The 72,089-nt window shown below is 48.0% G+C and overlaps 1 protein-coding gene across 3 annotated transcripts; it reads left to right on the plus strand.

Moving 5' to 3' along the window:
* Positions 1 to 4,918: 4,918 nt before the first annotated feature.
* On the plus strand, positions 4,919 to 54,657 carry LOC137378431 (CD83 antigen-like). Of its 3 annotated transcripts, XM_068048761.1 has the most exons (6): positions 4,919 to 4,993; positions 5,095 to 5,352; positions 11,977 to 12,137; positions 41,848 to 42,061; positions 48,317 to 48,507; positions 53,107 to 54,657. In XM_068048761.1, exons 2-6 carry the CDS (start codon positions 5,334 to 5,336, stop codon positions 53,284 to 53,286), a joined length of 765 nt encoding a protein of 254 aa, XP_067904862.1. In that variant the 5' UTR covers positions 4,919 to 4,993; positions 5,095 to 5,333; the 3' UTR covers positions 53,287 to 54,657. The 3 variants fall into 3 exon arrangements, with proteins under 3 accessions (XP_067904862.1, XP_067904861.1, XP_067904863.1); XM_068048760.1 differs by having other exon boundaries at positions 4,965 to 5,352; XM_068048762.1 differs by lacking the exon at positions 48,317 to 48,507 and having other exon boundaries at positions 4,965 to 5,352; positions 53,107 to 53,190.
* Positions 54,658 to 72,089: the final 17,432 nt, after the last annotated feature.

Below are 72,089 nucleotides of genomic sequence, written 5' to 3' on the forward strand. Positions count from 1 at the left end.
GAACTCCTGCAGTGATGTCCTGGAGCTCAGATGATTGACCTCCAACAACCACAACCATCTTCCTTTGTGCTAGGTATGACTTCATCCAGCAGAGGGTTTTCCCCGATTCCCATTGACCTCAGTTTTGCAAGGGCTCCTTGATGCCATACTCAGTCAAATGCTGTCTTGATGTCAAGGGCAGTCACTCTCACCTCACCTCTTGAGTTCAGCTCTTTTGTCCATGTTTGAACCAAGGCTGTGATGAGGTCAGGAGCTGAGTGGCCCTGGCGGACCCCAAACTGAGCGTCACTGAGCAGGTTATTGCAAGGAAAGTGCCACTTGATGGCACTGTTGATGACACCTTCCATCACTTTACTGATGATTGAGAGTAGGCTGACGGGGTGGTAATTGGCCGGGTTGGACTTGTCCTGCTTTTTGTGTACAGGACATACCTGGGCAATTTTCCACATTTCAGGGTAGATGCCAGTGTTGTAGCTGTACTGGACCAGCTTGGCTAGGGGCGCGGCAAGTTCTGGAGCACAGGTCTTCTGTACTATTGCTGGAATATTGTCAGGGCCCATTGCTTTTGCAGTATCCAGTGCCTTCAGTTGTTTCTTGATATCACGTGGAGTGAATCGATTTGGCTGAAGTCTGGCATCTGTGATGCGGGGGGGGTTCAGGAGGAGGTCGAGATGGATCATCAACTCGGCACTTTTGGCTGAAGATTGTTGTAAAGGCTTCAGCCTTATCTTTCGCACTGATGTGCTGGGCTCCCCCATCATTGAGGATGGGGATATTTGTGGAGCCACCTCCTCCAGTTAGTTGTTTAATTGTCCACCACCATTCACGGCTGGATGTGGCATCACTGCAGAGCTTAGATCTGATCCGTTGGTTATGGGATCGCTTAGCTCTGTCTATTGCATGCTGCTTACGCAGTTTGGCATGCAAGTAGTCCTGTGTTGTAGCTTCACCAGGTTGACACCTCATTTTGAGGTATGCCTGGTGCTGCTCCTGGCATGCCCTCCTGCACTCTTCATTGAACCAGGGTTGGTCTCCTGGCTTGATGGTAATGGTAGATTGGGAGATATGCCGGGCCATGAATTTACAGATTGTGGTTGAGTACAATTCTGCTACTACTGATGGCCCACAGCGCCTCATGGATGCCCAGTTTTGCATTGCTAGATCTGTTCGAAATATATCCCATTTAGCACGGTGATAGTGCCACACAACACGATGGAGGGTATCTTCAATGAGAAGGCTGGCCTTCGTCTCCAAAAGTACTGTGTGCTGGTCACTCCTTCCAATACTGTCATGGACAGAAGCATCTGCGGCAGGCAGATTGGTGAGGATGAGGTCAAGTATGTTTTTCCCTCTTGTTGGTTCCCTCACCACCTGCCGCAGACCCAGTCTAGCAGCTATGTCCTTTAGGACTCGGCCAGCTCGGTCAGTAGTGGTGCTACCGAAAAACTCTTGGTGATGGACATTGAAGTCCCCCACCCAGAGTACATTTTGTGCCCTTGCCACCCTCAGTGCTTCCTCCAAATGCAGTTCAACATGGAGGAGTACTGAGTCATCAGCTAAGGGAGGGCGGTGGGTGGTAATCAGCAGGAGGTTACCTTGCCCATGTTTGACCTGATGCCATGAGACTTAATGGATTCCAGAGTCGATGTTGAGGACTCCCAGTGCAACTCCCTCCCTACTGTCTCCCACTGTGCCACCCCCTCTGGTAGGTCTGTCCTGCCGGTGGGACAGGACATACCCGGGGATGGTAATGGCAGTGTTTGGGACATTGTCTGTAAGTTATGATTCCATGAGTATGACTATGTCAGGCTGTTGCTTGACTAGTCTGTGGGACAGCTCTCCCAACTTTGGCACAAGCCCCCAGATGTTAGTAAGGAGGACTTTGCAGGGTCAACAGGGCTGGGTTTGCCGTTGTCGTTTCCGGTGCCTTGTTTGATGCCGGGTGGTCCGTCCGGTTTCATTCCTTTTTATAGACTTTGTAGCGGTTGGATACAACTGAGTGGCTTGCTAGGCCATTTCAGAGGGCATGTAAGAGTTAACCACATTGCTGTGGGTCTGGAGTCACATGTAGGCCTGACCAGGTAAGGACAGCAGATTTCCTTCCCTCAAGGACATTGGTGAACCAGGTGTATTTTTGCAACAATCGACAATGTTTTCATGGCCATCATTAGACTAGCTTTTTAATTCCAGATTTATTAATTAAATTCAAATTTCACCTTCTGCTATGGTGGGATTCGAACCCATGGCCCCAGAGAAATACCCTGGGTCTCTGGGTTACTAGTCCAGTGATAATACCACTACGCCACCGCCTACACTGTCTATTAATCAGTGATAGTCAACATGGCTCTGTCAGGGGGAGATTATGTCTAACTAACTTGATTTAATTTTTTGAGGAGATGACTCGGTGTGTAAATGACGGTAAAGCAGTTGATGTAGTATACATGGACTTCAGTCAGGCTTTTGATAAGATCCGCATGGGAGATTGGTTGAGAAGGTAAGAGCCCACTGGAGCCCATTGAATTTTACATGCTAATCCCTTATGTGGGATTTTGTCGAAAGCCTTCTGAAAGTCCAAATAAACCACATCCATTGGCCCCCGCCCCCTCATCAACTCTACTAGTTACATCCTGATAGAATTCTAGTAGATTTGTCAAGCATGATTTCCCTTTCATAAATCCATGCTGACTCTGCCCGATTCTGCTATAAAATCTTTGATAATGGACTCTAGAATTTTCCCCACTACTGACGTCAGGCTGACTGGTCTATAATTCCCTGCTTTCTCTCTACCTCCCTTTTTAAATAGTGGGGTTACATTAGCTACCTTCCAATCTGTAGGAACTGTTCCAGGGTCTATAGAATCTTGAAAGATGACCACCAATGTATCCATTATATCTTTTTTTTTTATTCTTTCATGGGATGTGGGCGTCGCAGGCCAGGCCAGGCCAGTATTTATTGCCCATCCCTAATTGCCCTTGAACTGAGTGGCTTGCTGGGCCATTTCGAGGGCATGTAAGAGCCAACCACATTGCTGTGGATCTAGAGTCACATGTAGGCCAGACCAGGTAAGGACAGTAGATTTCCTTCCCTAAAGGACATTAGTGAACCAGATGGGTTTTTACAACAATCGACAATGGTTTCATGGCCATCATTAGACTAGCTTTAAATTCCAGATTTATTAATTGAATTCAAATTCCACCTTCTGCTGCGGTGGGATTCGAACTGATATCCCCAGAGCAATACCCTGGGTCTCTGGGCTACTAGTCCAGTGACAATACCACAACGCCACCACCTCCCCCTTAATTCTAGGGTCACTTCCTTAAGTACTCTGGGATGCATACTAGTTGGTCGGCCATTTCTTTATTCCCCATAATAAATTCCCCTGTTTCTGAATGTAAGGGGAATTTGTCTTCACCAATCTTTTTCTCTTCACAGGTAGATGAGATGGTTCGGAAGGCATATGGGATACTTGCCTTTATTAGCCGAGGCATAGAATATAAGAGCAGGGAGGTTATGATGGAGCTGTATAAAACGCTAGTTAGGCCACAGCTGGAGTCCTGTGTACAGTTCTGGGCACCACACTATCGGAAGGATGTTATTGTACTGGAGAGGGTGCAGAGGAGATTCACCAGGATGTTGCCTGGGCTGGAGCGTTTCAGCTATGAAGAGAGACTGGATAGGCTAGGGTTGTTTTCCTTAGAGCAGAGAAGGCTGAGGGAGGACATGATTGAGATATACAAAATTATGAGGGGCATAGATAGGAAGAAACTTTTTCCCTTAGCGGAGGGGTCAATAACCAGGGGGCATAGATTTAAGGTAAGGGGCAGGAGGTTTAGAGGGGATTTGAGGAAAAGAAATTTCGCCCAGCGTGTGGTTGGAATCTGGAACGCACTGCCTGAAGAGGTGGTAGAGGCAGGAACCATCACAACATTTAAGAAGTATTTAGATGAGCACTTGAAACACCATAGCATACAAGGCTCCAGGCCAAGTGCTGGAAAATGGGATTAGAGTCGATAGGTGCTTGATGGCCGGTGCAGACACGATGGGCCGAAGGGCCTGTTTCTGTGCTGTATAACTCTATGATTCTATGATAGTAGCAGACTTCAGGAGGACAGAGACTGATGAAATGCGCAGACATGTGGCAGGCAAAATTTAACTCAGAGAAGTGTGAATGGATGCACTTTGGCAGGAGGAATAAGGAGACACAATATAAACTAAATGATACGATCTTAAAACAGGTGCCGAAAAGATTTGTTAGAATGTGGGAAACAGCACCATGGTGGTTATGTTACTGGCCTGTTAATTCAGTGGCTTCTAATTTTGTTTCAGTAACATGAGTTCAAATCCCCCAACAGCTGGGGAGTTTAAATTCATTTAAGTAGATAAAACTGAAAAAAAGGAATCCTCTCCATCATGGTCACCATGAAACTACCAGACGGTCAAAAAACCCATCTGGATCCTTTAGGGAAGGAAATCTGCTTGGTCTGCCAACATGGAACCCCAGGTTGATTCTCAAAATAGCCTAGTAGTCCACTCAATTGTATTAAAAAAAACTGGCTCACTGTCACTGTCTCATTAGCAATAAATGCCGGTCTTGCCAGAGATACTCACATCCTGTAAATGACTTTTTTTTTAAAAACGTTGCGTTATCAGTTATGTGGAGAAACTGGGATTGTTCTCCTTACAGCAGAGAGAGTAAAGAGGAGATTTCATAAAGGTGTTCAAAATGCACGAAGGGTTTTGATTAAGTAAATAAGGAGGAAGTGTTTTCAGTGGCAGACTGCTCAGTAGACAGAGGATACTGATTTAAGGCGATTGGCATAAAAACCAAAAGTGAGAATTTGATTACGCAGCTAGTTGTGATCTGGAATACACTGCCTGAAAGGGTGGAAGTAGATTTAATAGTAACTTTCGAAAAGGAATTGGATAAATAACGAAAAAGGAAAATAACTCCCTGTCAATGGGGAAAGGCTAGAGGAGTGAGACAGATTAATAGGTCAATCAAAGAGGCTGAATGGCCTCCTTCTGAGATCCTATGTTTTCTATCATAACTGTAATAGGCCACGTTCTCTGACAACTTCTTCTCCATGTTTTCAGCTCTTGTGAACAGCAGAGGACAACAGACTGCACTGCATTCCCTCCCCTTCCATTTCTAAGCTAACAAGGGATGGGCACTGAGTGCTGGCCTTTTCAGCGACGCCCACATTCTGAAAGTGAATATAAAAGTTCTGCTGCCAGGGTTTTGAGGTATGTCGTGAGAACTGTGACCAGTAAAGATCATTCCGAGCTCAGCCTGTCACAGGAAGTTTCATGAATTGAAACAGAGAAAGGCAAGCATGAAGTGGGGACAGCAGGGTGAGTGGACTCTTCAGTTCGGATGTGCTGTGTTAATGCTCATTCTACTACATTCCAGTGATATTCCAGGGGTCAGAGTTAAACAGTTGAGGTTTGTCCAGTGTAATATTTACCTCCAGGACTTTGACAGCCTCTATGTGCCTTTGTGAGATTTGCTTGTCAAACAGAGATAGTCATGTTGGGTCTGTCCAGCGTGTTTGGCTAGGCTGATGAAGAGTCACGTTATTATATCCCTTTGGGATCTCCCTGTGCTGAGTGAGCTTTCATAGCTGGTTTTTCCCGTGTCAGCTAATACATCAAATTGTCAATCACAGGATTATTAGGTGCTGTGTCTTCAGGGACACCTGCTTCAAGTGTTGCAGTAAGCGTGACTCTGGGTGAATTAAAACAATTACCTGCTTTGTTAGAAATACAAGGGGGCGGCTCCGTCTGTAAAAATAACAAGTGTTAATGAGCACACCATCATTAAGGTACAAATTAGCCAGTGGATGAAGAGATACGCTGACACACTCGTAGTCTCTGAATCATAACTTACAGCCAATGTCCCAGACTCCTCCATCACCATTCCTGAGTACGTCCTGTCCCACCGGCAGGACAGACTCACCAGAGGTGGCAGCACAGCGGTAGACAGTAAGCAGACAGTTACCCTGGGAATCCTCAACATCAACCCCGGACCCCATGAGGTCTCATGATATCAGGTCAAATATGGGCAAGGAATCCTCCTGCTGATTACCACCTGCTGCTCTCCCCCGCACCCGCCACCCCCCACCTCCTCAGCTGATGAGTCAGTCAGTACTCCTCCATGTTGAACACCACTGGGAGGAAGCACTGAGGTTGGCAAGGGTGCAGAATGTACTCTTGATGGGGAACTTCAATGTCCATCACCAAGAGTGGCTCGGTAGCACCACTACTGACCGAGCTGGCTGAGTCCTAAAGGGCATAGCTGCTAGACTGGGTCTGCGGCAGGTGGTGAAGGAACCAACAAAAGGGAAAAACATACTTGACTCAGCCTCACCAATCTACCTGTCACAGATGCATCTGTCCATGACAGTACTGGTAGGAGTGACCACCGCAAAGTCCTTGTGGAGACAAAGTCCCATCTTCACATTGAGGATACTCTCCATCGTGTTGTGTGGCACTACCACTGTGCTAAATCGGATAGATTTCGAACAGATCTAGCAATGCAAAACTGGGCATCCATGAGGCTCTGTGGGCCATCAGCAGCAGTATTGTACTCAACCACAATCTGTAACCTCATGGCCCAGCATATCCCCCAGTCTAACTTACCATCAAGCTGGGGATCAACCCTGGTTCAATGAGGAGTGCAGGAGGGCATGCCAGGAGCAGCAACAGGCATACCTCAAAATGAGGTGTCACCCAGGTGAAGCTACAAACCAGGACTACTTATATGCCAAACAGTGTAAGCAGCATGCGATAGACAGAGCTAAACGATCCCATAACCAATGGATCAGATCTAAGCTCTGCAGTCCTGTCACATCCAGCCATGAATGGTGGTGGACAATTAAACTAACTGGAGAAAGTGGCTCCACAAATATCCCCATCCTCAATGATGGGGGAGCCCAGCACATCAGAGCGAAAGATAAGGCTGAAGCATTTGCAACAATCTTCAGCCAGAAGTGCCGAATTGATGATTCATCTCAACCTCCTGAAGTCCCCAGCATCACAGATGCTAGTTTTCAGACAATTCGATTCAGTCCACGTGATATCAAGAAATGACTGGAGGCACTGGATACTGCAAAGGCTATGGGCCCTGACAATATTCTGACAATAGTGCTGAAGACCTGTGCACCAGAACTTGCTGCGCCCCTAGCCAAGCTGTTCCAGTACAGCTACAACACTGGCATCTACCCTGCAATGTGGAAAATTGCCCCGGTATGTCCTGTACACATAAAGCAGGGAAAATACAACTGGGTCAATTTCCACCCCATCAGTCTACTCTCAATCATCAGCAAAGTGATGGAAGGTGTCATCAACAGTGCTGACAAGCGGCACTTGCTTAGCAATAACCTGCTCAGTGACGCTCAGTTGGGTGCTGCCAGGGCCACTCAGTTCCTGACCTCATTACAGCCTTGGTTCAAACATGGACAAAAGAGCTGAACTCAATAAGTGAGGTAAGAGTGACAGCCCTTGACATCAAGGCAGCATTTAACCCAGTATGGCATCAAGGAGCCCTAGCAAAACTGGAGTCAATGAGAATCTGGGGGAAACTCTCCACTGGTTAGAATCGTACCTAGCACAAAGGAAGATGGTTGTGGTTGTTTGAGGTCAACCATCTCAGCTCCAGGACATCACTGTATGTGTTCCTCAGGGTAGTGTCCTAGGCCCAACCATCTTAAGCTGCTTCATCAATGACCTTCCTTCAATCATAAGGTCAGAAGTGGGGATGTTCGCTGATGATTGCACAATGTTCAGCACCATTCGCTACTCCTCAGATACTGAAGCAGTCCGTGTAGAAATTCAGCAAGACCTGGACAATATCCAGGCTTGGGCTGATAAGTGGCAAATAACATTCACACCACACAAGTGCCAGGCAATGACCATCTCCAACAAGAGAGAATATAACCATCTCCCCTTGACATTCAACAGCATTACCATCGCTGAATCCCCCACTATCAACATCCTGGGGGTTACCATTGACCAGAAACTGAACTGAAGTAGCCATATAAATACCGTGGCTACAAGAGCAGGTCAGAGGCCAGGAATCCTGCGGCGAGTAACTTACCTCCTGACTCCCCAAAGCCTGTCCAACATCTACAAGGCACAAGTCAGGAGTCTGATGGAATATTCTCCACTTGCCTGGATGAGTGCAACTCCGACACTCAAGAAGTTCAACACTATCCAGGACAAAGCAGCCCACTTGATTGGCACCCCATCCACAAACATTCACTCCCTCCACCACCTACGCACAGTAGCAGCAGTGTGTACCATCTACAAGATGCACAGCAGCAATGCACCAAGGCTCCTTAGACAGTACCGTCCAAACCTGCGACCTCTGCCAACTAGAAGGACAAGGGCAGCAAATTCATGGGAACACCATCACCTGCAAGTTCCACTTCAATCCACACTCCATCCGAACTTGAAACTATATCGCCGTTCCTTCCCTGTCGCTGCGTCAAAATCCTGTCAACAGCACTGTGGGTATACCTACCCCGCAAGGACTCCAGCAGTTCAAGAAGGCAGCTCACCACCACCTTCTCAAGGGCAAGGGCCTAGCCAGCATTGCCCACATCCCATGAATGAATAAAAAAAAATTTAAATTAATATTTTCAGATCTCCAGAACTTGCTGGTCAATTTATATTAATCTACCTTTTTCTTAATACAATTAACATCTCATCCTTAGCCTCCCTGATATTTTTAAAAACATGCTGGGTTTGCACATTAAACTCGCTACAGGAAGTTTGGGCCTTTCTAATGATATGATATTTGATACTGCAATGCCAATCAACCTCTCCTGACACAGAAATTGAGCAATTTAAACTGTTCAATCTCATTCCTTCAGATAGTAAATTGTGCTTAAAGGTTTTAAAAATGTCAAATTTTTATTTTTTTCTTAATCCAATCTTTCTTTCCCTATCTTTATTTCTCTTTCTGTACCCGATTTAAATCAAATTTACCCTATTCCCTTCTCAGTTATTCCTCACTGTAGGTCCCATAATTCACTGAGATCTCAGATGTCCTAGTCACAGCTTTATTCCGAACATACGAACATACAAATTAGGAGCAGGAGTAGGCCACTCGGCCCTTTGAGCTGCTCCACCATTCAATTACTCCATAGCTGAACAGATAACTCCACATTTCCACTTACCCCCGATAAGCTTCCACCCCCTAACTTATCAAGAATCTATCGACCTCTGCCTCAAAAATATTCAAAGACTCTGCTTCCACCGACTTTTGAGGAAGAGAATTCCGAAGACTCACGACCGTCTGAGAGAAAACATTTCTCCTCATCTGTCTTAAATGGGTGACCCCTTATTTTTAAACAGTGACCCCTAGTTCTAGATTCTCCCACAAGGGGAAATATCCTTTCAACATCCACTCTGTCAAGACCCCTCAGGATCTTATATGTTTCAATCAAGTCATCTCTTACTCTTCTAAATTCCAGTGGATACAAGCCTAGCCTGTCCAATTTTGCTTCGTAAGACAACCTGCCCATTCCAGGTAATAGTCTCGTAAACCTTCTCTGTACTGCACATTTCCATCCTTCCTCAAATAAGGAGACCAATACTGTTCACAGTACTCTAGATGTGGTTTCACCAATGCCTTGCATAGCTGAAGCATAACCTCCCTACTTTTGTATTCATTCCCATCACAATAAACGATCACATTTTATTAGCTTTCCTAATTGTGTGCTGTACCTGTATAGTAACCTTTTGTGATTCATGCACTAGGACACCCAGATCCCTCTGCATCTCAGAGCTCTGCAATCTCTCACCATTTAGATTATATACTTCTTTTTTATTCTATCTGGCAAAGTGGACAATTACATACTTTCCCACATCATATTCCATTTGTGAGGTCTTTTCCCACTCACTTAACCTATCTATATCCCTTTGTAGCCTCCTTATATCCTCTTCACAAGTTACTTTCCCACCTATTTTTTTGTCATCAGCAAATTTAGCAACCATACCTTCAGTCCCTTCATCTAAGTCATTTATATAAATTGTAAAAAGTTGAGGCCCCAGCACAGATCCCTGCAGCACACCACTCGTTACATCTTGCCAACCAGAAAATGACCCATTTATGCCTACTCTCTGTTTCCTGTTATCTAACCAATCTTCTATCCATGCCAATATGTTACCCCCTACACCATGAGTTTTTATTTTCTGATATAACCTTTGATGTGGCACCTTATCAGATGCCTTCTGGAAATCTAAGTACAATACACCCACCAGTTCCCCTTTATCCACAGTACATGTAACTCCCTCAAAGAACTCCAATAAATTGGTGAAACATGATTTCCCTTTCACAAAACCATGTTGATTCTGCTGATTATCTTGAAATTTTCTGAATGCCCTGCTATAACATCTTTAATAATAGCTTCTAACATTTTCCCGAAGACAGATGTTAAGCTAACTGGCCTGTAGTTTCCTGCTTTCTGTCTCCCTCCCTTTTTGAATAAAGTAGTTGCATTCGCTATTTTCCGATCTCACGGAACCTTCCCCGAATCTAGGAAAATTAAAACTAACGCATCAACTACCTCACTAGCCATTTCGTTTAACACCCTAGGAAGAAGTCCATCAGGATCCGGGGACTTGTCAGCCCACAGCTCCAACAATTTGTTCGGTACCACTTCCCTGGTGATTGTAATTTTCTTGAGTTCCTCTCTGCCTTCCATTTCCTGACTTACAGCTGATACCTTTCTCTCTTGCCTTATCTCTACTCCTTGATTTACCATATCTTCCCAAATTTGACCCCTTGCCCCCACTATTCAGTTTAAAACTCTCTCTACTTCCCTAGCTATGCGCCTCACTAGAATACCGGCCCCAGCATGGTTCAGAAGTAGACTGTCCCAATGGTACAGCCACCACTTTCCCCGGTACTGGTGCCAGTGCCACACAAACCGGAACCCACTTCTACCACACCAGTCTTTGAGCCACGCATTAATTTCGCTAATCTTATTTGCCCTCTGCCAATTTGCATGTGGTTCAGGTAATAATCCAGAGATTATTACCTTTGAGGTTCTGCTTCTTAATTTGGTGCCTAGTTCCTCATACTGACTATACAGAACCTCTTTCCTAGTCCTATCTATGTCATTGATGCCCACGTGGACCACAACAACTGGATCCTCCCCCTCCCACTGTAGGTTCCTCTCCAGCCCTAAGTAGATGTCCTGAACCCTGGCACCGGGCAAGCAACACAGTCGTCTGGACTCTCGCTCTTTGCTGCAGAGAACAGTGTCAATCCTCCTAACTATACTGTCCCGTACTACCACTGCATTCCTTCCTCTTTCATGGCATTTTACAGGGCAAAACAATTTCGAGCTGAAGATTGCAAGACAATGTCTAACTAATAGCACATCCACTGAGAAGCCCAGTTCCAGCAACATTGGGCCCATTGTGTGAGGGTTTGCCCACCAGTGAAAGATTCACACAAGGACAAAGCCCCAGCCTCATAATCACCTCCATGCCCCTGTGCATAAAGGCAGGGAGGAACCATGCTGAAAGCTGCCAGCTCTGATTCTTGCTCCATGCCAACTCAATTCATCTCTGGTGGCTGCTGTTTGAGCCTCAGAAGCCCTGTTGTGAGGAAAGGGAAACACCAAGCAGGGGTCCTACTTTTGGTGACTGCCTCAGTGACATCCGACTGCAAGTACATGGAGAAAGGGAATGAGAAGTGTCACGATGCCTCACATGGTCAAATGGCTGCAGCCACTCCCTGCCTAGATTCACAACAGAGTGAGTGCAGCCAGCCTCTGCTGAACTGCATCCCAGAAGGAGTCCTCCACTCTTTAACACTGTGACCTAGTGAGGCAGCATCAGGGAGCTGACACCTGTTTGTGTTGTTAGGACAGAGACGGGGGAGGGAGGGAGTGGAACTGGCAGGTGGCTGAGTAGGCACTCGAATTATCTCGAGCTGACGTTGTTCTCTCTTGTTGTCCACAGAGCTCATTCACCAGTGGACAGTGGTCTTCTTACTCTGGCTCACACCAGCCGTCTCCTCAGTAATGACTACAATAACAGCCCAGTGCACAGACACAGCCACATTACCCTGCACAGCCATGAGACAGGAACGGTATACTTACCGAGCTGTCAGCTGGTACAAGGTAGGTACTGCTAGAGGTGTCAAATGGGAAGGGTTGGTTGGAGAGAGTGGTGTAGGCGGAGGCGGCAGGCAGTGACAACAGTCTACTTGGAGTGTTGGTGAGTGACAATCATCTAGTCAGAGTGTCAGAGTATTGGTGAGTAACAATGATGCAGTTGGCATGTTGGTGATAGACAGCAGTGTCACTGATTGTTCCAAAATGAAATGTTTTAAAGAGCAGGTTTCTCATGACTGACATTGGGATTAGAACTTGTGTCTGGGAGAATGGTTCTCTCAGGATCGGGTGAGGGGGTGTCAGGGTCGGGTGAGAGGGTGTCAGGACCGGGTGAGGGGGGTGTCAGGACCGGGTGAGGTGGGGGGGGGGGGTCAGGATCGGGTGCAGTGGTCTCTGAGTCAGGTCAGGAGATTGGGATTGGGTCAGGACTAGTGATGCTGAATTACCATAAGTGAACAAAGGCTCAGTAGAATTAGGCTAGTTTCTGATTTCCTGTAAACAGAAAAATAAACTTCAGACCAGAAACCACAAAGTGGAGACAGCTCCAACAGGAAGTCAGCACTGAATTTTGAAGAATTGAAACTTAAAAGTATTTTGTTTCAATTCAGACTAAAGCCATCACATTCCTCTCAAACAGGAGCATTGCCTCAGGCCACACCATCTGTCATAGAGAGACTTTTGGTTCCTGATTATATAGACAGAGACACTGAAGGCAGCTTCAGGCTGCTGAGGTCCAGACACCCAGCAGTAACAATGGGCTGCCTGTCCCAAAGAAGGATTTAATCTACAGAGGCCTTTCCATGACATACACCATGGCTGCAGCTGCCCTCTGAGGCTCATCCGTAAGACACACAAGTATTATACCAACCCCCAGAGTCATTAACAACACGCTGTCTTCAGAGCCAGATGGTCACTCTGATAATGATGCATATGTACAGTTGGGCTGAGGGGTTAGGCACCTCCAATCAGGACCACTGCTGTTCATGTGACCTTGTTACTTTCATTCACTTATTCTCTGCATGCATTGGCTAATTGAATGTATGGGATGTTGAGGGTGTGTTTTTGAGTGTATAGGATGTTGAGGGTGTGTTTCTGAGTGTGTAGGATGTTGAGGGTGTGTTTTTTAGAGTATAGGAGAGTATAGGATGTTGAGGGTGTGTTTTTGAGTGTATCGGATGTTGAGGGTGTGTTTCTGAGTGTGTAGGATGTTGAGGGTGTGCTTTTGAGTGTATCGGATGTTGAGGGTGTGTTTCTGAGTGTGTAGGATGTTGAGGGTGTGTTTTTGAGTGTATAGGATGTTGAGGGTGTGTTTCTGAGTGTGTAGGATGTTGAGGGTGTGTTTTTGAGAGTATAGGATGTTGAGGGTGTGTTTTTGAGTGTATAGGATGTTGAGGGTGTGTTTTTGAGTGTATGGGATGTTGAGAGTGTGTTTTTGAGTGTATAGGATGTTGAGGATGTGTTTCTGAGTGTGTAGGATGTTGAGGGTGTGTTTTTGAGAGTATAGGAGAGTATAGGATGTTGAGGGTGTGTTTTTGAGTGTATAGGATGTTGAGGGTGTGTTTTTTAGAGTATAGGAGAGTATAGGATGTTGAGGGAGTGTTTTTGAGTGTATAGGATGTTGAGGGGGTGTGTTTGAGTATTCAGGATGTTGAGGTTGTGTTTTTCAGAGTATGGGAGTTGAGGGGGTGTTTTTGAGTGTTTGGGATCTTGAGGGTATGTTTCTGAGTGCATGGGGTGTTGAGGGTATGCTTTTGAGAGTATAGGATGTTGAGGGTATGTTTGGATATTGAGGGCGTGTTTTTGATTGTATGGGATGTTGAGGGTGTGTTTTTGAGTATTTGTGACGTTGAGGTGAATGTTTTGCGTATTTGGGATACTGAGGGTGTGTTTTTGTATTTTTGGGTTTTGAGGGTATGTTTGCATATTTGGGATGTTGAAGGTGTGTTTTTGAGTGTATGGGATGTTGGGAGTGCTTTTTTAAAAATTGTATGGGATGTTGAGGGTATGTTTGAGTATTTGGGATGTTGAGGGTGTATTTTTAAGTGTATGGATTTTGAGGGTGTGTTTTTGAGTATATGGGATGTTGAGGGTGTGTTTTTGAGTGTATGGGTGTTGAGGGTGTGTTTTTGAGTGTAAGGGATGTTGAGGGTGTGTTTTTGAGTGTATGGGATGTTGAGGGGGTGTTTTTGAGTGTAAGGGATGTTGAGGGTGTGTTTTTGAGTGTATGGATGTTGAGGGTGTGTTTTTGAGTGTATGGGTGTTGAGGGTGTGTTTTGAGTGTATGGGTGTTGAGGGTGTGTTTTGAGTGTATGGGTGTTGGGGGTGTGTTTTTGAGTGTATGGATGTTGAGGGTGTGTTTTTGAGTGTATGGGTGTTGAGGGTGTGTTTTGAGTGTATGGGTGTTGAGGGTGTGTTTTGAGTGTATGGGTGTTGGGGGTGTGTTTTTGAGTGTATGGGATGTTGAGGGTGTGTTTTTGAGTGTATGGATGTTGAGAGTGTGTTTTTGAGTGTATGGGTGTTGAGGGTGTGTTTTGAGTGTATGGGTGTTGAGGGTGTGTTTTGAGTGTATGGGATGTTGAGGGGGTGTTTTTGAGTGTAAGGGATGTTGAGGGTGTGTTTTTGAGTGTATGGATGTTGAGGGTGTGTTTTTGAGTGTATGGGTGTTGAGGGTGTGTTTTGAGTGTATGGGTGTTGAGGGTGTGTTTTGAGTGTATGGGTGTTGGGGGTGTGTTTTTGAGTGTATGGGATGTTGAGGGTGTGTTTTTGAGTGTATGGATGTTGAGAGTGTGTTTTTGAGTGTATGGGATGTTGAGGGTGTGTTTTGAGTGTATGGGTGTTGAGGGTGTGTTTTGAGTGTATGGGTGTTGGGGGTGTGTATTTGAGTGTATGGGATGTTGAGGGGGTGTTTTGAGTGTATGGGTGTTGAGGGTGTGTTTTGAGTGTATGGGTGTTGGGGGTGTGTTTTTGAGTGTATGGGATGTTGAGGGTGTGTTTTTGAGTGTATGGATGTTGAGAGTGTGTTTTTGAGTGTATGGGATGTTGAGGGTGTGTTTTGAGTGTATGGGTGTTGAGGGTGTGTTTTGAGTGTATGGGTGTTGGGGGTGTGTATTTGAGTGTATGGGATGTTGAGGGGGTGTTTTGAGTGTATGGGATGTTGAGGGTGTGTTTTTGAGTGTATGGGTGTTGGGGGTGTGTATTTGAGTGTATGGGATGTTGAGGGGGTGTTTTGAGTGTATGGGTGTTGAGGGTGTGTTTTGAGTGTATGGGTGTTGGGGGTGTGTTTTTGAGTGTATGGGATGTTGAGGGGGTGTTTTGAGTGTATGGGTGTTGAGGGTGTGTTTTGAGTGTATGGGTGTTGGGGGTGTGTTTTTGAGTGTATGGGATGTTGAGGGTGTGTTTTTGAGTGTATGGATGTTGAGAGTGTGTTTTTGAGTGTATGGGATGTTGAGGGTGTGTTTTGAGTGTATGGGTGTTGAGGGTGTGTTTTGAGTGTATGGGTGTTGGGGGTGTGTATTTGAGTGTATGGGATGTTGAGGGGGTGTTTTGAGTGTATGGGATGTTGAGGGTGTGTTTTTGAGTGTATGGGATGTTGAGGGTGTGTTTTGAGTGTATGGGTGTTGAGGGTGTGTTTTGAGTGTATGGGTGTTGGGGGTGTGTTTTTGAGTGTATGGGATGTTGAGGGGGTGTTTTGAGTGTATGGGATGTTGAGGGTGTGTTTTTGAGTGTATGGGATGTTGAAGGGGTGTTTTTGAGCGTATGGGTGTTGAGGGGGTATTTTTGAGTGTATGGGATGTTGAGGGTGTGTTTTTGAGTGTATGGGATGTTGAGGGTGTGTTTTTGAGTGTATGGGTTTTGAGGGTGTGTTTTGAGTGTATGGGTGTTGGGGGTGTGTTTTTGAGTGTATGGATGTTGAGAGTGTGTTTTTGAGTGTATGGGATGTTGAGGGGGTATTTTTGAGTGTATGGGTGTTGAGGGTGTGTTTTTGAGTATATGGGATAGAAACATATAAACATAGACCATTTGTGGCACTGAAGGAGGCCATTCAGCCCATCATGGCGGTGACAGCTGAGAAAGAGGTATCCAGCCTGATCCTATTTCCAGTTCTTGGTTCTGGCTCTGTTCGTTATGGCACATCAGTACAATAATGACAGGGATTCTGTAGTTAACGGAGTAGACAGGCAGTTCTGCAGCCGCAGACGTGATTCCGCTCTGGCACCAAGGTCCAGGATGTCACTTAGCAGTTACAGAGCACTCTGAGGGGGGAGGACAGAGGTTGTGGTCCATATCGGTACCACCTACATAGGGAGAAAGAGGGCTTAGTCCTGCAGGCAGAGGGAGCTAGGAAGGAGACGAGCAAGCAGAAATTCAAAGGTTGTAATCTTCGGATTGCTCCTGGTACCATGCGCTAGTGAGTATAGAAATAGGAGAGAATGCATGGCTGGTGCAGGAGGGAGGGTTTTAGACTCCTGGAACATTGAGATCAAATCTGGGGAAGATGGGACTTGTACAGGCCAGACAGTTGCATCTGAACAAAGCCAGGAATACTGTCCTCACAGGGCAGTTTGCTGGTGCCACTAGGGAGGATTTAAACTAACTTGGCAGGGGCTTAGAACAAGAAGGGAGTAACAAGGCGCACAAAGGATTGGGACAGTCAGCTGGCAGTAAAGTAAGAAATATTAAGATATTAGGTGTGGTCAGAGTAAGAGAGAATACAGTTAAGTTCTAAATTCGGTTTCCTGTGCATGTATGTGAATGCGCCAAGTATGCTGAACTGCAGGTGCAGATAGCCAAGTGAAAATATGATGTTGGGGTGATAATGGAGACCTGGCTCAAGAAAGGGCAGGACTCAGGACCAAATATTCCTGGATACAAGGTGTTTAGGAAAGCTAGGGGAAGAAGGAAAGGGGGAGGGGTAGCTGTAATGAATAAGGAGAATGTTATGGTGGTGAAGAGAGAGGATGACCTTGAGGGATCAGGGACAACATCGATTTGGTTAGAGTTAAGGAACAATAGAGGTGCAATTACACTACTGGGTGTATTCTATAGAACACCAACTCATGGGAAAGATATAGAGGAGCAAATCAGCAAGGAAATTACAGAGCAGTACGAGAATGATGGCATAGTTATAATGCAGGACTTTAATTACATTCATATAAACTGGGATAGAAATAGTGTAAAGTTCAGGAGAACTTTCTACATCAGTATGTTCCCAGTCCAACGAGGAAGGAGGCATTGCTGCATCTGGTTCTCAGGAATGAGGTGGGTCAAATTAATCAAGTGTTGGTTGGGGAACATTTTTGACCATAGCATCATAAGGTTTAGATTAGCTATGGAAAAGGACAAGGACCAATCTAGAGTAAAGATAATTAATCAGGGAGGGCTAGTTTCAATGGTGTGAGAATAGGTCTGGCCCAGGTAAACAGGAATCAGTGATTGGCAGGCAAAACTGTAACTGAACAATGCACTACCTTTAAAGAAGAGATAGTACGGGTACAGTCAAGGTACATTCCCACAAAGGGGAAAGGTCAGGTAAACAGATCCAGAGCTCCCTGGATGACACAAGAGTTAGAGTCCAAGGTGAAGCAGAAAAAGGGTGCATATGACAGATGTCAGGTGATAAATACAAGTTAGAACCAGGCTGAATACAGAAATTTCAGAGGCAAAGTAAAAAAGGAAATAAGAGAAGCAAAGAGAGTGTGAGAAGAGATTGGCAGCTAACATAAAAGGGAATGCTAAGGTCTTCTATAGGCATATAAATAGCAAAAGGATGGTAAAAAGAGGAGTAGGGCCTATTAGGGACAAAAAGGGGATCTATGCACAGAGGTTGAAGGCGTGGCTGAGGTACGAAATGAGTACTTTGCATCCGTCTTTACCAAGGGAGAAAAAGCTGCCATAGTGCAAGCTGATAAGTCACCGGGACCAGATCAGATGCATCCGAGGAAACTGAGGGAAGTAAGGGAGCAAATTGTGGAGGTACTGGCTATAATCTTCCAATCCTCCTTAGATATAGGAATAGTGCCAGAGGACTGGAGAATTGCAAATGTTACACCTTTGTTCAAAAAAAGGTGTAAGGATAACCTCAGCAACTACAGAAACTATAATCTGGGACAAAATTAACAGTCAGTTGGACAAGTGTGAATTAATTAAGAAAAGACAGCATGGATTTGTTAAAGGCAAATTGAGTTTTTTGATGAGGTAATAGAGAGGGTTAGAGAAGCAGAGTTAATGTTTCGGGTCAGTGACCCTTCTTCGGAACTGCCACAGATGCTGCCAGACCTGCTGAGTAGATCCAGCATTTCTTGTTTCTATTTCAGATTTCCAGCGTCCGCAGTATTTTGCTTTTATAATAGAGAGGGTTGATGAGGGTATTGCGGATGATAAGGTAACATGGACTTCCAAGAGGCATCTGATAAAGTGCTACATAATTGGCTTGTCAGCAAAGTTGAAGCCCATGGAATAAAAAGGACATTAGCAGCATGGATACAAAGTTGGCTGAGTGACAGGAAACAGAGAATAGTTGTGAATGGTTGTTTTTCAGACTGGAGGAATGAAGTGGGATTCCCCAGGGGTCAGTGTTAGGATCATTGCTTTCCTTGATTGATATTAATGACCTAGACCTGAGTGTATAGGGATTAATTTGAAAATTTACCGATGACACAAAACGTGGAAGTACTGAGAACTGAGAGGAGGATAGTGATAGACTTCAAGAGAACATAGACAGGCTGTTGGAATGGGAGAACACATGTCTGATGATATTTAATGCAGAGAAGTGTGAAGTGATAGAATTTGGTAGGAAGAACATTGAGAGGCAATATAAAATAAAGGATACAATTCTAAAGCAGGAGCAGGAAATGAGAGACCTCAGGGTAGATATGCCCATATCATTGACGGTGGCAGGACAGGTTGTGAGAGTGGCTAAACAGGTATCCAGGGCTTTATAAATAAAGGCATAGAGTACAAAAGCAAGGATGTATGACAAACCTTTAGAAAACACTGGTTGACTTCAAATGGAGTATTGTGACCAATTCTGGACATATAAGGAAGTAAGTGAAGTCTTTAGAGAGAGTGCAGAAAAGATTTAAGAGAATAGATTCAGGGATGAGAGTCTTCAGTTACGTGGAAACATTTGAGAAGCTGGGGTTGTTCTCCTTAGAGAAGAGAAGGTTGAGAAGAGATTTCCAAGAGCTGTTCAAAATGATCTAAACAGGGGTCGAAACAGAGCAGATTGGGAGAAACTGTTCCCAATGGCGAAGAGTCGAGAATCCAAGGGCACCTATTTACATGACATGAGGAAAAAAAATGTTTATGCATCGAGTGGTTAGGATCTGGAATGCACTGTCTGAGTGTGTGGTGGAAGCAGATTCAGTGAGTGTTTAGGATCTGGAATGCACTGTCTGAGTGTGTGCTGGAGGCAGGTTCAGTGAGTGTTTAGGATCTGGAATGCACTGACTGGGAGTGCGGAGGAGGCAGGTTCAGTGAGTGTTTAGGATCAGGAACGCACTGCCTGAGAGTGTGGTGGAGGCAGGTTCAGTGAGTGTTTAGGATCTGGAACGCACTGTGAGAGTGTGGTGGAGGCAGGCTCAGTGAGTGTTTAGGATCTGGAATGCACTGTCCGAGAGTGAGGTGGAGGCAGGTTGAATGAGAATTTAGGATCTGGAACGCAGTGTCAGAGAGTGTGGTGAAGGTAGGTTCAGTGAGTGTTTAGGGTCTGGAACGCACAGACTGGGTGTCTGGTGGAGGCAGGTTCAGTGAGTGTTTAGGATCAGGAACGCACTGCCTGAGAGTGTGGTGGAGGCAGGTTCAGTGAGTGTTTAGGATCTGGAACGCACTGTGAGAGTGTGGTGGAGGCAGGCTCAGTGAGTGTTTAGGATCTGGAATGCACTGTCCGAGAGTGAGGTGGAGGCAGGTTGAATGAGAATTTAGGATCTGGAACGCAGTGTCAGAGAGTGTGGTGAAGGTAGGTTCAGTGAGTGTTTAGGGTCTGGAACGCACAGACTGGGTGTCTGGTGGAGGCAGGTTCAGTGAATGTTTAGGATCTGGAACGCACTGTCGGAGAGTGCGGTGAAGGCAGGTTCAGTGAGTGTTTATGGTCCGGAATGCACCGTCTGAGAGTACGGTGGAGGCAGGTTCAGTGAGTGTTTATGGTCCGGAATGCACTGTCTGAGAGTGTGGTGGAGGCAGGTTCAGTGAGTGTTTCGGATCTGGAATGCACTGTCTGAGTGTGTGGTTTAGGCAGGTTCAGTGAGTGTTTAGGATCTGGAATGCACTGTCTGAGAGTGTGGTGGAGGCAGGTTCAGTGAGTGTTTAGGATCTGGAATGCACTGTCTGAGAGTGTGGTGGAGGCAGGTTCAGTGAGTGTTTAGGATCTGGAACGCACTGTCTGAGAGTGTGTTGGAAGCAGGTTCAGTGAGTGTTTAGGATCTGGAACGCACTGTCGGAGAGTGCGGTGGAGGCAGGTTCAGTGTGTGTTTAGGATCTGGAACGCACTGTCTGAGAGTGTGGTGGAGGCAGGTTCAGTGAGTGTTTCGGATCTGGAATGCACTGTCTGAGTGTGTGGTTTAGGCAGGTTCAGTGAGTGTTTAGGATCTGGAATGCACTGTCTGAGTGTGTGGTTTAGGCAGGTTCAGTGAGTGTTTCGGATCTGGAACGCACTGTCTGAGAGTGTGTTGGAAGCAGGTTCAGTGAGTGTTTAGGATCTGGAATGCACTGTCTGAGAGTGTGTTGGAAGCAGGTTCAGTGAGTGTTTAGGATCTGGAATGCACTGTCTGAGAGTGTGGTGGAGGCAGGTTCAGTGAGTGTTTAGGATCTGGAATGCACTGTCTGAGAGTGTGGTGGAGGCAGGTTCAGTGAGTGTTTAGGATCTGGAATGCACTGTCTGAGAGTGTGGTGGAGGCAGGTTCAGTGAGTGTTTAGGATCTGGAACGCACTGTCTGAGAGTGTGTTGGAAGCAGGTTCAGTGAGTGTTTAGGATCTGGAACGCACTGTCGGAGAGTGCGGTGGAGGCAGGTTCAGTGTGTGTTTAGGATCTGGAACGCACTGTCTGAGAGTGTGGTGGAGGCAGGTTCAGTGAGTGTTTCGGATCTGGAATGCACTGTCTGAGTGTGTGGTTTAGGCAGGTTCAGTGAGTGTTTAGGATCTGGAATGCACTGTCTGAGTGTGTGGTTTAGGCAGGTTCAGTGAGTGTTTCGGATCTGGAACGCACTGTCTGAGAGTGTGTTGGAAGCAGGTTCAGTGAGTGTTTCGGATCTGGAATGCACTGTCTGAGAGTGTGTTGGAAGCAGGTTCAGTGAGTGTTTAGGATCTGGAATGCACTGTCTGAGAGTGTGGTGGAGGCAGGTTCAGTGAGTGTTTCGGATCTGGAATGCACTGTCTGAGAGTGTGGTGGAAGCAGGTTCAGTGAGTGTTTCGGATCTGGAATGCACTGTCTGAGAGTGTGGTGGAAGCAGGTTCAGTGAGTGTTTCGGATCTGGAACGCACTATCTGAGAGTGTGTTGGAAGCAGGTTCAGTGAGTGTTTAGGATCTGGATTGCACTGTCTGAGAGTGTGGTGGAAGCAGGTTCAGTGAGTGTTTCGGATCTGGAATGCACTGTCTGAGAGTGTGGTGGAGGCAGGTTCAGTGAGTGTTTAGGATCTGGAATGCACTGTCTGAGAGTGTGGTGGAGGCAGGTTCAGTGAGTGTTTAGGATCTGGAATGCACTGTCTGAGAGTGTGGTGGAGGCAGGTTCAGTGAGTGTTTAGGATCTGGAATGCACTGTCTGAGAGTGTGGTGGAGGCAGGTTCAGTGAGTGTTTAGGATCTGGAACGCACTGTCTGAGAGTGTGGTGGAGGCAGGTTCAGTGAGTGTTTAGGATCTGGAATACACTGTCTGAGAGTGTGGTGGAGGCAGGTTCAGTGAGTGTTTAGGATCTGGAATGCACTGTCTGAGAGTGTGTTGGAAGCAGGTTCAGTGAGTGTTTAGGATCTGGAACGCACTGTCTGAGAGTGTGGTGGAGGCAGGTTCAGTGAGTGTTTCGGATCTGGAATGCACTGTCTGAGTGTGTGGTTTAGGCAGGTTCAGTGAGTTTTTAGGATCTGGAACGCACTGTCTGAGAGTGTGGTGGAGGCAGGTTCAGTGAGTGTTTCGGATCTGGAATGCACTGTCTGAGTGTGTGGTTTAGGCAGGTTCAGTGAGTTTTTAGGATCTGGAACGCACTGTCTGAGAGTGTGTTGGAAGCAGGTTCAGTGAGTGTTTAGGATCTGGAACGCACTGTCTGAGAGTGTGGTGGAGGCAGGTTCAGTGAGTTTTTAGGATCTGGAACGCACTGTCTGAGAGTGTGGTGGAGGCAGGTTCAGTGAGTGTTTCGGATCTGGAATGCACTGTCTGAGTGTGTGGTTTAGGCAGGTTCAGTGAGTGTTTCGGATCTGGAATGCACTGTCTGAGAGTGTGGTGGAGGCAGGTTCAGTGAGTGTTTCGGATCTGGAATGCACTGTCTGAGAGTGTGGTGGAGGCAGGTTCAGTGAGTGTTTCGGATCTGGAATGCACTGTCTGAGTGTGTGGTTTAGGCAGGTTCAGTGAGTTTTTAGGATCTGGAACGCACTGTCTGAGAGTGTGTTGGAAGCAGGTTCAGTGAGTGTTTAGGATCTGGAACGCACTGTCTGAGAGTGTGGTGGAGGCTGTTTCAATCATGGCCTTCAAATGGGAATTGGATAATGACACAGTGAAAAAAAATTTGCACAGCTGTAGAGAAAAGGCAGGACAGTGGGACTAGGTAAGTTGCTCTTGCCGAGATCTCGCACAGGCACAATGGGCCGAATGGCCTCCTTCTGTGCTGTAATCATTTTGTGATTCTATATCCAAGTACTTACTAAATGTGATGAGGGTTTCTGCCTCTACCATCCTTACAGGCAGTGAATTTCAGTACCATCCGCCTCTCGGTGAATAAAGTTCAACTCAACTCCTGTCAAATCCTTCTAACAATTACTTTAAATCTGTGCCTCCTGTTTACTGACCACTCTGCCAATGGAAATAGTTCTTCCTATCCCTTCTATCCAGGCCCCTTTAATTTCACACGCCAAAATTAAATCTCCCCTCAGCCTTCTCCATTCCACAACCCCAGCCTATCCAATTTAAAATTCTCCATTCCGGGCAACACAATATACCCTGTCATGCTAGACCCCCACGTGCCAAGAATGAGGCTCATTAATTTTGTCATGAATATTGATTTTAAACTGTTTCTGGAGCGAGAAAATGCCTTGTTAAACAGATCAGCCATGGCTGGAAAAGACATTTGCATATTAACAGACAGTGCTTGGAAGGACAAAGGACCATTCCCTGACACATTCAAACCACAATGGTCCTTGATCACCAGGTATTGTGTGTAAGAGGAGCATTCCAGAGACTGCTAAGGTGCTACAATCCAGGACTGGTGAGATCAGCTGGTCACATGACTGCTCCAGGTTTTTTTTTAACTTGCCACAGAAATTTTGAAAGACTGTCCTGGACTGTGAAGATCTCTCCTGTCTGCTCCCACCTCTTTCTCACAAGCCACAGATGACACATGAACCCCAAGAGAGAAAAGTCTCCTACAGAGGACAAGGTTTAAGAAGAATACTGGGCCCCAATGAAAAGCAAGATCTACCTACAATCAACGCCTCTGAGCTTGAAGAACCATAACAAAAACTCTTCAGATATTGCCTCAAACCTTTCCACTTTATTTTCTTCTGCTCTTTTCTGTCTCTATTTGCATGTGTGTATCACGTATGTATGCTAGCGTGGACGTGTTGTGTATGCATAGTCAATCGAATTTGAGTTTAAGTTCAAGTTTAATAAATTTCAACTTTTCTTCTTTAAACCGAAGAAAACCTGTTTGTGCTGGTTTTTTGTCTTCTAATTGGAAAGCGGTGAACAAGGATTCACCAAAGGAGAGCTAAAAACAGTGTGTTTAATAATAAAACCCTGTTACAGTAAGACCAAGTGAAGGCTGAAAGGGAACCCTAGACCTTCTTCTCACCTGGTCATAACAACCCCCTCTAGTGTGATCACATTCTGTAATGTGGTGACCAGATCTGTACATAGTCCGCTAGCTGTTGTATAACTAGCAATTTATACTCCCTTCCTAACAGCACTGTTGGTGTGCCTACTCCCCATGGACTGCAGCGGTTCCAGAAGGCAGCTCACCACCACCTTCTTAAGGGTAATTAGGGATGGGCAATAAATGGTGGCCCGGCCAGCGATGCCCACATCCCATGAACGTATAAAAAAAAGTTCCATCATAACATCCCTGCTCTTATACTCTAGGCCTTGGCCAATAAAGGAAAATATCCTGTGTATCTTCTTAACCACCTTACCTACCTGCCCAGCTACCTTCAGGAATCTGTAGACATGCACTCCAAGGCCCTCTGTTCCTCTACGCTTCTCAGTGTCCGACCATTTATTGTGTATTCCCTTGCCTTGTTTGACCTCCCCAAATGCCTTACCTCACACTTCTTCGGATTGGATTCCATTTGCCACTTTTCCGTCCATCTGGCCAGTCCATTGATATCTTCCTGCAGTCTGCAGCTTTCTTCCTCACCATCAGCACACGGCCAATTTTCATATCATCTGCAAATTTCTTAATCATGCCCTCTACGTTGAAGTCTGGATCATTGATATGTACCATGAAACAGCAAGGCATACAATACTGAGCCCTGCAGAACTCCACTGGAAACAGCCTTCCAGTCACAATCCTAACTCAACATGCAAAAAGCCCAACAAGGGAAGATTCACTATTGGATCTAATAATGGGGAATAAACCAGATAAGAGAAGTAAAAGAAGGGAAATATCTCGACAATAGTGACCGCAATATAATATGCTTAAAGATGATAAAAAAAGGACATAATTATGACCAAAAACATGTTAATAGATTGAAGAAAAGATGATTTTGAGGGGCTGAGAATAAAACTTGGAAAAATAAAATGGGCAACTATATTGACAAACAATGATGTAGAGCAACAATGGGAAACATTTCAAATGGTGTTCAACAGAGAGCAGGAGAAATATATTCCACTTAAAGGCAAGAGCAAACTAAACATTAGTGGAACTCCATGGATGAATAAAGGCATAAGGGAACAAGTGAGGGTTGGGAAAGAGGTATACATGAAATACATACACAACTAGAGGAGTGCATGATAAGAGAGAATATGAAGAGATTAGGAGAGAAGTCAAAAAACAATTCCGAAGGCAAAGAGGAATTATTAAATTAAATTGTCAGGGAATATAAAAAAGTAAAATATTTTACAGGAACATCAATAAAAAAGGAAGATGGGATGTGATAGGACCATTAAGGGATAGAATAATACCACAAGTAATGATATGGAGATGGCAGAAATATTAAATAATTATTTTGCTTCTGTATTTACCGGGAGATAGAACAGGCAGAAATGACTTTGAATGATGAGATAGGTAATGAGATAAGTACATTTAAAATAAAAAAGATGTATTGAATAAACTAATCAAAATCAAAGAGGATAAAACCCCTGGTCTAGATGGATTGCATCCATGCATTTTAAAAGAATCTAGGGAAGGGATAGTAGAAGCATTACTGCACATATTTCATAATTCATTCGAGAAATGTGTAGTGCCTGAGGACTGGCAGATAGCGAACATATTCTCTATATTTAAGAAGGGGGACAGAACATACACAGGGAATTATAGCTTAACATCGGTGGGAGGAAAAATAATGGAATCCCTACTAAAGGGAAGAATAGAAGAACATCTGGAAAAGAAAAATACAATACTGGATATTCAGCATGGATTTCAAAGGGGAAAATCGTGCTTGACCAAACTTATCGAATTTTTTGAGAAGGCAACAGAGAGTAGACAATAGATGCAGCAGATATGATTTGTCTGGATTTTCAAAAGGCCTTCTATAAGGTGCCCCATAATAGCCTAATTAATAAGGTCAGAGAATGCGGAGTCAGGGACACGTGGCAGAACGAATTGCTAGCTAGCTTCAAGACAGAAAACAGAATGTGGGAGTAAAAGGTAGTTATTCAGAGTGGTAGAAGGTGGGAAGTGGTGTTCCACAAGGATCAGTGCTGGGAACACTGCTGTTCATAATTTACATTAACCATTTAGACTTTGGAATCAAAAACACAATTTCTAAATTTGCAGATAACACCAACTTTGGGGGGTGGTGATGGGGATGGTCAATACTGAGGCGGACTCCAATAAATTACAGGAGGACATCAATAAACTGAAGAATGGGCAAATAATGGGCAAATGAAGTTCAACGCAGATAAATGTGAAGTAGTACATTTTGGTAGGAAGAGTAGGGAGGTCATTTATTATTTGGAAGACATGTGTTTAGGTGGGGTAGAGGAGCAAAAGGGTTCATGGAGAGTAAATACACCAAGCACTCAAAGTTGTGCCACACGTTAGCAAGGCCATTAAAAAAAAGCAAACCAACCACTAGGCTTTATTTCCAGCTGGATATAATTTAAAGTAGGGAAGTTATGCTAAACCTGCATCAAACCTTGATTAGACCACACTTAGAATACTGTGTGCAAGTCTGGTCAACATATTATAAAAGGATATGAAGGCACTGGAGAGGGTGAAAAGAAGATTAACAAGGATGATACCAGAAACGCGTGGCTATGTATATTTGGAAAGGATGAACAGGCTGTGTCTCTTCTCTTGAAAAAGGAAGGCAGAGAAGTGACCTAACAGAGAGCTTCCAAACTATGAAAGATTTTGATAAAGAATGTTTCCACTTGTGGGAAAGAACATAACTAGACACCATCAATATAAAATAATTGCCAAGAAATCGTATGGAGAATTTAGAAGAAATTTCTTCACCCAAAGAGTGGTGAGAATGTGGAACTCACTACCACAGGAAGTGGTTGAAGTGAATAGTATAGATTTCTTTAAGGGGAGGCTAGACAAGCATATGAGGCAGCAAGCAATAGAGGGTTATGATGATAGATTTAGATGAGGGAAAATGGGAGGAGGCTCAAGTGGAGCATAAATTCCAGCATGGATTGGTTGGGCTGAATGGCCTGTTTCTGAGCTGCATATACTATGTAACCCTATGTATGTAATATTTTTATGCCCTCTCTTTGCTCTCCTAATTTCCTTTTCAATTTCACCCTTGCATGTTTTATACTCCTGTATGTTTTCTGCAGTATAGAGCTCTTGGCAACTGACATAAGATTTCTTTATTTGTCTTGTCCTACTCTGTATGCTCTTTGACATCCAACAGGGTCCAGTTTTGTGCCCAGGAATGTTGAGCTGCCATTCCTACCCTTCTTTCAGCCATGTCTCAGTAATAACTATAATATTATACTCCCATGTGTCAATCTGTGCTCTCAGCTCATTTGCCTTATTCCATAAATTTCTTGCCTTGAATTATATACCATTCAGCACTGCCAAACTCCCTTGCTGGTTATTTTCCAGCCTTTGTTTCCTCTACCTTCCAAACACATTTACTAATTTCCTGTCTTTCATTCCCACCTTCGCTTCTCTCCCTTTTCAATCTACCCTCAGGTTTCAATCCCTTGCCAAGCTAGTTTAAACCCATCCCAATAGTACAAGCAAACTTCCTGCCACAGAATTGGTCCATGGCCTATTGAGGTGCAGCCCGTCTGGCCTGCACAGGTCCCACCTCTCCCTGAACCTGTCCTACTGCCCATGAATCTAAAGCCCTCCCTCCTGCACCATCTCTCCGGCCATGCATTCAACTGCACTATCCTTCTATTTCTGCACTCACTGGCCCCTGGCACCAGGAGTAATCTGGAGATTACTATCTTTGAGGTCCTCCTTTTAAATTTCTTTCTTAGATCTCTATATTCTGCCTTCGGGACCCCATCCCTCTTTCTACCTCTGTTATTGGTGCTAATATGGACCATAACCTCTGGCTGTTCACCCTCCCCCCACTCAGATTGCACAGAGAGAGAGAGAGAGAGAGAGAGAGGAGCATAGCTGGAGTGGAGAGAAAGAGAGAGAGGAGCACGGCGGGAGCAGAGAGAGAGAGAGGAGCACGGCGGGAGCGGAGAGAGAGAGAGGAGAACAGCGGGAGCAGAGAGAGAGAGAGGAGCACGGCGGGAGCGGAGAGAGAGAGAGGAGAACAGCGGGAGCAGAGAGAGAGAGAGGAGCATAGCTGGAGTGGAGAGAAAGAGAGAGAGGAGCACGGCGGGAGCGGAGAGAGAGACAGGAGCACGGCAGGAGCGGAGAGAGAGAGAGGAGCATGGCGGGAGCAGAGAGAGAGAGAGAGAGGAGCATAGCTGGAGTGGAGAGAAAGAGAGAGAGGAGCACGGCGGGAGCGGAGAGAGAGAGAGGAGCACGGCGGGAGCAGAGAGAGAGAGAGAGAGGAGCACGGCAGGAGCGGATAGAGAGAGAGGAGAACAGCGGGAGCAGAGAGAGAGAGAGGAGCATAGCTGGAGTGGAGAGAAAGAGAGAGAGGAGCACGGCGGGAGCGGAGAGAGAGACAGGAGCACGGCAGGAGCGGAGAGAGAGAGAGGAGCACGGCGGGAGCAGAGAGAGAGAGAGAGAGGAGCATAGCTGGAGTGGAGAGAAAGAGAGAGAGGAGCAGGGCGGGAGCGGAGAGAGAGACAGGAGCACGGCAGGAGCGGAGAGAGAGAGAGGAGCACGGCGGGAGCAGAGAGAGAGAGAGAGAGGAGCATAGCTGGAGTGGAGAGAAAGAGAGAGAGGAGCACGGCGGGAGCGGATAGAGAGGAGAACGGCGGGAGCAGAGAGAGAGAGAGGAGCATAGCTGGAGCGGAGAGAGAGAGAGGAGAATGGCAGGTGCGGAGAGAGAGAGAGGAGAATGGCGGGAGCGGAGAGAGAGATAGAGGAGCATGGCAGGAGCAGAGAGAGAGAGAGAGGAGCACGGCGGGAGCGGAGAGAGAGAGGAGCACGGCGGGAGCGGAGAGAGAGAGAGGAGAATGGCGGGAGCGGAGAGAGAGATAGAGAAGCATGGCAGGAGCAGAGAGAGAGAGAGGAGCATGGCGGGAGCGGAGAGAGAGAGGAGCACGGCGGGAGCGGAGAGAGAGAGAGGAGCTCGGCGGGAGCAGAGAGAGAGAGCAGAGCATGGCAGGAGCGGAGAGAGAGATAGAGGAGCATGGCAGGAGCAGAGAGAGAGAGGAGCACGGCGGGATCGGAGAGAGAGAGAGGAGCTCGGCGGGAGCAGAGAGAGAGAGGAGCACATCGGGAGCAGAGAGAGAGAGAGAGAGGAGCATAGCTGGAGCGGAAAGAGAGAGAGAGAGGAGAATGGCAGGTGCGGAGAGAGAGAGAGGAGCATGGCGGGAGCGGAGAGAGAGATAGAGGAGCATGGCAGGAGCAGAGAGAGATAGAGGAGCACGGCGGGAGCGGAGAGAGAGAGAGGAGCTTGGCGGGAGCAGAGAGAGAGAGAGAGGAGCATGGCGGGAGCAGAGAGAGAGATAGAGGAGCATGGCAGGAGCAGAGAGAGAGAGAGGAGCTCGGCGGGAGCAGAGAGAGAGAGAGGAGCACGGCGGGAGCGGAGAGAGAGAGAGGAGCTCAGCGGGAGCAGAGAGAGAGAGAGGAGCATGGCGGGAGCGGAGAGAGAGATAGAGGAGCATGGCAGGAGCAGAGAGAGAGAGGAGCACGGCGGGAGCGGAGAGAGAGAGAGGAGCTCGGCGGGAGCAGAGAGAGAGAGAGAGGAGCATGGCGGGAGCGGAGAGAGAGATAGAGGAGCATGGCAGGAGCAGAGAGAGAGAGAGGAGCACGGCGGGAGCGGAGAGAGAGAGAGGAGCTCGGCGGGAGCAGAGAGAGAGAGAGAGGAGCATGGCGGGAGTGGAGAGAGAGATAGAGGAGCATGGCAGGAGCAGAGAGAGAGAGGGGAGCTCGGCGGGAGCGGAGAGAGAGAGGAGCACGGCGGGAGCGGAGAGAGAGAGAGGAGCTCGGCGGGAGCAAAGAGAGAGAGAGAGGAGCATGGCGGGTGCGGAGAGAGAGAGAGGAGCATGGCGGGAGCGGAGAGAGAGAGAGAGAGGAGCATGGCGGGAGTGGAGAGAGAGAGAGGAGCACGGCGGGAGCAGAGAGAGAGAGGAGCACGGCGGGAGCGGAGAGAGAGAGAGAGGAGCATGGCGGGAGCGGAGAGAGAGAGAGGAGAATGGCAGGAGCGGAGAGAGAGAGAGAGAGAGAGGAGAATGGCAGGAGCGGAGAGAGAGGAGAATGGCAGGAGTGGAGAGAGAGAGAGGAGCATGGCGGGAGCGGAGAGAGAGAGAGGAGCATGGTGGGAGCGGAGAGAGAGAGAGGAGCACGGCGGGAGCGGATAGAGAGAGGAGCACGGCGGGAGCGGAGAGAGAGAGAGGAGAATGGCGGGAGCGGAGAGAGAGATAGAGAAGCATGGCAGGAGCAGAGAGAGAGAGAGGAGCATGGCGGGAGCGGAGAGAGAGAGGAGCACGGCGGGAGCGGAGAGAGAGAGAGGAGCTCGGCGGGAGCAGAGAGAGAGAGCAGAGCATGGCAGGAGCGGAGAGAGAGATAGAGGAGCATGGCAGGAGCAGAGAGAGAGAGGAGCACGGCGGGATCGGAGAGAGAGAGATGAGCTCGGCGGGAGCAGAGAGAGAGAGGAGCACATCGGGAGCAGAGAGAGAGAGAGAGGAGCATAGCTGGAGCGGAAAGAGAGAGAGAGAGGAGAATGGCAGGTGCGGAGAGAGAGAGAGGAGCATGGCGGGAGCGGAGAGAGAGAGAGAGAGGAGCATAGCTGGAGCGGAAAGAGAGAGAGAGAGGAGAATGGCAGGTGCGGAGAGAGAGAGAGGAGCATGGCGGGAGCGGAGAGAGAGATAGAGGAGCATGGCAGGAGCAGAGAGAGATAGAGGAGCACGGCGGGAGCGGAGAGAGAGAGAGGAGCTTGGCGGGAGCAGAGAGAGAGAGAGAGGAGCATGGCGGGAGCAGAGAGAGAGATAGAGGAGCATGGCAGGAGCAGAGAGAGAGAGAGGAGCTCGGCGGGAGCAGAGAGAGAGAGAGGAGCACGGCGGGAGCGGAGAGAGAGAGAGGAGCTCAGCGGGAGCAGAGAGAGAGAGAGGAGCATGGCGGGAGCGGAGAGAGAGATAGAGGAGCATGGCAGGAGCAGAGAGAGAGAGGAGCACGGCGGGAGCGGAGAGAGAGAGAGGAGCTCGGCGGGAGCAGAGAGAGAGAGAGAGGAGCATGGCGGGAGCGGAGAGAGAGATAGAGGAGCATGGCAGGAGCAGAGAGAGAGAGAGAGGAGCATGGCGGGAGTGGAGAGAGAGATAGAGGAGCATGGCAGGAGCAGAGAGAGAGAGAGAGGAGCATGGCGGGAGTGGAGAGAGAGATAGAGGAGCATGGCAGGAGCAGAGAGAGAGAGGGGAGCTCGGCGGGAGCAGAGAGAGAGAGAGAGGAGCATGGCGGGAGTGGAGAGAGAGATAGAGGAGCATGGCAGGAGCAGAGAGAGAGAGGGGAGCTCGGCGGGAGCGGAGAGAGAGAGGAGCACGGCGGGAGCGGAGAGAGAGAGAGAGGAGCATGGCGGGAGTGGAGAGAGAGATAGAGGAGCATGGCAGGAGCGGAGAGAGAGAGAGGAGCTCGGCGGGAGCAGAGAGAGAGAGAGAGGAGCATGGCGGGAGTGGAGAGAGAGATAGAGGAGCATGGCAGGAGCAGAGAGAGAGAGGGGAGCTCGGCGGGAGCGGAGAGAGAGAGGAGCACGGCGGGAGCGGAGAGAGAGAGAGGAGCTCGGCGGGAGCAAAGAGAGAGAGAGAGGAGCATGGCGGGTGCGGATAGAGAGAGAGGAGCATGGCGGGAGCGGAGAGAGAGAGAGAGAGGAGCATGGCGGGAGTGGAGAGAGAGAGAGGAGCACGGCGGGAGCAGAGAGAGAGAGGAGCACGGCGGGAGCGGAGAGAGAGAGAGAGGAGCATGGCGGGAGCGGAGAGAGAGAGAGGAGAATGGCAGGAGCGGAGAGAGAGAGAGAGAGAGAGGAGAATGGCAGGAGCGGAGAGAGAGGAGAATGGCAGGAGTGGAGAGAGAGAGAGGAGCATGGCGGGAGCGGAGAGAGAGAGAGGAGCATGGTGGGAGCGGAGAGAGAGAGAGGAGCACGGCGGGAGCGGAGAGAGAGAGGAGCACGGCGGGAGCGGAGAGAGAGAGAGGAGAATGGCGGGAGCGGAGAGAGAGATAGAGAAGCATGGCAGGAGCAGAGAGAGAGAGAGGAGCATGGCGGGAGCGGAGAGAGAGAGGAGCACGGCGGGAGCGGAGAGAGAGAGAGGAGCTCGGCGGGAGCAGAGAGAGAGAGCAGAGCATGGCAGGAGCGGAGAGAGAGATAGAGGAGCATGGCAGGAGCAGAGAGAGAGAGGAGCACGGCGGGATCGGAGAGAGAGAGAGGAGCTCGGCGGGAGCAGAGAGAGAGAGGAGCACATCGGGAGCAGAGAGAGAGAGAGAGAGGAGCATAGCTGGAGCGGAAAGAGAGAGAGAGAGGAGAATGGCAGGTGCGGAGAGAGAGAGAGGAGCATGGCGGGAGCGGAGAGAGAGATAGAGGAGCATGGCAGGAGCAGAGAGAGATAGAGGAGCACGGCGGGAGCGGAGAGAGAGAGAGGAGCTTGGCGGGAGCAGAGAGAGAGAGAGAGGAGCATGGCGGGAGCAGAGAGAGAGATAGAGGAGCATGGCAGGAGCAGAGAGAGAGAGAGGAGCTCGGCGGGAGCAGAGAGAGAGAGAGGAGCACGGCGGGAGCGGAGAGAGAGAGAGGAGCTCAGCGGGAGCAGAGAGAGAGAGAGGAGCATGGCGGGAGCGGAGAGAGAGATAGAGGAGCATGGCAGGAGCAGAGAGAGAGAGGAGCACGGCGGGAGCGGAGAGAGAGAGAGGAGCTCGGCGGGAGCAGAGAGAGAGAGAGAGGAGCATGGCGGGAGCGGAGAGAGAGATAGAGGAGCATGGCAGGAGCAGAGAGAGAGAGAGGAGCACGGCGGGAGCGGAGAGAGAGAGAGGAGCTCGGCGGGAGCAGAGAGAGAGAGAGAGGAGCATGGCGGGAGTGGAGAGAGAGATAGAGGAGCATGGCAGGAGCAGAGAGAGAGAGGGGAGCTCGGCGGGAGCGGAGAGAGAGAGGAGCACGGCGGGAGCGGAGAGAGAGAGAGGAGCTCGGCGGGAGCAAAGAGAGAGAGAGAGGAGCATGGCGGGTGCGGAGAGAGAGAGAGGAGCATGGCGGGAGCGGAGAGAGAGAGAGAGAGGAGCATGGCGGGAGTGGAGAGAGAGAGAGGAGCACGGCGGGAGCAGAGAGAGAGAGGAGCACGGCGGGAGCGGAGAGAGAGAGAGAGGAGCATGGCGGGAGCGGAGAGAGAGAGAGGAGAATGGCAGGAGCGGAGAGAGAGAGAGAGAGAGAGGAGAATGGCAGGAGCGGAGAGAGAGGAGAATGGCAGGAGTGGAGAGAGAGAGAGGAGCATGGCGGGAGCGGAGAGAGAGAGAGGAGCATGGTGGGAGCGGAGAGAGAGAGAGGAGCACGGCGGGAGCTGAGAGAGAGAGAGGAGCACGGCGGGAGCTGAGAGAGAGAGAGAGAGGAGCACGGCAGGAGCTGAGAGAGAGAGAGGAGTACGGCGGGAGCTGAGAGAGAGAGAGAGGAGAATGGCGGGAGCAGAAAGAGAGAGAGAGGAGCACGGCGGGAGCGGAGAGAGAGAGAGGAGCACGGCAGGAGCTGAGAGAGAGAGAGAGGAGCACGGCGGGAGCGGAGAGAGAGAGAGGAGCACGACGGGAGCTGAGAGAGAGAGAGAGAGAGGAGCACGACGGGAGCTGAGAGAGAGAGAGAGAGAGGAGCACGACGGGAGCTGAGAGAGAGAGAGAGAGAGGAACATGACGGGAGCTGAGAGAGACTGAGAGAGAGGAGCACGACGGGAGCAGCAGGAACAGAGCAGGGAAAAATAGAAAAGTGACATCAGAGTGACGTCACAATCAACATTGAGAGCAGGGAAACAGAGAGCCATCGGGGTGAGTATACAGGTAAGCTTTTAATTTAATTTAATTTAAATCAAACATTGTATCAAACATCACAGGCAAGCAGGTAGGTGATTGGTTTGGGAAGAAGCTACCTGTTTGGTGAGTATCTGGTAAGTAATTAAGGTCCATTCTAATCCCAATGTTTAAAATAGTAAAGGAACTCGTGGTAAGCTGAGTAAAATATATAAAAAAAGGAAAATAAAATAAATAATTGAATAAAGTAATTAAGTAGTTAATGAAAACACATTAAGGATAGCAGGACAGGTGATGTGTCACAGCTGCAGCATGTGGGGGCTCCTGGATGCCAGTGTTATCCAGAGCAAACACGTCTGCAGTAAGTGTTTGCGGCTCGAAGAGCTTTGGCGCAGAGTCATTGAACTGGAGTCCGAGCTGCAGACATTGCGACACATCAAGGAGGGGGCAAGCTACCTGGACACTTTGTACCAGGAGGCGGTCACACCCCTTAGGATAGGATCTTCTGATTTAGTCAGTGGTCAGGGACAGGAGAGTGTGGCTGCAGCTGAGGCAGATAAGGAGAGTGCAGGAGCCTTAGACTTTGCGATTGTCCAACAGGTTTGAGATTCTTTCAGCTTGTTTGGATGAGAGTGGGGGCTGCAGGGTGGATGAGCAACCTGACCATGGCACCATGGTACAGGAAGCCATTCAAGTGGAGGGAGAAAAAAGGAATGTAGTGGTAGTAGGGGACAGTATAGTTAGGGGGATTGACACTGTTTTAGATTAGAGATACAGCACTGAAACAGGCCCTTCGGCCCACCGAGTCTGTGCCGACCATCAACCACCCATTTATACTAATCCTACACTAACCCCATATTCCTACCAAACATCCCCACCTATACCTATACCAGTGGCAATTTATAATGGCCAATTTACCTATCAACCTGCAAGTCTTTTGGCTTGTGGGAGGAAACCGGAGCACCCGGAGAAAACCCACGCAGACACAGGGAGAACTTGCAAACTCCACACAGGCAGTACCTGGAATCGAACCCGGGTCCCTGGAGCTGTGAGGCTGCGGTGCTAACCACTGCGCCACTGTGCCGCCCTCTGTAGCAAAGAGTGAGAGTCCAGACGGCTGTGTTGCCTGCCCGGTGCCAGGGTTTGGGACATCTGCTCAGGGCTGGAGAGGAATTTACAGTGGGAGGGGGAAGATCCAGTCATCGTGGTCCAAGTAGGTACCAAAAACATGGGCAGGACAAGGAAAGGGGTTCTGCATAGTCAGTATGAGGAACTAGGTACTTGAGCCATGTGCAAATTGGAATAGGGAAAATAAGATTAGAGAAATTAATGAGTGGCTCAAAGACTGGTGTGGTAGAAGTGGGTTCCAGTTCGTGGGGCACTGGCACCAGTACTGGAGAAATGGGGGCTGTACCATTGGGATGGTCTACACCTGAACTGTGCTGGGGCCGGTGTTCGAGCGAGCCACATAACTAGGGAAGTAGACAGGGTTTTAAACTAAATAGTGGGGGCAAGGCATCAAATTTGAAAAGATATGGTAAATCAAGGAGTAGAAACAAGGCAAGAGAGAAAGGTATTAATATGGGAAATGATAAACAAACTGTGACAGGAAGGGACAGAGAATACAAATCTAAGAGTAAATCAACAGATAAGGCGAGAGGTTATAAAAGTAATAACAGGACAAAACTAAAGGCTCTGTATCTGAATACACATAGCATTCGAAACAAAACAGATTAACTGAGCACAAATAGAAATAAATAAGTACAATCTGATAGCCATTACAGAGACATGGCTGCAAAACGACATAGATTGGGACCTGAATATTGAAGGGTACATGGCATTTAGGAAGGACAGGAAGCTAGGAAAAGGTGGAGGTGTAGCTCTGTTAATTAATGATGGTATTAGCGCAATAGAGAGGGATAACCTAGTTCAGGAGACCAGGGTGTAGAAGCAGTTTGGGTCATCATAGAGTTAAACACCTCAGAAACAGGCCCTTCAGCCCATCGCGTCTGCATCGGCCATCCAGCACCCAACTATTCTAATCCCATATTCCTGCACTTGACCCGCAGCCTTGTATACTATGGCATTTCAAGTGCTCATCTAAATACTTCTTAAATGTTGTGAGGATTCCTGCCTCCACCACCTCTTCAGGCAGTGTGTTCCAGATTCCAACCACCCGCTGGGTGAAAAAGAATTTCCTCAAATCCCCCCTAAACCTCTTGCCCCTTACCTTAAATCTATGTCCCCTGGTTCTTGACCCCTCCGCTAAGGGAAAAAGTTTCTTCCTATCTAACCTATCAATACCCCTCATAATTTTGTATACCTCAATCATGTCCCCCATCAGCCTTCTCTGCTCTAAGGAAAACAACCCTAGCCTTTTCAGTCTCTCTTCATAGCTGGAAGGGAGTTTCTCAAAATGGAGACGTGTGACCAGTGGTGTTCCACAGGGATCCGTGCTGGGACCACTGTTGTTTGTGATATACATAAATGATTTGGAGGAAAGTATAGGTGGTCTGATTAGCAAGTTTGTAGATGACACTAAGATTGGTGGAGTAGCAGATAGTGAAGGGGACTGTCAGAGAATACAGCAGAATATAGATAGATTGGAGAGTTGGGCAGAGAAATGGCAGATGGAGTTCAATCAAGGCAAATGCAAGGTGATGCATTTTGGAAGATCCAATTCAAGAGTGAACTATACAGTAAATGGAAAAGTCCTGGGGAAAATTGATGTACAGAGAGATTTGGGTGTTCAGGTCCATTGTTCCCTGAAGGTGGCAACGCAGGTCAATAGCGTGGTCAAGAAGGCATACGGCATGCTTTCCTTCATCGGACGGGGTATTGAGTACAAGAGTTGGCAGGTCATGTTACAGTTGTATATACAGTTCGGCCACATTTGGAATACTGCGTGCAGTTCTGGTCGCCACATTACCAAAAGGATGTGATTGGAGAGGGTGCAGAGGAGGTTCACCAGGATGTTGCCTGGTATGGAGGGCACTAGCTATGAAGAGAGGTTGAGTAGATTAGGATTATTTTCATTAGAAAGACGGAGGTTGAGGGGGGACCTGATTGAGGTGTACAAAATCATGAGAGGTATAGACAGGGTGGATAGCAAGAGGCTTTTTCCCAGAGTCGGGGTTTCAATTACTAGAGGACACGAGTTCAAAGTGAGAGGGGAAAAGTTTAGGGGGGATATGCGTGGAAAGTTCTTTACGCAGAGGGTGGTGGGTGCCTGGAACGCGTTGTCAGCGGAGGTGGTAGACGCGGACACGATAGAGTCTTTTAAGATGTATCTAGACAGATACATGAATGGGCAGGAAGTAAAGAGATACAGACCCTTAGAAAATAGGCGACATGTTTAGATAGAGGATCTGGATCGGCGCAGGCTTGGAGGGCCGAAGGGCCTGTTCCTGTGCTGTAATTTTCTTTGTTCTTTGTTCTTTGAAATGCTCCAGCCCAGGCAACATCCTGGTGAATCTCCTCTGCACCCTCTCCAATCACATCCTTCCTATAGTGTGGTGCCCAGAACTGTACACAGTACTCCTGCTGTGGCCTAACTAGCATTTTATTCAGCTCCATCATAACCTCCCTGCTCTTATATTCTATGCCTTGGCTAATAAAGGCAAGTATCCCATATGCCTTCCTAACCATCTTATCTACCTGTGCTGCTGCCTTCAGTGATCTATGGACAAGTACACCAAGGTCCCTCTGACATCCTGTACTTCCTAGGATCCTACAATCCATTGTATATTCCCTTCCCTTGTTAGTCCTCTCAAAATGCATTACTTCACACTTTCCAGGATTAAATTCCATCTGCCACTGCTCTGCCCATCTTACCAGCCCATCTATATCTCCCTGTAATCTAAGGCTTTCCTCCTCACTATTTACAATACCACCAATTTTCTTGTCATCTGCGAACTCACTGATCATACCTCCTACATTCACGTCTAAACCATTAATGTACACTACAAACTGCAAAGGTCCCAGCACCGATCCCTGCGGTACACCACTGGTCACAGCCTTCCAATCGCAAAAACAGCCCTCGACCATCACCCTCTGCCTCCTGCCACGAAGCCAATTTTGCATCCAATTTGCCAAATTGCCCTGGATCCAATGGGCTCTTACCTTCTTAACCAATCTCCCATGCGGGACCTTATCAAAAGCCTTTCTGAAATCCATATATGCTACATCTATTGCTTTACCCTCATCGATGCATCTGTCACCTCCGAAAAATTCAATCAAGTTAGTTAGACACGATCTGCCCCTGACAAAGCCATGCTGACTATCCCTGATTAATCCCTGCCTCTCAAAGTGGAGATTAATCCTGTCCCTCGGAATATTTTCCAATATTTTCCCAACCACTGATGTTAGACTCACCAGCCTGTAATTACCTGGTTTATCCCTGCTACCCTTCTTGAATAATGGTACCACATTTGCTGTCCTCCAGTCCTCTGGTACCTCTCCTGTGGCCAGAGAGGATTTGAAAATTTGTGTCAGAGCCCCTGCTATCTCCTCCCTAGTCTCACATAACAGCCTGGAATACATCTCATCTGGGCCTGAGGATTTATCCACTTTTAAGCCCACTAAAACAGCTAATACTTCTTCCCTTTCAATGCTAATGTGTTCAGGTATATCACCATCCCCCTCCCTGATCTCTACACTTATACTGTCTTTCTCCATCGTGAACACAGATGAACAGTAATCATTTAAAACCTCACCTACGTCCTCCGGCTCCACACACAGATTGCTACTTTGGTCCCTAATGGGCCCCACTCTTTCCCTGGTTGCCCTCTTACCCTTAATAAACTTATAAAACGCCTTAGGATTTTCCTTTATCTTGCCCGCCAGTGTTTTTTTTGAGATGAGAAATCATAAAGGCAAGAAGTCACTTGTGGGAGTCGCGTACAAGCCTCTTAACACTAACCACAATGTAGGACGGGGTATAAAGGAAGAAATAATGGTGGATTATCAGAAAGGTACAGCAATAATTATGGAGGATTTTAACCTACATATAGACTGGAAAAAGCAGATGGGCAGAGGTAGCCTAGATGAGGGATACATAGAATGTTTTTGGGATAATTTCTTGGAACAATGGGTTCTGGAGCCAACCAGAGAGCAGGCTATACTATACCTGGTATTGTGCAATGAGATAGGATTAATTAATGACCTCATATTTAAGGCACCCCTAGGCAGCAGTGATCATAATATGATTAAATTTTGCATTCAGTTTGAGGGAGAGAAGAGTGGGTCCAAAACTAGTATTTTAAATTTAAATCAGGGCAATTATGAGGGCATGAAAGCAGAGCTAGCTAAAGTGAACTGGCAAATCTGGTTAAGGGATAGGTCAATAGAGATGCAGTGGCAGACATTTAAGGGGATATTTCAGAATACACAGAATAGATACATTTCAGCGAGAAAGAAAAATTCCAACGGTGGGGCCTGCCATCCGTGGTTAACTAAAACAGTTAAAGATAGTATCAAACGTAAAGAAAAAGCCTATAATTGTGCAAAGATGGGAGGCAGATCAGAAGATTGGACAGAATATAAAAAACAGCAAAGAATGACTAAAAGATTGATAAGGAAGGTAAAATTAGAGTACGAGAGAAAGCTAGCTAGAAATATAAAGACAGATAGTAAGAGTTCCTATAGATATTTAAAAAGAAAAGAGTTAACAAAGTGAATATTGGTCCTATGGAAAGTGAGTCTGGGGAATTAATAATGGATAATAAGGAGATGGAAGATGAATTGACCAGATATTTTGCATCGGTCTTCAGTATTGAGGATACAAGTAACATCCCAGTATTAGCTGTAAGTCAGGAAATGGAAGGGAGGGAGGAACTCAAGAAAATTACAATCACCAGGGAAGTGGTACTGAACAAATTGTTGGAGCTGTGCGAGTCCTGATGGACTCCATCCTGGGTGTTAAAAGAAGTGGCTAGTGAGATAGTTGATGATTTAGTATTCATTTTCCAAACTTCCCTAGATTCGGGAAGGTTCCATGAGATTGGAAAATAGTGAATGTAACTCCTTTATTCAGAAAGGGAGGGAGACAGAAAGCAGGAAACTACAGACCAGTTAGCTTAACCTCTGTCTTAGGGAAAATGTTAGAAGCTATTATTAAAGATGTTATAGCAGGGCACTTAGAAAATTTCAAGGTAATCAGGCAGAATCAATATGGCTTTGTGAAAGGGAAATCATGTTTAACCAATTTATTGGAATTCTTTGAGGGAGTTACATGTGTTGTGGATAAAGCATATTGTACTTAGATTTCCAGAAGGCACACATCAAAGGTTATAGCAGAAAATAAAAGCTCATGATGTCGGAGGTAACATATTGGCATGGATAGAAGATTGGCTAGCTAACAGGAAACAGAGTGTAGGTGTAAATGGGTCATTTTCTGGTGGGCAAGATGTAACGAGTAGTGTGTCACAGGGATCTGTGCTGGGGTCTCAACTTTTTACAATTTATATAAATGACTTGGATGGAGGAGTTGCTAAATTTTCTGATAACACAAAGATAGGTGGGAAAGTAACTTGTGAAGAGGACATAAGGAGGCTACAAAGGGATATAGATAGATTAAGTGAGTGGCAAAGACCTGGCAAATTGAGTACAATGTGGGAAAGTGGGAAATTGTCCACTTTGCCAGGAAGAATAAAAAAGAGGCATATTATCTAAATGGTGAGAGATTGCAGAGCTCTGAGATGCAGAGGGCTGTGTTAGTGTATGAATTGCAAATGGTTAGTATGCAGGTACAGCAAGTAATTATGAAAGCTAATAGAATGTTATCGTTTATTGTGAGGGGAATTGAATACAAAAGTAGGGAGGTTATGATTCAGCTATACAGGGCATTGGTGAGACCACATCTGGAGTATTGTGTACAGTACTGATCTCCTTATTTAAGGAAGGATGTAAATGCGTTGGAGGCAGTACAGAGAAGGTTTACTAGACCGATATCTGGAATGGGCGGCTGTCTTACGAGGAAAGTTTGGACAGGCTAGGCTTGTATCCACTGGAATTTAGAAGAGTAAGAGGTGACTTGATTGAAACATATAAGATCCTGAGGGGTCTTGACAGGATGGATGTGGAAAGGATGTTTCCCCTTGTGGGAGAATCTAGAACTAGGGGTCACTGTTTAAAAATAAAGGGTCGCCCATTTAAGACAGAGATGAGGAGAAATGTTTTCTCTCAGACGGTCGTGAGTCTTTGGAATTCTCTTCCTCAAAAGGCGGCGGAAGCAGAGTCTTTGAATATTTTTAAGGCAGAGGTAGATAGATTCTTGATAAGCAAGTGGGTGGAAGGTTATCGGGGGTAGGTGGAAATGTGGAGTAATCAGTTCAGCCATGAACTTATTGAATGGCGGAGCAGGCCCGATGGGCCGAGTGGCCTACTCCTGCTCCTAAATCGTCTGTACATATGTTCGTATGAGTGTGAATCCTCCCTGGGTGATTGTTGCAGCTGTTGAGTGTGAATCCATTGAATCCACCATCTGGTGAGCAGGCTATGGATCTTCATTTTGGCTGCAATGTGTCAAGGTGGAGAGTTGAAGGTGAAGGGACTAAAAGGACAGAGCACAGGAAGGGAGAAGTTTACCTGAATAAATACCAAGGGAAGGCTGTGTGAGGAGCACTGGCCCCTGTTTCTTGCTGCTGAACGTTTGCAAAACTGGCAGAGAGTGGAAAATCTGGCGAGGACCAGAGATGAGATTTGGAGTTAGGTTCTTTTCCTTTCATTGGTTACAGAGCAGAGCAGTAAGTCTTGCATGTAATAACGAGAAAGAAAGAGTGTAATTGTTTAAAATAAACAGTAGCAGACAGATGACTAACTTCAAGCCTTCACTCCATTCTCAGGTGATAGATAAGACAAACTGGATCGGAATTATTCGGAAAACGGAGAGCCAAATTCAGCTTTACAATGAGTTCCCTGGCAGTGTGGCATTGGCTGAGCACAACACCCTCATTATTGCACATGTGACAGCAGAGGATGCTGGGATATATCGGTGTTCCCTCCTTGCCTTTCTGGGAGGCACCAATCAGGAAGGACATGTTTCCCTGAACGTTTCAGGTGCGACTCAATCGGCATCTTATTCAGTGCAGCTATCAAACTGAAATCGAGGACAGGTTCAGAGAGTTGGGCTCTTCACATTGGGAACAAGGAGGCTTCCCTGTTCAAATTCCAGGGCACATGAGGCAAAAATGAGGATCTGGGGAGCAAGTAGGAAAATCAGCAGACCATTGACAAGAGTCAATGGTTTGTGGAATTAGTTACCAGCAATTCACACTGAAGAGCTAGAAGTGGGTAAAAGAGACAGTGAGTGATTTGGAGAGAGAGGGGATTGAGGTGATGGTGTGAAGGCATGTAACTCACAATGTGTGTCTTGGAATCTCATGGATACAGGGCCAAAAGGACAGGGCACTTTGTTTCCTGTACTTACTTAGCTCCATATATGAAAACGCAAACAATCAGATGTTACCATTTGTAATATTTATCATTTGGCTTCTAGTCAGGTAATGCATCATTCACAGTTTCCATGGTTGCACAATGACCCAAAAAGCTAAAGTTGGCCACAAAACATAAATCGTTAAAGAGCCCTTTAACAGTTCCAATTTGGGAGAGAAACAATGAAAATGTCAAACAGAGGGATGTTTGTTTCGAGATGTATATTTGATCTCACCTGTCAATCAGAAGGGTTATTGAGGGTGAATTTCCTAAGGGATAGCCCACCTCACTCCACCTCCACAACAGTGGTGTAAACCCCGGTTAGACAGGTGACCAATGGCAAAGTGGGAATTATCAAACCCCCGGTCTTGAATAGAATGTGTCTTAAACTTGAAACAATTTCTGTAGCAAATCTAATGGAGAAATGAGAAAAAATAAATTAAGCACATGGCTACTTTGCAAACTAACTTCTTCTGAAAGTAAAAGAGATGTTGGATTAAAGTCACGTCCGATTTAAAGGGGAGGGGAGATACTGTCTGGATTAAAGTCACGTCCTATTTAAAGGGGAGGGGAGATACTGTCTGGATTAAAGTCACGTCCTATTTAAAGGGGAGGGGAGATGCTGTCTGGATTAAAGTCACGTCTTATTTAAAGGGGAGGGGAGATACTGTCTGGATTAAAGTCACGTCCTAATTAAAGGGGAGGGGAGATACTGTCTGGATTAAAGTCACGTCCTATTTAAAGGGGAGGGGAGATGCTGTCTGGATTAAAGTCACGTCCTATTTAAATGGGAGGGGAGATGCTGTCTGGATTAAAGTCACGTCTTATTTAAAGGGGAGGGGAGATACTGTCTGGATTAAAGTCACGTCTTATTTAAAGGGGAGGGGAGATACTGTCTGGATTAAAGTCACGTCCTAATTAAAGGGGAGGGGAGATACTGTCTGGGTTAAAGTCACGGATTATTTAAAGGGGAGGGGAGATGCTGTCTGGATTAAAGTCACGTCCTATTTAAAGGGGAGGGGAGATGCTGTCTGGATCAAAGTCACGTCCTATTTAAATGGGAGGGGAGATGCTGTCTGGATTTAAGTCACGTCTTATTTAAAGGGGAGGGGAGATACTGTCTGGATTAAAGTCACGTTTCATTTAAATTGGAGGGGAGATACTGTCTGGATTAAAGTCACGTCTTATTTAAAGGGGAGGGGAGATACTGTCTGGATTAAAGTCACGTCCCATTTAAAGGGGATGGGAGATACTGTCTGGATTAAAGTCACGTTTTATTAAAAGGGGAGGGGAGATACTGTCTGGATTAAATTCACGTCTTATTTAAAGGCGTGGGGAGATATTGTCTGGATTAAAGTCACGTCTTATTTAAAGGGGGGGGGAGATACTGTCTGGATTAAAGTCACGTCTTATTTAAAGGGGAGGGGGATACTGTCTGGATTAAAGTCACGTCCCATTTAAAGAGGAGGGGAGATACTGCCTGGATTTAAGTCACGTTTTATTTAAAGGGGAGGGGAGATACTGTCTGGATTAAAGTAACGTCCCATTTAAAGAGGAGGGGAGATACTGCCTGGATTAAAGTCACGTCTTATTTAAAGGGGAGGGGAGATACTGTCTGGATTAAAGTCACGTCCCATTTAAAGGGGAGGGGAGATACTGCCTGGATTAAAGTCACGTCTTATTTAAAGGGGAGGGGAGATACTGTCTGGATTAAAGTCACGTCCTATTTAAAGGGGAGGAGAGATACTGTCTGGATTAAAGTCACGTCTTATTTAAAGGGGACGGGAGATACTGTCTGGATTAAAGTCACGTCTTATTTAAAGGGGAGGGGAGATACTGTCTGGATCAAAGTCACGTCTTATTTAAAGGGGACGGGAGATACTGTCTGGATTAAAGTCACGTCTTATTTAAAGGGGACGGGAGATACTGTCTGGATTAAAGTCACGTCTTATTTAAAGGGGAGGGGAGATACTGTCTGGATTAAAGTCACGTCTTATTTAAAGGGGAGGGGAGATACTGTCTGGATTAAAGTCAAGTCCCATTTAAAGAGGAGGGGAGATACTGCCTGGATTAAAGTCACGTCTTATTTAAAGGGGAAGGGAGATACTGTCTGGATTAAAGTCACGTCCCATTTAAAGGGGAGGGGAGATACTGTCTGGATTAAAGTCACGTCTTATTTAAAGGGGAGGGGAGATACTGTCTGGATTAAAGTCACGTCTTATTTAAAGGGGAGGGGAGATACTGTCTGGATTAAAGTCAAGTCCCATTTAAAGAGGAGGGGAGATACTGCCTGGATTAAAGTCACGTCTTATTTAAAGGGGAGGGGAGATACTGTCTGGATTAAAGTCACGTCTTATTTAAAGAGGAGGGGAGATACTGTCTGGATTAAAGTCACGTCTTATTTAAAGGGGAGGGGAGCTGCTGTCTGGATTAAAGTCACGTCTTATTTAAAGGGGAGGGGAGATACTGTCTGGATTAAAGTCACGTCCCATTTAAAGAGGAGGTGAGAAACTGTCTGGATTAAAGTCACGTCATATTTAAAGAGGAGGGGAGATACTGTCTGGATTAAAGTCACGTCTTATTTAAAGGGGAGGGGAGATACTGTCTGGATTAAAGTCACGTCTTATTTAAAGAGGAGGGGAGATACTGTCTGGATTAAAGTCACGTCTTATTTAAAGAGGAGGTGAGAAACTGTCTGGATTAAAGTCACGTCATATTTAAAGAGGAGGGGAGATACTGTCTGGATTAAAGTCACGTCATATTTAAAGAGGAGGGGAGATACTGTCTGGATTAAAGTCACATCATATTTAAAGAGGAGGGGAGATACTGTCTGGATTAAAGTCACATCATATTTAAAGAGGAGGGGAGATACTGTCTGGATTAAAGTCACGTCATATTTAAAGAGGAGGGGAGATACTGTCTGGATTAAAGTCACGTCTTATTTAAAGGGGAGGGGAGATACTGTCTGGATTAAAGTCACGTCCCATTTAAAGGGGAGGGGAGTTACGATCTGGATTAAAGTCACGTCCCATTTAAAGAGGAGTGGAGATATTGTCTGGATTAAAGTCACGTCCCATTTAAAGGGGAGAGGAGATGCTGTCTGGATTAAAGTCACGTCCCATTTAAAGGGGAGGGGAGATACTGTCTGGATTAAAGTCACGTCTTATTTAAAGGGGAGGGGAGATACTGTCTGCATTAAAGTCACGTCTTATTTAAAGGGGAGGGGTGATGCTGTCTGGATTAAAGTCACGTTTTATTTAAAGAGGAGGGGAGATACTGTCTGGATTAAAGTCACGTCTTATTTAAAGGGGAGGGGAGATACTGTCTGGATTAAAGTCACGTCTTATTTAAAGGGGAGGGGAGATACTGTCTGGAATAAAGTCATGTCTTATTTAAATGGGAGGGGAGAAACTGTCTCGATTAAAGCCCCGTCCTATTTAAAGGAGAGGGGAGATACTGTCTGGATTAAAGCCCCGTCCTATTTAAAGGAGAGGGGAGATACTGTCTGGATTAAAGTCCCGTCCTATTTAAAGGAGAGGGGAGATACTGTCTGGATTAAAGCCACGTCCTATTTAAAGGGAAGGGGAGATACTGTCTGGATTAAAGCCCCGTCCTATTTAAAGGGGAGGGGAGATACTATCTGGATTAAAGTCCCATCCTATTTAAAGGGGAGGGGAGATACTGTCTGGATTAAAGTCACGTCCTATTTTAAGGGGAGGGGAGATACCGTCTGGATTAAAGTCACGTCCTTTTTAAAGGGGAGGGGAGATACTGTCTGGATTAAAGTCCCATCCTATTTAAAGGGGAGGGGAGATACTGTCTGGATTAAAGTCACGTCCTATTTTAAGGGGAGGGGGGATACTGTCTGGATTAAAGTCATGTCCTATTTAAAACAGAGGGGAGATACTGTCTGGATTAAAGTCACGTCTTATTTAAAGGGGAGGGGAGATACTGTCTGGATTAAAGTCCCATCCTATTTAAAGGGGAGGGGAGATACTGTCTGGATTAAAGTCACGTCCTATTTAAAGGGGAGGGGAGATACTGTCTGCATTAAAGTCACGTCTTATTTAAAGGGGAGGGGAAATACTGTCTGGATTAAAGTCATGTCTTATTTAAATGGGAGGGGAGATACTGTCTGGATCAAAGTCCCGTCCTGTTTAAAGGGGAGGGGAGATACTGTCTGGATTAAGGTCACGTCCCATTTAAAGGGGAGGGGAGATACTGTCTGGATTAAAGTCACGTCCTATTTAAATGGGAAGGGAGATACTGTCTGGATTAAAGCCACTTTTATTTAAAGGGGAGGGGAGATACTGTCTGGATTAAAGTCATGTCTTATTTAAATGGGAGGGGAGATACTGTCTGGATTAAAGCCACGTCCCATTTAAAGGGGAGGGGAGATACTGTCTGGATTAAAGTCACGTCCTATTTAAATGGGAAGGGAGATACTGTCTGGATTAAAGTCACGTTTTATTTAAAGGGGAGGGGAGATACTGTCTGGATTAAAGCCACGTCCTATTTAAAGGGGAGGGGAGATACTGTCTGGATTAAAGCCACGTCCTATTTAAAGGGGAGGGGATATGCAGTATGGATTGAAGTCCTGTCCTATTTAAAGGGGAGGGGTTATACTGTCTGGATTAAAGTCACGTCCTTTTTAAAGGCAGGGGAAGTACGGTCTGGACCTATCCTGGCCCCTTTCTATTTCTGATTTGTATGCTGCCCCTTGGTGACATCATCTGAAAGCACACTTAGTCGCTTGGTCATGCAGAACTTGAGTATTGCTGAAAACAGTGACATTTTGTTGACGCTTTTTGTCTTGCACACACCAGGACAATTCGCACAAATACCAATATAATGAAAAGCAACTAATTTATCCTGCATGAGAAGACTGCTGACCAGTTATCAGGAGTTCCAGATTTCCTGAGCATTTCCAGCATTTTATGTTTTTAGTCTCTTCGTGTCTCCTCTGGTTCTTTTCCCCCATCACCTTAAATCTGTGTCTTCTGGTTACTGACCCTTCGGTCATTGGAATATAAGTTTCTCCTCATGTCCCCTCTAATCCTTCTACCAATCACCTTAAATCTGTGCCCCCTGGTAACTGGCCTCTCCACTTGGAGAAACGGTCCTTCCTGTCTACTCTATCTATGCCCCTTATAATTTTGTACACCTCAATTAAGTCACCCCTCAGCCTCCTCTGTTCTAAGGAAAACAATCCTAGCTTATCGAATCTTTCTTCTTATCTGCAACTTTCAAGCCCTGGCAACATTCTTGTAAATCTCCTCTGTACTCTCTCCAGAGCAATTATATCCTTCCTGTAATGTGGTGACCAGAACTGTATGCAATACTCCAGCTGTGACCTAACCAGTGTTTTATACAGTTCCAGCATTACATCCCTGCTTTTGTATTCTATACCTCGGCCAATAAAGGAAAGCATTTCATTTGCCTTCTTCACCACTCTATCCACCTGTTCTGCCACCTTCAGGGACCTGTGGACATGCACTCCAAGGTTTCTCACTTCTTCTACCCCTCTCAATATCCTCCCATTTATTGTGTATTCCCTGGAACCATTCTTGTAAATCTTTTCTGCTCCCCATCGAATGTTTTTACATCCTTCCTAAAGTGTGATGTCCAGAACTGAATACTTCAGTTGAGGCCGAACCAGTGTTTTGTAAAGGTTTACCACAACTTCCTTCCTTTTGTACTCTATGCCTCTATTTATAAATCCAAGGACCCATTTGCTTTTTAACAAGCTTCTCAACTTGTTCTGCAACCTTCAATGATTTGTGACAGTGAGTTCTGCCCTAGTTAAAGGGGAGGGGACTTTCTATTGGAAATGAGACTTTGACCATTTAAGACTCTGACGATAATGTTTTGCCTCTGCAGTGTGTTTACCCCCAGATCCAGTCACAAGACCGGCAGCAGCCTCTCCGGGAACATCACCCAGTGCCTCACGGTCTGTCACTGCCCCAGAATTCTGCCTCTGTGTCCCGTCAGCAATGCGAGGTGTCACCTGTCTGAGCATTCTGGCTGTTTTAAATATCGTCAAAGGCCTGGCCTGTTACTGCAGCATTTGGGTGAGATTATTCTCATTGACTTAGTTTTCTATTCCAGCGCTGGCGGGAAAGTGCAATGTGATTGGGTCTGATAAATACCCGGTGATACTACTGCACCCCCCCGGTCAAATTACCGCACCCCCCGGTCAAACTGCCGCAGCCCCCGGTCAAACTGCCGCACCCCCCGGTCAAACTGACGCAATCCCCGGTGAAACTGCCACACCTCCCAGTCAAACTGCCGCACACCCCCGGTCAAACTGCCGCAATCCCTGGTCAAACTGCCGCACCCCCCAGTCAAACTGCCGCACCCCCCGGTCAAACTGCCGCAATCCCCGGTCAAACTGCCGCACCCCCCGGTCAAACTGCCGCACCCCCCCGGTCAAACTGCCGCACCCCCCGGTCAAACTGCCGCACCCCCTGGTCAAACTGCCGCACCCCCCAGTCAAACTGCCGCAATCCCTGGTCAAACTGCCGCACCCCCTGGTCAAACTGCCGCACCCCCCAGTCAAACTGCCGCACCCCCCAGTCAAACTGACGCACCCCCCGGTCAAACTGCCGCACCCCCCGGTCAAACTGACGCACCCCCTGGTCAAACTGCCGCACCCCCTAGTCAAACTGCCGCACCCCCCCGGTCAAACTGCCGCACCCCCCGGTCAAACTGACGCACCCCCTGGTCAAACTGCCGCACCCCCCGGTCAAACTGACGCACCCCCTGGTCAAACTGCCGCATCCCCCGGTCAAACTGATGCACCCCCTGGCCAAACTGCCACACCCCCCGGTCAACTGCCGCACCCCCCCCCCCCCGGTCAACTGCCGCAATCCCTGGTCAAACGACGCATCCCCCGGTCAACTGCCGCACCCCTCGGTCAAACTGCCGCACCCCCCGGTCAAACTGCCGCACCCCTCGGTCAAACTGCCGCACCCCCCGGTCAAACTGCCGCACCCCCCGGTCAAACTGCCGCACCCCTCGGTCAAACTGCCACACCCCCCGGTCAACTGCCGCACCCCCCCCCCCCCCCCGGTCAAACTGCCGCACCCCTCGGTCAAACTGCCGCACCCCCCGGTCAAACTGCCGCACCCCTCGGTCAAACTGCCGCACCCCCCGGTCAAACTGCCGCACCCCTCGGTCAAACTGCCGCACCCCCTGGTCAAACTGCTGTCCCCACCCCATCCCAGTCAAAGCGCCCCACACCCCCCGGTCAAACTGCCTCACTCCCTGGTCGAGCTGCCGCATTCTCCAGTTGCCATTTTAGACTTTATTTGTTGGTGGCGTTTGGCCTCAGGTGGCCTTCACTGCTCTTCATTGGTCATGTAAAAATACCTTCATGAGGGTGTGGGTTTGTTAAACCCTGCCTGATGGAGCTGTTCATTGCTGCAGGAAGTCTACTGTGTTGTGGTCAAGCTACCTTCCTGTGCTTCCTGCTGCATTGCTTCTCCACCCTGCTCTCTCCTTTGTAGGGCAGAGTTGAGCAGGACATTTAAAGCTACAACACAGCCTGCACTGTAGCAGGGCTCCAAGTCTGTGCCAGCCTCTTGATTCTTGCCATATGGTTTCTGCTTGACTGAAATCACAATGGAAGTGAGCTCCCTATTGCCACACTCCTCAGGTCTTACCCTTAGGATTCATATTGGAGGCATTGAGCATGGCTGCATCACACATCCTCACTCACCCTTGGCCATCTCTACAGGCTCTAGGGCTCTTCAAATAACCTGCCAAGGTGTGGGCTCCTGTACCCTGGGCAATCCAACCACCTGCCAAGGGGTGGGCTCCTGTACCCTGGGTATTTCCCACCACCTGCCAAGGGGTGGGCTCCTGTACCCTGGGCAATCCAACCACCTGCCAAGGGGTGGGCTCCTGGAGCCTGGGTATTTCCCACCACCTGCCAAGGGGTGGGCTCCTGTACCCTGGGTATTTCCCACCACCTGCCAAGGGGTGGGCTCCTGTACCCTGGGTATTTCTCACCACCTGCCAAGGGGTGGGCTCCTGTACCCTGGGCAATCCCACCACCTGCCAAGGGGTGGGCTCCTGTACCCTGGGCAATCCAACCACCTGCCAAGGGGTGGGCTCCTGGAGCCTGGGTATTTCCCACCACCTGCCAAGGGGTGGGCTCCTGTACCCTGGGCAATCCAACCACCTGCCAAGGGGTGGGCTCCTGGAGCCTGGGTATTTCCCACCACCTGCCAAGGGGTGGGCTCCTGTACCCTGGGCAATCCAACCACCTGCCAAGGGGTGGGCTCCTGGAGCCTGGGTATTTCCCACCACCTGCCAAGGGGTGGGCTCCTGTACCCTGGGTATTTCCCACCACCTGCCAAGGGGTGGGCTCCTGTACCCTGGGCAATCCAACCACCTGCCAAGGGGTGGGCTCCTGGAGCCTGGGCAATCCAACCACCTGCCAAGGGGTGGGCTCCTGGAGCCTGGGCAATCCAACCACCTGCCAAGGGGTGGGCCCCTGGAGCCTGGGTATTTCCCACCACCTGCCAAGGGGTGGGCTCCTGTACCCTGGGTATTTCCCACCACCTGCCAAGGGGTGGGCTCCTGTACCCTGGGCAATCCAACCACCTGCCAAGGGGTGGGCTCCTGGAGCCTGGGCAATCCAACCACCTGCCAAGGGGTGGGCTCCTGGAGCCTGGGCAATCCAACCACCTGCCAAGGGGTGGGCCCCTGGAGCCTGGGTATTTCCCACCACCTGCCAAGGGGTGGGCTCCTGTACCCTGGGTATTTCCCACCACCTGCCAAGGGGTGGGCTCCTGTACCCTGGGCAATCCAACCACCTGCCAAGGGGTGGGCTCCTGGAGCCTGGGCAATCCAACCACCTGCCAAGGGGTGGGCCCCTGTACCCTGGGTATTTCCCACCACCTGCCAAGGGGTGGGCCCCTGTACCCTGGGTATTTCTCACCACCTGCCAAGGGGTGGGCTCCTGTACCCTGGGCAATCCAACCACCTGCCAAGGGGTGGGCTCCTGGAGCCTGGGCAATCCAACCACCTGCCAAGGGGTGGGCTCCTGGAGCCTGGGCAATCCAACCACCTGCCAAGGGGTGGGCCCCTGGAGCCTGGGTATTTCCCACCACCTGCCAAGGGGTGGGCTCCTGTACCCTGGGTATTTCCCACCACCTGCCAAGGGGTGGGCTCCTGTACCCTGGGCAATCCCACCACCTGCCAAGGGGTGGGCCCCTGTACCCTGGGTATTTCTCACCACCTGCCAAGGGGTGGGCTCCTGTACCCTGGGCAATCCCACCACCTGCCAAGGGGTGGGCTCCTGGACCCTGGGTATTTCCCACCACCTGCCAAGGGGTGGGCTCCTGTACCCTGGGTATTTCCCACCACCTGCCAAGGGGTGGGCTCCTGTACCCTGGGCAATCCCACCACCTGCCAAGGGGTGGGCTCCTGGACCCTGGGTATTTCCCACCACCTGCCAAGGGGTGGGCTCCTGTACCCTGGAGGTTGCCTCCTAAACAGAAACTGATGCAATCGTTGCTCGGGAATCAATGTAAGCCCTTACAAGACCTCCCTAGCCCAGTCATAATGTTGAGATATTTCACAAAGATGTCCAGAGGACACATCATCTAAAATCCTAAAATCTGACAGCCTGCATTGGGATTATCAGGCAGCAGACAGCTCTGGATAAGAGACCCTGACCATTTACACAGGGCACATCGCAACCGAAGTGGCTGAAGTGAGACCTCCCCAATCTGACATCCTCCTTCCGCCCTCCACATAATAGCCAGACACAGTGTACAGACTGGTACACACAGAGTGCGGGAATACAGCCAGACACAGTGTACAGACTGGTACACACAGAGTGCGGGAATACAGCCAGACACAGTGTACAGACTGGTATGCACAGAGTGCGGGAATACATCCAGACACAGTGTACAGACTGGTACACACAGAGTGCGGGAATACAGCCAGACACAGTGTACAGACTGGTACACACAGAGTGCAGGAATACAGCCAGACACAGTGTACAGACTGGTACACACAGAGTGCGGGAATACAGCCAGACACAGCCAGAGACAGTGTACATTTCTAACCTTTACCAGTTCTGATGAAGGGTCACTGACCTGAAAGTTAACTCGTTTTCTCTCTACACAGATACTGCCAGACCTGCTGAGTATTTCCAGCTCTTTCTGTTTATGTTTCAGTAAATTTTAGGTGTCAGCTGTCATGCAGTCTGTCGCTCTCTGTCTTGTCTCTGAATCAGAAGGTTCTAGGTTCAAGGCCCACAAGCCTCAGATCCAGGTTGACACTGCAGTGCCGAACTGAGGCAGTTCAACACTACTGGCCCTCACGAGGTATAAAATCTCACAGCACTATTTGAGGCAGAGAAGGAGACATCTCCGCAATGTCCTAACCAATATATAGCCTTCAACCAACATTACTAAGATAAACAGATCATCTATGCATTATTTAATTGTTATTTATGTGAGCTTGCTGTGCACAAATTAGCAGTCATGTTTCCTACAACAGTGACTACGCTTGAGAAAGTACTTTGACTGCAAAGCACATTGGGACAACCTAAGGTTGGGGAAGGCGGTAAATAAATACAAGTCTTCCGTTACTGTCTTTCAACGGACCCTCAACATTTCACACTCCCTTCAATTTAACTTTTGTTCTTTCAGGCTTTAAGAAGAATGAGGTGTCCAAAGCAGGAAACTAAACAAGCAGATGTGAATGTGGAGGACAGAATGGTGCAATCTCTGAGGGAACACATCCAAAGGTTTTCTGTGGAGAAACACCAGAGGAATTCTAGAATTTGGGAACAAATGGATCACTCCCGACATTCTGTGTGTAGTGAATGAGACATCTCTCAGACGGGCATCAGTAGGCAGAGGGACTCGCCCCACTTTCCTGACTCTCTGTCTCTGTCCAATGGTTTCTCTGAGCACCACAGTACGTCTCACTGCCTCCTCCATCAATTAAATCACAAAAGCACAGGCCATAGTGACCCACAGGCCTGTGTTGTGACTTCACTTCAGGCCAAATCCTGTCTGGTTCAGGTCCCGGTGTCAATGAGCCAATGAGCAGATGTGTCCCTGAGAGGCTGCTTGATGGAAAGGTTCATTTGTATTTCTGCAGTGAAATGAGGCAGGAACAAAATTCAGGTCAACACTGGGACACCGAGCATGTTGCTGGTTCCACCAGAACAGCAAGTACAAGGCACCCCCCTTAAGTACAGGGTACTTAACTGTGTACAGGGCACCCTGCTGGGCACAGGGTACTTAAATGGGTACAGGACACTGTGCTATGTACAGGACATCCCACTGGACTCAAGGCACCCACTGGCTGCTGATTAGCTAAGACCTAATTTGCACGACTACCCAAGAGGAATTTCTACCTCATTATTGTTTCGATGAAGTTCCTCTCAATGCCTTGCTGTTCAGATGTTGTTCTATTCAGTTTGTTCAGCTTGACATCTCAGGGATATGTAATGATAGGGTCAGTAATCAGAGGACACAGATTTAACGTAATTGGCAAAAGAGCAATAGGCTACATGAGGGAAAAAGATGACACAGTGAGTTGTTGTAATCAGGAATGGCCTACCTGAAAAGGCAGTGGAAACAAAGTCAATACTAACTTTCAAAAGGGAATTGGATAAATGCTTGAAAAGGTAAAATTAGCCGGGCTATGGGGAAAGGGCAGGGGAGTGGGACTAATTGAACAGTTCCTTCAAAGAACCAGCACAGGCCAAATGGCCTCCTTCTGTGCAGTATGATTCTGTGATTCTAAGCAGTCTCCCAGCATTATTGGACGAGCATTTCAGGTAATCAATCTGCGTAGCTGTTGATCTAAAATAATTATGTTTGTGTAAGACAGCGCAAACATTCATGCCAAGCAGCAGAGGGCCCAGGCAGCTGAAAGAATGACAACTAATGGTGGAGCAATTAAAATTGGGGATGCTCAAGACGCCAGAATTGGAGTGCAGAATGGGAAGGCTGTCGGCCTGGAGGAGACCAGAGAGAGGGAGGGGCCAAGGAGGGATTTGTAAAACAAGCAAGAGCATTTTAATATTAAAACTTTACCAGGTTTCACAAAATTGCATCAATGACATCAATGTGCAGAGAGGGAGTGAGTGGCACCTGTTTTATTTGATGTGGTAAGGTCTTTGAGTCACTGTTTTATACTGTACAGTTTTCAGTTACTGCTTTATTTAAATAAACTGTTGTGTTAGAGCCCTTGCCTCAGGACATATTGAATCCACCTTTCCAGCAGAGACAACATGTGGCATCATCCAATCACAGTGTGCAGAGTAAGAGTTCTCACAGGCTCACCACGACCTACTGAGATACTAGATCGAAAAGCACAGGAGTAGACGACTCGTTCATCCAAATCGATTAGGAATCTTTGTTAGAGCAATTCCAAACTAATCCCACTTCCCCACTCTCTCCCCATAGCCCTGTATCAATCCCAAACAAATCCCACTTCCCCACTCTCTCCCCATAGCCCTGTATCAATCCCAAACAAATCCCACTTCCCCACTCTCTCCCTATAGCCCTGTATCAATCCCAAACAAATCCCACTTCCCCACTGTCTCCCCATAGCCCTATATCAATCCCAAACAAATCCCACTTCCCCACTCTCTCCCCATAGCCCTGAATCAATCCCAAATGAATCTCACTTCCCCACACTCTCCCCATAGCCCAGTATCAAACCCCAAACTAACCCCACTTCCACACTCTCTCCCTATAGCCCTGTCTCAATCCCAAACTAATCCCGCTTCCCCACTCGCCCCCCATAGCCCAGTATCAATCCCAAACAAATCCCATTGCCCCATTCTCAACCCATAGCCCAGTATAAATCCCAAATAAATCCCACTTCCCCACTCTCACCCCACAGCCAAAATCAAACCCAAACAAATCCCATTGCCCCATTCTCTCCCCATACCACGGTATCAATCCCAAACAAATCCCACTTCTCCACGCTCTCCCCATAGCCCTGTATCAATCCCAAACAAATCCCACTTCATCACTCTCTCCCCATCGCCCTGTAATAATCCCAAACAAATCCCAGTTCACCACACTCTTCTCGTAGCCCAGTATCAATCCCCAAACTAATCCCACTCTCTCCCCATAGCCCTGTATCAATCCCAAACAAATCCCACTTATCCAGTCTCTCCCCATAGCCCTGTGTCAATCCCAAACAAATCCCACTTCACCACTCTCTCCCCATAGCCCTGTATCAATCCCAAACAAACCCCACTTCCCCACTCACTCCCCATAGCATTGTCTCAATCCCAAACAAATCCCACTTCCCCACTCTCTCCCCATAGCCCTGTATCAATCCCAAACAAATCCCACTTCCCCACTCTCTCCCCATAGCCCTCTATCAATCCCAAACAAATCCAACTTCCCCACTCCCCATAGACCTGTATCAATCCCAAAAAAATCCCACTTCCCCACTCTCTCCCCATAGCCCTGTATCAATCCCAAATAGATGCCAATTCCGCACTCTCTCCCCATAGCCCTGTATCAATCCCAAACAAATTCCACTTCCCCACTTTCTTCCCATAGACCAGTATCAATCCCAAACTAATCGCGCTTCCCAACTCGCTCCTCATAGCCCAGTATCCATCCCAAACAAATCCCACTTCCCCACTCTCTCCCTTAGCCCTGTATCAATCCCAAACAAATACCACTTCACCACTCTCTCCCCATCGCCCAGTATTAATCCCAAACAAATCCCAGGTCACCACTCTCTTCTCGTCGCCCAGTATCAATCCCCAAACTAATCCCACTCTCTCCCCACAGCCCTGTATGAATCCCCAAACTAATCCCAATGCCCCACTCTTTCCTCATAGCCCAGTATCAATCCCAAATAAATCCCACTTACCCACTCTCTCCCATAGCCCTGTATCAATTAAAACAATTGCCACTTCACCACTCTCTTCCCATAGCCCTGTATCAATCCCAAACAAATCCCACTTCACCACTCTCTTCCATAGCCCTGTATCAATCCCAAAAAAAAATCCCACTTCCCCACTCTCTCCACATAGCCCTGTATTAATCCCAAACAAATCCCAGTTCACCACTCTCTCCCCATCGCCCTGAATCAATCCCAAACAAATCCCACTCACCACTCTCTCCCCATCGCCCTGTATCAATCCCAAACAAATACCACTTCCCCACTGTCTCCCCATAATCCTGCATCAATCCCCAAACTAATCCCAATTCCCCACTCTCCTCTCGTAGCCCAGTATTAATCTCAAATAAATCCCACTTCCCCACTCTCTCCCATAGCCCTGTGTCAATCCCAAACAAATCCCACTTCCCCACCCTCTCCCCATAGCCCTGTATCAATCCCAAACAAATCCCACTTCCCCACTCTCTCCCCATAGCCCTGTATCAATCCCAAATAGATGCCACTTCCCCACTCGCTCCCCATAGCCCAGTATCAATCCCAAACAAATCCCATTGCCCCATTCTCGACCCATAGCCCAGTATAAATTCCAAATAAATCCCACTTGCCCACGCTCTCCCCACAGCCAATATCAAAACCAAACAAATCCCATTGCCCCATTCTCTCCCCATACCCCGGTATCAATCCCAAACAAATCCCACTTCTCCACTCTCTGCCCACAGCCCAGTATCAATCCCCAAACGAATCCCAATTCCACGCTCTCTTCTCGTAGCCCAGTATCAATCCCCAAACTAATCCCACTCTCTCCCCATAGCCCTGTATCAATCCCCAAACTAATCCCAATGCCCCACTCTTTCCTCATAGCCCGGTCGCAATCCAGAATACAACCCACTCCACCACTCTCTTCCCATAGCCCTGTATCAATCCCAAACAAATCCCACTTCACCACTCTCTCCCCATAGCCCTGTATCAATCCCAAACAAATCCCACTTCACCACTCTCTTCCCATAGCCCTGTATCAATCACAAACAAATCCCACTTTACCACTCTCTCCCCATTGCCCTGTATCAATCCCAAACAAATCCCACTTCACCACTCTCTTCCCATAGTCCTGTATCAATCCCAAACAAATCGCACTTCACCACTCTCTCCCCATTGCCCTGTATCAATCCCAAACAAATCCCACTTCACCACTCTCTTCCCATAGCCCTGTATCAATCCCAAACAAATCCCACTTCACCACTCTCTCCCCATAGCCCTGTATCAATCCCAAACAAATCCCACTTCACCACTCTCTCCCCATAGCCCTGTATCAATCCCAAACAAATCCCACTTCACCACTCTCTTCCCATAGCCCTGTATCACTCCCAAACAAATCCCACTTCACCACTCTCTCCCCATTGCCCTGTATCAATCCCAAACAAATCCCACTTCACCACTCTCTTCCCATAGTCCTGTATCAATCCCAAACAAATCGCACTTCACCACTCTCTCCCCATTGCCCTGTATCGATCACAAACAAATCCCACTTCACCACTCTCTCCCCAAAGCCCTGTATCAATCCCGAATAGAAGCCACTTCCCCACTATCTCCCCATAGCTCTGTATCACTCCCAAACAAATCCCACTTCACCACTCTCTCCCCATTGCCCTGTATCGATCACAAACAAATCCCACTTCACCACTCTCTCCCCAAAGCCCTGTATCAATCCCGAATAGAAGCCACTTCCCCACTCTCTCCCCATAGCTCTGTATCAATCCCAAACAAATCCCACTTCCCCACTCTCTCCCCCATAGTCCTGTATCAATCCCAAACAAATCCCACTTCCCCACTCTCCGCCCATAGCCAATATCAAACCAAAACAAATCCCATTGCCCCATTCTCTCCCCATACCCCAGTATCAATCCCAAACAAATCCCACTTCTCCACTCTCTCCCCAAAGCCCTGTATCAATCCCAAACAAATCCCACTTCACCACTCTCTCCCCATAGCCCTGTATTAATCCCAAACAAATCCCAGTTCACCACTCTCTCCCCATAGCCCTGTATCAATTCCAAACAAAGCCCACATCCCCACTATCTCCCTTAGCCCTGTATCAATCCCAAACAAATCCCACTTCACCACTCTCTCCCAATCGCCTGTATTAATCCCAAACAAATCCCAGTTCACCACTCTCTCCCCATCGCCCTGAATCAATCCCAAACAAATCCCACTCACCACTCTAACCCCATCGCCCTGTATCAATCCCAAACAAATACCACTTCCCCACTGTCTCCCCATAACCCTGCATCAATCGCCAAACTAATCCCAATTCCCCACTCTCCTCTCGTAGCCCAGTATCAATCCCCAAACTCATCCCACTCTCTCCGCATAGCCCTGTATCAATCGCCAAACTAATCCCAATGACCCACTCTTTCCTCATAGCCCAGTATTAATCCCAAATAAATCCCACTTCCCCACTCTCTCCCATAGCCCTGTGTCAATCCCAAACAAATCCCACTTCCCCACCCTCTTCCCATAGCCCTGTATCAATCCCAAACAAATCCCACTTCCCCACTCTCTCCCCATAGCCCTGTATCAATCCCAAACAAATCCCACTTCCCCACTCTCTCCCCATAGCCCAGTATCAATCCCAAACAAATCCCATTGCCCCATTCTCAACCCATAGCCCAGTATAAATTCCAAATAAATCCCACTTCCCCACTCTCTCCCCACAGCCAATATCAAAACCAAACAAATCCCATTGCCCCATTCTCTCCCCATACCCCGGTATCAATCCCAAACAAATCCCACTTCTCCACTCTCTGCCCACAGCCCAGTATCAATCCCCAAACTAATCCCAATTCCCCACTCTCTTCTCGTAGCCCAGTATCAATCCCCAAACTAATCCCACTCTCTCCCCATAGCCCTGTATCAATCCCCAAACTAATCCCAGTGCCCCACTCTTTCCTCATAGCCCGGTCGCAATCCAGAATACAACCCACTTCCCCACTCTCTCCCATAGCCCTGTATCAATCCCAAACAAATCCCACTGCACCACTCTCTTCCCATAGCCCTGTATCAATCCCAAACAAATCCCACTTCACCACTCTCTCCCCATAGCCCTAAATTAATCCCAAACAAATCCCACTTCACCACTCTCTTCCCATAGCCCTGTATCACTCCCAAACAAATCCCACTTCCCCACTCTCTCCCCATTGCCCTGTATCAATCCCAAACAAATCCCACTTCACCACTCTCTTCCCATAGTCCTGTATCAATCCCAAACAAATCGCACTTCACCACCCTCCCCCCATTGCCCTGTATCGATCACAAACAAATCCCACTTCCCCACTCTATCCCCAAAGCCCTGTATCAATCCCAAATAGAAGCCACTTCCCCACTATCTCCCCATAGCTCTGTATCAATCCCAAACAAATCCCACTTCCCCACTCTCTCCCCATAGCCTTGTATCAAGCCCAAACAAATCCCACTTCGCCACTCTCTCCCCATAGACCTGTATCAATCCCAAACAAGTCCCACTTCCCCACACTCTCCCCCATAGTCCTGTATCAATCCCAAACAAATCCCACTTCCCCACTCTCCGCCCATAGCCAATATCAAACCAAAACAAATCCCATTGCCCCATTCTCTCTCCATACCCCAGTATCAATCCCAAACAAATCCCACTTCTCCACTCTCTCCCCATAGCCCTGTATTAATCCCAAACAAATCCCAGTTCACCACTCTCTCCCCATAGCCCTGTATTAATCCCAAACAAATCCCAGTTCACCACTCTCTCCCCATAGCACTGTATCAATTCCAAACAAAGCCCACTTCCCCACTATCTCCCTTAGCCCTGTATCAATCCCAAACAAATCCCACTTCACCACTCTCTCCCCATCGCCTGTATTAATCCCAAACAAATCCCAGTTCACCACTCTCTCCCCACAGCCCTGCATTAATGCCAAACAAATCCCACTTCGCCACTCTCCCCATCGCCCTGTATCAATCCCAAATAGATGCCACTTCCCCACTCGCTCCCCATAGCCCAGTATCAATCCCAAACAAATCCCATTGCCCCATTCTCAACCCATAGCCCAGTATAAATTCCAAATAAATCCCACTTCCCCACTCTCTCCCCACAGCCAATATCAAAACCAAACAAATCCCATTGCCCCATTCTCTCCCCATATCCCGGTATCAATCCCAAACAAATCCCACTTCTCCACTCTCTGCCCACAGCCCAGTATCAATCCCCAAACTAATCCCAATTCCCCACTCTCTTCTCGTAGGCCAGTATCAATCCACAAACTAATCCCAATCTCTCCCCATAGCCCTGTATCAATCCACAAACTAATCCCAATGCCCCACTCTTTCCTCATAGCCCGGTCGCAATCCAGAATACAACCCACTTCCCCACTCTCTCCCATAGCCCTGTATCAATCCCAAACAAATCCCACTGCACCACTCTATCCCCATAGCCCTGTATCAATCCCAAACAAATCCCACTTCACCACTCTCTCCCCATAGCCCTGTATCAATCCCAAACAAATCCCACTTCACCACTCTCTTCCCACAGCCCTGTATCACTCCCAAACAAATCCCACTTCACCACTCTCTCCCCATTGCCCTGTATCAATCCCAAACAAATCCCACTTCACCACTCTCTTCCCATAGTCCTGTATCAATCCCAAACAAATCCCACTTCCCCACTCTCTCCCCAAAGCCCTGTATCAATCCCAAATAGAAGACACTTCCCCACTATCTCCCCATAGCTCTGTATCAATCCCAAACAAATCCCACTTCCCCACTCTCTCCCCATAGCCTTGTATCAAGCCCAAACAAATCCCACTTCACCACTCTCTCCCCATCGCCTGTATTAATCCCAAACAAATCCCACTTCACCACTCTCTCCCCATCGCCTGTATTAATCCCAAACAAATCCCAGTTCACCACTCTCTCCCCACAGCCCTGCATTAATGCCAAACAAATCCCACTTCGCCACTCTCCCCATCGCCCTGTATCAATCCCAAACAAATCCCACTTCCCCACTCTCTCACCATAGTCCTGTATCAATCCCAAACTAATCCCACTTCCCCACTCTCTCCCCATAGCCCTGTATCAATCCCAAATAGATGCCACTTCCCCACTCTCTCCCCAAAGCCCAGTATCAATCCCAAACAAATCCCATTGCCCCATTCTCAACCCATAGCCCAGTATAAATTCCAAATAAATCCCACTTCCCCACTCTCTCCCCACAGCCAATATCAAAACCAAACAAATCCCATTGCCCCATTCTCTCCCCATACCCCGGTATCAATCCCAAACAAATCCCACTTCTCCACTCTCTGCCCACAGCCCAGTATCAATCCCCAAACTAATCCTAATTCCCCACTCTCTTCTCGTAGCCCAGTATCAATCCCCAAACTAATCCCACTCTCTCCCCATAGCCCTGTATCAATCCCCAAACTAATCCCAATGCCCCACTCTTCCCTCATAGCCCGGTCGCAATCCAGAATACAACCCACTTCCCCACTCTCTCCCATAGCCCTGTATCAATCCCAAACAAATCCCACTCCACCACTCTCTTCCCATAGCCCTGTATCAATCCCAAACAAATCCCAGTTCACCACTCTCTCCCCATAGCCCTGTATCAATCCCAAACAAATCCCACTTCACCACTCTCTCCCCATAGCCCTGTATCAATCACAAACAAATCCCACTTCACCACTCTCTTCCCATAGCCCTGTATCACTCCCAAACAAATCCCACTTCACCACTCTCTCCCCATTGCCCTGTGTCAATCCCAAACAAATCCCACTTCACCACTCTCTTCCCATAATCCTGTATCAATCCCAAACATATCCCACTTCCCCACTCTCTCCCCAAAGCCCTGTATCAATCCCAAATAGAAGCCACTTCCCCACTATCTCCCCATAGCTCTGTATCAATCCCAAACAAATCCCACTTCCCCACTCTCTCCCCATAGCCTTGTATCAAGCCCAAACAAATCCCACTTCGCCACTCTCTCCCCATAGACCTGTATCAATCCCAAACAAGTCCCACTTCCCCACACTCTCCCCCATAGTCCTGTATCAATCCCAAACAAATCCCACTTCCCCACTCTCCGCCCATAGCCAATATCAAACCAAAACAAATCCCATTGCCCCATTCTCTCCCCATACCCCAGTATCAATCCCAAACAAATCCCACTTCTCCACTCTCTCCCCAAAGCCCTGTATCATCCCAAACAAATCCCACTTCACCACTCTCTCCCCATAGCCCTGTATTAATCCCAAACAAATCCCAGTTCACCACTCTCTCCCCATAGCCCCGTATCAATTCCAAACAAAGCCCAGTTCACCACTCTCTCCCCATCGCCCTGTATCAATCCCAAACAAATCCCACTTCACCACTCTCTCCCCATCGCCTGTATTAATCCCAAACAAATCCCAGTTCACCACTCTCTCCCCACAGCCCTGTATTAATGCCAAACAAATCCCACTTCGCCACTCTCCCCATCGCCCTGTATCAATCCCAAACAAATCCCACTTCCCCACTCTCTCCGCATAGTCCTGTAACAATCCCAAACAAATCCCACTTCCCCACTCTCTCCCCATAGCCCTGTATCGATCTCAAACAAATCCCACATCACCACTCTATCCCCATAGCCCAGTATCAATCCAAAACAAATCCCACTTCACCACTCTCTCCCCATTGCCCTGGATCAATCCCAAACAAATCCCACTTCACCACTCTCTTCCCATAGTCCTGTATCAATCCCAAACAAATCCCACTTCCCCACTCTCTCCCCAAAGCCCTGTATCAATCCCAAATAGAAGCCACTTCCCCACTATCTCCCCATAGCTCTGTATCAATCCCAAACAAATCCCACTTCGCCACTCTCTCCCCATAGACCTGTATCAATCCCAAACAAGTCCCACTTCCCCACACTCTCCCCCATAGTCCTGTATCAATCCCAAACAAATCCCACTTCCCCACTCTCCGCCCATAGCCAATATCAAACCAAAACAAATCCCATTGCCCCATTCTCTCCCCATACCCCAGTATCAATCCCAAACAAATCCCACTTCTCCACTCTCTCCCCAAAGCCCTGTATCAATCCCAAACAAATCCCACTTCACCACTCTCTCCCCATAGCCCTGTATTAATCCCAAACAAATCCCAGTTCACCACTCTCTCCCCATAGCACTGTATCAATTCCAAACAAAGCCCACTTCCCCACTATCTCCCTTAGCCCTGTATCAATCCCAAACAAATCCCACTTCACCACACTCTCCCCATCGCCTGTATTAATCCCAAACAAATCCCAGTTCACCACTCTCTCCCCACAGCCCTGCATTAATGCCAAACAAATCCCACTTCGCCACTCTCCCCATCGCCCTGTATCAATCCCAAACAAATCCCAATTCCCCACTCTCTCCGCATAGTCCTGTAACAATCCCAAACAAATCCCACTTCCCCTCTCTCTCCCCATAGCCCTGTATCGATCTCAAACAAATCCCACATCACCACTCTATCCCCATAGCCCAGTATCAATCCCAAACAAATCTCACTTCACCACTCTCTACCCATAGCCCAGTATCAATCCCCAAACTAATCCCACTTCCCCACTCTCTCCCCAAAGCCCAGGATCAATCCCAAGTAGATGCCACTTCGCCACTCTCTCCCCATAGCCCTGTATCAATCCCAAACAAATCCCACTTCCCCACACTCTCCCCATCGCCCTGTATCAAGCCAAAACAAATCCTACTTCCCCACTCTGTCCCCATAGCCCTGTATCAATGCCAAAAAAGTCCCACTTCCCCACTCTCTCCCCATCGCCCTGGATCAATCCCAAACAAATCCCACTTCCCCACTCTCTCCCCATAGCCCTGTCTCAATCCCAAACAAATCCCACTTCACCACTCTCTTCCCATAGCCCTGTATCACTCCCAAACAAATCCCACTTCACCACTCTCTCCCCATTGCCCTGTGTCAATCCCAAACAAATCCCACTTCACCACTCTCTTCCCATAATCCTGTATCAATCCCAAACAAATCCCACTTCCCCACTCTCTCCCCAAAGCCCTGTATCAATCCCAAATAGAAGCCACTTCCCCACTATCTCCCCATAGCTCTGTATCAATCCCAAACAAATCCCACTTCCCCACTCTCTCCCCATAGCCTTGTATCAAGCCCAAACAAATCCCACTTCGCCACTCTCTCCCCATAGACCTGTATCAATCCCAAACAAGTCCCACTTCCCCACTCTCCGCCCATAGCCAATATCAAACCAAAACAAATCCAATTGCCCCATTCTCTCCCCATACCCCAGTATCAATCCCAAACAAATCCCACTTCTCCACTCTCTCCCCAAATCCCTGTATCAATCCCAAACAAATCCCACTTCACCACTCTCTCCCCATAGCCCTGTATTAATCCCAAACAAATCCCAGTTCACCACTCTCTCCCCATAGCCCCGTATCAATTCCAAACAAAGCCAAGTTCACCACTCTCTCCCCATAGCCCTGTATCAATCCCAAACAAATCCCACTTCACCACTCTCTCCCCATCGCCTGTATTAATCCCAAACAAATCCCAGTTCACCATCTATCCCCATAGCCCAGTATCAATCCAAAACAAATCCCACTTCACCACTCTCTTCCCATAGTCCTGTATCAATCCCAAACAAATCCCACTTCCCCACTCTCTCCCCAAAGCCCTGTATCAATCCCAAATAGAAGCCACTTCCCCACTATCTCCCCATAGCTCTGTATCAATCCCAAACAAATCCCACTTCGCCACTCTCTCCCCATAGACCTGTATCAATCCCAAACAAGTCCCACTTCCCCACACTCTCCCCCATAGTCCTGTATCAATCCCAAACAAATCCCACTTCCCCACTCTCCGCCCATAGCCAATATCAAACCAAAACAAATCCCATTGCCCCATTCTCTCCCCATACCCCAGTATCAATCCCAAACAAATCCCACTTCTCCACTCTCTCCCCAAAGCCCTGTATCAATCCCAAACAAATCCCACTTCACCACTCTCTCCCCATAGCCCTGTATCAATCCCAAACAAATCCCACTTCCCCACTCTCTCCCCATAGCCCAGTATCAATCCCAAACAAATCCCATTGCCCCATTCTCAACCCATAGCCCAGTATAAATTCCAAATAAATCCCACTTCCCCACTCTCTCCCCACAGCCAATATCAAAACCAAACAAATCCCATTGCCCCATTCTCTCCCCATACCCCGGTATCAATCCCAAACAAATCCCACTTCTCCACTCTCTGCCCACAGCCCAGTATCAATCCCCAAACTAATCCCAATTCCCCACTCTCTTCTCGTAGCCCAGTATCAATCCCCAAACTAATCCCACTCTCTCCCCATAGCCCTGTATCAATCCCCAAACTAATCCCAGTGCCCCACTCTTTCCTCATAGCCCGGTCGCAATCCAGAATACAACCCACTTCCCCACTCTCTCCCATAGCCCTGTATCAATCCCAAACAAATCCCACTGCACCACTCTCTTCCCATAGCCCTGTATCAATCCCAAACAAATCCCACTTCACCACTCTCTCCCCATAGCCCTAAATTAATCCCAAACAAATCCCAGTTCACCACTCTCTTCCCATAGCCCTGTAGCACTCCCAAACAAATCCCACTTCCCCACTCTCTCCCCATTGCCCTGTATCAATCCCAAACAAATCCCACTTCACCACTCTCTTCCCATAGTCCTGTATCAATCCCAAACAAATCGCACTTCACCACCCTCCCCCCATTGCCCTGTATCGATCACAAACAAATCCCACTTCCCCACTCTATCCCCAAAGCCCTGTATCAATCCCAAATAGAAGCCACTTCCCCACTATCTCCCCATAGCTCTGTATCAATCCCAAACAAATCCCACTTCCCCACTCTCTCCCCATAGCCTTGTATCAAGCCCAAACAAATCCCACTTCGCCACTCTCTCCCCATAGACCTGTATCAATCCCAAACAAGTCCCACTTCCCCACACTCTCCCCCATAGTCCTGTATCAATCCCAAACAAATCCCACTTCCCCACTCTCCGCCCATAGCCAATATCAAACCAAAACAAATCCCATTGCCCCATTCTCTCTCCATACCCCAGTATCAATCCCAAACAAATCCCACTTCTCCACTCTCTCCCCATAGCCCTGTATTAATCCCAAACAAATCCCAGTTCACCACTCTCTCCCCATAGCCCTGTATTAATCCCAAACAAATCCCAGTTCACCACTCTCTCCCCATAGCCCTGTATCAATTCCAAACAAAGCCCACTTCCCCACTATCTCCCTTAGCCCTGTATCAATCCCAAACAAATCCCACTTCACCAGTCTCTCCCCATCGCCTGTATTAATCCCAAACAAATCCCAGTTCACCACTCTCTCCCCACAGCCCTGCATTAATGCCAAACAAATCCCACTTCGCCACTCTCCCCATCGCCCTGTATCAATCCCAAATAGATGCCACTTCCCCACTCGCTCCCCATAGCCCAGTATCAATCCCAAACAAATCCCATTGCCCCATTCTCAACCCATAGCCCAGTATAAATTCCAAATAAATCCCACTTCCCCACTCTCTCCCCACAGCCAATATCAAAACCAAACAAATCCCATTGCCCCATTCTCTCCCCATACCCCGGTATCAATCCCAAACAAATCCCACTTCTCCACTCTCTGCCCACAGCCCAGTATCAATCCCCAAACTAATCCCAATTCCCCACTCTCTTCTCGTAGGCCAGTATCAATCCCCAAACTAATCCCACTCTCTCCCCATAGCCCTGTATCAATCCACAAACTAATCCCAATGCCCCACTCTTTCCTCATAGCCCGGTCGCAATCCAGAATACAACCCACTTCCCCACTCTCTCCCATAGCCCTGTATCAATCCCAAACAAATCCCACTGCACCACTCTATCCCCATAGCCCTGTATCAATCCCAAACAAATCCCACTTCACCACTCTCTCCCCATAGCCCTGTATCAATCCCAAACAAATCCCACTTCACCACTCTCTTCCCACAGCCCTGTATCACTCCCAAACAAATCCCACTTCACCACTCTCTCCCCATTGCCCTGTATCAATCCCAAACAAATCCCACTTCACCACTCTCTTCCCATAGTCCTGTATCAATCCCAAACAAATCCCACTTCCCCACTCTCTCCCCAAAGCCCTGTATCAATCCCAAATAGAAGACACTTCCCCACTATCTCCCCATAGCTCTGTATCAATCCCAAACAAATCCCACTTCCCCACTCTCTCCCCATAGCCTTGTATCAAGCCCAAACAAATCCCACTTCACCACTCTCTCCCCATCGCCTGTATTAATCCCAAACAAATCCCACTTCACCACTCTCTCCCCATCGCCTGTATTAATCCCAAACAAATCCCAGTTCACCACTCTCTCCCCACAGCCCTGCATTAATGCCAAACAAATCCCACTTCGCCACTCTCCCCATCGCCCTGTATCAATCCCAAACAAATCCCACTTCCCCACTCTCTCACCATAGTCCTGTATCAATCCCAAACTAATCCCACTTCCCCACTCTCTCCCCATAGCCCTGTATCAATCCCAAATAGATGCCACTTCCCCACTCGCTCCCCAAAGCCCAGTATCAATCCCAAACAAATCCCATTGCCCCATTCTCAACCCATAGCCCAGTATAAATTCCAAATAAATCCCACTTCCCCACTCTCTCCCCACAGCCAATATCAAAACCAAACAAATCCCATTGCCCCATTCTCTCCCCATACCCCGGTATCAATCCCAAACAAATCCCACTTCTCCACTCTCTGCCCACAGCCCAGTATCAATCCCCAAACTAATCCCAATTCCCCACTCTCTTCTCGTAGCCCAGTATCAATCCCCAAACTAATCCCACTCTCTCCCCATAGCCCTGTATCAATCCCCAAACTAATCCCAATGCCCCACTCTTCCCTCATAGCCCGGTCGCAATCCAGAATACAACCCACTTCCCCACTCTCTCCCATAGCCCTGTATCAATCCCAAACAAATCCCACTCCACCACTCTCTTCCCATAGCCCTGTATCAATCCCAAACAAATCCCAGTTCACCACTCTCTCCCCATAGCCCTGTATCAATCCCAAACAAATCCCACTTCACCACTCTCTCCCCATAGACCTGTATCAATCACAAACAAATCCCACTTCACCACTCTCTTCCCATAGCCCTATATCACTCCCAAACAAATCCCACTTCACCACTCTCTCCCCATTGCCCTGTGTCAATCCCAAACAAATCCCACTTCACCACTCTCTTCCCATAATCCTGTATCAATCCCAAACATATCCCACTTCCCCACTCTCTCCCCAAAGCCCTGTATCAATCCCAAATAGAAGCCACTTCCCCACTATCTCCCCATAGCTCTGTATCAATCCCAAACAAATCCCACTTCCCCACTCTCTCCCCATAGCCTTGTATCAAGCCCAAACAAATCCCACTTCGCCACTCTCTCCCCATAGACCTGTATCAATCCCAAACAAGTCCCACTTCCCCACACTCTCCCCCATAGTCCTGTATCAATCCCAAACAAATCCCACTTCCCCACTCTCCGCCCATAGCCAATATCAAACCAAAACAAATCCCATTGCCCCATTCTCTCCCCATACCCCAGTATCAATCCCAAACAAATCCCACTTCTCCACTCTCTCCCCAAAGCCCTGTATCATCCCAAACAAATCCCACTTCACCACTCTCTCCCCATAGCCCTGTATTAATCCCAAACAAATCCCAGTTCACCACTCTCTCCCCATAGCCCCGTATCAATTCCAAACAAAGCCCAGTTCACCACTCTCTCCCCATCGCCCTGTATCAATCCCAAACAAATCTCACTTCACCACTCTCTCCCCATCGCCTGTATTAATCCCAAACAAATCCCAGTTCACCACTCTCTCCCCACAGCCCTGTATTAATGCCAAACAAATCCCACTTCGCCACTCTCCCCATCGCCCTGTATCAATCCCAAACAAATCCCACTTCCCCACTCTCTCCGCATAGTCCTGTAACAATCCCAAACAAATCCCACTTCCCCACTCTCTCCCCATAGCCCTGTATCGATCTCAAACAAATCCCACATCACCACTCTATCCCCATAGCCCAGTATCAATCCAAAACAAATCCCACTTCACCACTCTCTCCCCATTGCCCTGGATCAATCCCAAACAAATCCCACTTCACCACTCTCTTCCCATAGTCCTGTATCAATCCCAAACAAATCCCACTTCCCCACTCTCTCCCCAAAGCCCTGTATCAATCCCAAATAGAAGCCACTTCCCCACTATCTCCCCATAGCTCTGTATCAATCCCAAACAAATCCCACTTCGCCACTCTCTCCCCATAGACCTGTATCAATCCCAAACAAGTCCCACTTCCCCACACTCTCCCCCATAGTCCTGTATCAATCCCAAACAAATCCCACTTCCCCACTCTCCGCCCATAGCCAATATCAAACCAAAACAAATCCCATTGCCCCATTCTCTCCCCATACCCCAGTATCAATCCCAAACAAATCCCACTTCTCCACTCTCTCCCCAAAGCCCTGTATCAATCCCAAACAAATCCCACTTCACCACTCTCTCCCCATAGCCCTGTATTAATCCCAAACAAATCCCAGTTCACCACTCTCTCCCCATAGCACTGTATCAATTCCAAACAAAGCCCACTTCCCCACTATCTCCCTTAGCCCTGTATCAATCCCAAACAAATCCCACTTCACCACACTCTCCCCATCGCCTGTATTAATCCCAAACAAATCCCAGTTCACCACTCTCTCCCCACAGCCCTGCATTAATGCCAAACAAATCCCACTTCGCCACTCTCCCCATCGCCCTGTATCAATCCCAAACAAATCCCAATTCCCCACTCTCTCCGCATAGTCCTGTAACAATCCCAAACAAATCCCACTTCCCCTCTCTCTCCCCATAGCCCAGTATCAATCCCCAAGCTAATCCCACTTCCCCACTCTCTCCCCAAAGCCCAGGATCAATCCCAAGTAGATGCCACTTCGCCACTCTCTCCCCATAGCCCTGTATCAATCCCAAACAAATCCCACTTCCCCACACTCTCCCCATCGCCCTGTATCAAGCCAAAACAAATCCTACTTCCCCACTCTGTCCCCATCGCCCTGTATCAATCCCAAAAAAGTCCCACTTCCCCACTCTCTCCCCATCGCCCTGGATCAATCCCAAACAAATCCCACTTCCCCACTCTCTCCCCATAGCCCTGTCTCAATCCCAAACAAATCCCACTTCACCACTCTCTTCCCATAGCCCTGTATCACTCCCAAACAAATCCCACTTCACCACTCTCTCCCCATTGCCCTGTGTCAATCCCAAACAAATCCCACTTCACCACTCTCTTCCCATAATCCTGTATCAATCCCAAACAAATCCCACTTCCCCACTCTCTCCCCAAAGCCCTGTATCAATCCCAAATAGAAGCCACTTCCCCACTATCTCCCCATAGCTCTGTATCAATCCCAAACAAATCCCACTTCCCCACTCTCTCCCCATAGCCTTGTATCAAGCCCAAACAAATCCCACTTCCCCACTCTCTCCCCATAGCCCTGTCTCAATCCCAAACAAATCCCACTTCACCACTCTCTTCCCATAGCCCTGTATCACTCCCAAACAAATCCCACTTCACCACTCTCTCCCCATTGCCCTGTGTCAATCCCAAACAAATCCCACTTCACCACTCTCTTCCCATAATCCTGTATCAATCCCAAACAAATCCCACTTCCCCACTCTCTCCCCAAAGCCCTGTATCAATCCCAAATAGAAGCCACTTCCCCACTATCTCCCCATAGCTCTGTATCAATCCCAAACAAATCCCACTTCCCCACTCTCTCCCCATAGCCTTGTATCAAGCCCAAACAAATCCCACTTCGCCACTCTCTCCCCATAGACCTGTATCAATCCCAAACAAATCCCACTTCCCCACTCTCCGCCCATAGCCAATATCAAACCAAAACAAATCCCATTGCCCCATTCTCTCCCCATACCCCAGTATCAATCCCAAACAAATCCCACTTCTCCACTCTCTCCCCAAATCCCTGTATCAATCCCAAACAAATCCCACTTCACCACTCTCTCCCCATAGCCCTGTATTAATCCCAAACAAATCCCAGTTCACCACTCTCTCCCCATAGCCCCGTATCAATTCCAAACAAAGCCAAGTTCACCACTCTCTCCCCATAGCCCTGTATCAATCCCAAACAAATCCCACTTCACCACTCTCTCCCCATCGCCTGTATTAATCCCAAACAAATCCCAGTTCACCACTCTCTCCCCACAGCCCTGTATTAATGCCAAACAAATCCCACTTCGCCACTCTCCCCATCGCCCTGTATCAATCCCAAACAAATCCCACTTCCCCACTCTCTCCGCATAGTCCTGTAACAATCCCAAACAAATCCCACTTCCCCACTCGCTCCCTATAGCCCTGTATCGATCTCAAACAAATCCCACATCACCACTCTATCCCCATAGCCCAGTATCAATCCAAAACAAATCCCACTTCACCACTCTCTCCCCATTGCCCTGGATCAATCCCAAACAAATCCCACTTCCCCTCTCTCTCCCCATAGCCCAGTATCAATCCCCAAGCTAATCCCACTTCCCCACTCTCTCCCCAAAGCCCAGGATCAATCCCAAGTAGATGCCACTTCGCCACTCTCTCCCCATAGCCCTGTATCAATCCCAAACAAATCCC

Source organism: Heterodontus francisci, chromosome 16 (genome assembly GCF_036365525.1).
Source record: "Heterodontus francisci isolate sHetFra1 chromosome 16, sHetFra1.hap1, whole genome shotgun sequence".
Taxonomy (NCBI): domain Eukaryota; kingdom Metazoa; phylum Chordata; class Chondrichthyes; order Heterodontiformes; family Heterodontidae; genus Heterodontus; species Heterodontus francisci.

Excerpts from the sequence above, each read along its gene's own strand:
- LOC137378431 (XM_068048761.1), top strand. Across the intron at positions 42,062-48,316 it reads TGTTTCCCTGAACGTTTCAG|TGTGTTTACCCCCAGATCCA; the intron begins GTGCGACTCAAT and ends TTGCCTCTGCAG. Across the intron at positions 48,508-53,106 it reads CCTGTTACTGCAGCATTTGG|GCTTTAAGAAGAATGAGGTG; the intron begins GTGAGATTATTC and ends TTGTTCTTTCAG.